Consider the following 72,089-nt stretch of genomic DNA (forward strand, 5'->3'; position numbering starts at 1 on the left):
ATAGTTTGACTTAAAAAAAGTAAACTATAACAATTAAAAATGACCGAAGGGAGTACTTTTTAGTGAAAATTAATTTGTGTTTGATCAAAAAAATGTAAAAAAATATTTTTGAGTAATATTTAGTATATGAATCAAACTTTTCAAAAATGTGTCTAACTAAGGATATTTTTTCTCAAAAATATATTTAAAATAGTACTTTTAGGAAAGGTAATTATCAAAAACACATTCTATTACATCGCTTAAATACTTATTTTTTTCAAAAAGTTTGATCAAACACCTATTTTTAAAAAATAAATATATTTAATCTTTCAAAAACTTAGCCATAGAGATTATAAATATATAAGACAACTCTTTTTTTAGTGAATTGCTACTTTTCTGCAATTTTGTCGCCTCTCTTTCCTTAAAATCTCACAGTTGACCTTATTATTATTATTATGAGATCTGTTTATTTTTTAATTTATAAATATCATCAGTATTTATTGTAGGATGAAAAATGAATCTCGCGGAGTTCAAGTAGCATTTATTAATTATTGAATTCTGATTCACCGATATTAAATATTAAAAAAATCATTCAAATTTATAGAGAATATAATTAAATAATAAAAATATATTGTATTTAATAACATAAATGTTTAGATACACTTCAATATATTATCAGAATAGATAAAAATCCTGAAATCGAATCTCATAACCATCCGTTATAAAAATTAATATCCATGTGTATGGCTTATGATAAAAGAGTTAGACATTTATGTAAATGTGTTAATAATATAATTAAATAGTAAAAATATGATATCTCTGGTTGTTTAAATTTGCAAATGAGGTGATTACACAATTTAATAATTGAAAAAAAGTTTGAAGGAAATGTTTATTCCTTTTTGAACACTTTCTTCAATGTCCTTGAAAATTCATATTTAACCTTGCTAACCTATGGTTTGGTTTTTCACCCAGTATTCAGAGTCCGCACTGAAGGTCTGATTAAATTTGGATCGCATGCTATAGGGCCTATTTAGGGATGGTGTTCATAACAAAAAAAAAAAATCTATACACAAAGCTTGAACTCAAAATCTCTAATTAAAAATGAAACAATTTCACCACTATCCCACAATTCATATTAATCTAACCTATGATTTTAGTAGGTCACTATTCATTCTTGTGGGCTGCTAACTACCCGTTTGTTTTCATTGGACAAAGAATTCAAAGGCTAGATAGTCTTTATGAAAGAGAGTCTCTAATTATACTAATAACTTTATAGATGCACTCATGATCAAAATATATATTTTAGGTAATTTTGGATTTGACTACTAAAACACTGAATCAGGCAGCCTATCAATTATCATTATCTAGAGCAACAATTTCCTATAAAGGGGCTTAATGTATTACCTGTGAAAAAGAAATGATATATCAATCAATTTTGGGAGTAAAGCAATTTATATATACCTTTATCAATAAAAATGACTTAAATATATTATTTTTTATCGATAAAAGTAAAAAGAAAAAAAATTAAGTTAATATTTTATTTTTTTATTAAAATAAAACTCATAGGGATTTATTTAACCCGTGTTGCAAAGTTAAAGAATATATTTGATATTTCTCGTAGATAGGTTTTTGCCTTCTTTAATCCAACAATTAATTTAGAATTACCATCTTGATAATAAAATTTACATTTTTCATTATTTCTTGTAAAATCTATCATAAATGTTTCAATTTTTTTACATATATAAAAATAAATTACAATATAATTGTAATAAAATTGTTTAAATTTTATTATTATTATTTTTCTTTTATTCCATTCAGACTTATTTCTTTTTTGTATTCACACTAAAGAATGAAGAAAAGAAAACCTTAGATAATGACTCTTTATGTAGTTTGTCACTCTCTCTTTCTCGTGTTAATTCACTATATATGACTATCACTTTGCAACTAACATAGATTTATTTTAAGTTATATTTTTATCTTACATTACATTACAATTGACTAGAACTAGGAATCCATGAGAGTTCAATGGTACTTAGCATTTATTTATATTGGATATTCATATCAAATTATATAAATTTGAAATGTGTGAAATCATGTTTTGGAATTCTCAAATCAATTTATTTATTTATTTTTGGAGAATTTAGAATTTCATCTTATGATTTGATTTCAAATCATCTAAGATGAAATCATGTGTTCAAAGTTCAAACACCTATTAAAAACTTATGTACAAATACATGTCATAAAATTATTAAGTTAAAATAAATATTTGAGTAGGATTAATTTTTTAGGGAGTTAAAAGGGGGAGGAATTCGAATCCTACACCAATAAAGTGATGACTTCAAATCTCATTGTTGAAAATAAGTTTTGGGTATTTTCACCAAAACCAAAAAAATTAAAAAATTATCAAGTAGTAAAGTGAATGGAAGATGCAATTATGAAAGTTCTTAAAATGCCTTTTCCCTTCTTATGTAGTAAAACATTTGTCTTTCCTATAATCTTGAAAAAACACATATTTTACCTAGTTAACCTATGGATTTATTAGCATTCTTTCATTCTTGTGGGCTTCTAACTACTTATTTTTTTAACTTATGTAAATTTGACTAGATTATGAGTTAATTACGTAGATACACTCTAATTTGTAATATTATGTATCTTGCCATATTTTGATGTGTCTAGATACGTTCAGAGACATCCAAATAAATGAGGTCAAAATTAGGTATAATTTGCTCTAAATACATTGTATCTAAATTGATTTGCATGTATCTGAAATACATAACAAATTTCGCTCTCTTCCCTCGCCTCTCTCCCATCATGTTCACCACTCTCTTATGTATCTAAGTATATCTTCTTGAATATATAATAAAAAAGAGAATTCTTAATAATTAATAGTAAGATACATAATATTTTGAAAGTGTATATAGTAATGTATTTATAATAGTGAAGTATGTCTAATTATGTAGTTTTTTTTCTTTCATGTTTTTGGTAATGGACCAAATAATTCAAAGGATTAGATTTCCTTTTTTTTTTTTGGTCAGAAGATCATGCATGTATGTATATTTAACTACTATAGTGGAAGTGATCAGGTAGCCTTCCATTTGTTACCAGACAATTAATTTTACCATAATAAATTAGGATCTAATTGCCTATATCTTTCTAAAATTTTACCTCACTCGGATTAATTCAATACGATTTGGGTGTGGTTGAATCGCACTGAATTTGGTCAACCTAATTTGGATGCTTTGACTATACTTATGCTAAGAAATATAAGTTGATGGGATATATGTTAAAAGAAAAAGATACTACTACTATATATAAATTAGTATAAAAATTAAGCTACTAAATAATTTAACAAAGGGTTACGTATAAGTTTGCCACGAACAATATAATTGTAATACAATGTATCTTGAGCTAATTAATAGTACATATTACTTAATGGAGTTTAAGTTTTATACACTGTTAATTTTAAATCGTCACACCACATACCAAATTTACATATCATTTATAATATGTACTCTTTATAATAAATTTGATATTATAATTAGATAGGATCAATAGCATAAAAAACTTTATTTTGTCCTACCATAAAACAAACATGATTTAAGGATTTCTTTTAATATATTTCTTGTTTTAATCTCTGAGTTTCTCCCTCATACAATTAAATTGAGCAATAATTTGACATAACATAATTAGAGTAAAATTTCTCTAAATAATCGAAGTATACAACTTAAATTTATCCGAACTTATGAGATTATAAATAAATCACTGATTTGACAAAATGTCAACTTAAAAGAGTAATGCTGAGAAGCTAAGATTGTTTTTATTCTACTCACTAATGATTCTTTATTTATTTGTTTGTTTTGTAGGTTGTACGCTGATAATTTTGTTCTCCATAAGCAATATAATTGCTTTAAAGGTAAGGGATTCGATATCATGTCAAATTTATAAATTCTGAATTTTAAAAAATATAGCTTAATAATAATAATAATATATATATATATAATAATCAAGTAATCATGTCATAAGAAATGTGTATACGATGGCTTATGGAGTTGGTATTGACTATTGACTTTGAACAAATTCTTTTTTTTCTCTCTTTTCTAATAAATATAAATATAAAATATAATATCTTAATAATTTAGCATCGGATCCATTTTTAAATATTTATAAATTTTGGTATAAAGTGTCTTTTAAAGATGGTTTGAACTAGAAAAGTTAGCACTACATTAATGTTTTGTTGCAATAATGTTGACGCAAATTCAGTTTATATGGGAATATTTCTAAAGATATATATAAAACGTTTTGAAATATTTTATCTTTACTTGTTTTGACGGGATAAGGGTCTGAAAAATACTTTAACTTTGGTCGAATTTGCTGTTGCGATACTAAACTTTCATGAGGACCTATTACCTCCCTAGACTATTTAATACCGTATTTTAAACATATATATTTGCCCACGTGGACATAAAAAATAATGCAAAATTATAAATAGTAATGTGTCCACGTGGGTACATATATACCTTTAAAATACACTATTAAAATAGTTTAGGGGGTAAAAAATAGGGTATTAAATAGTCTAGGGAGGTAATAGGTCCTCATTGAAATTTAGTATCGCAACAGCAAATTCGACCAAAGTTGGGGTATTTTTCAAACCATTATCCCTATTTTGACAAGGAAAAAAGTCTGAATATAGAATAGAAGAACAAGAGGAAAACTAATATCCATTAACTAAGGTGAACTTCACCATGAACATATATATATACACATAATTTGTTGAAAAATATATGGATTTTTTAAATTTATATTTGACAAGTAAAAAATTATTATCTCCAAAATATCTATATGTGATTTGACAAAACACAATAGGGTAGAGTGGGGTATGGCGGGGTTGGGGGTTGGAGACATCGAGCGGGTGGAAAGAAGAGCCACTGAACGTGAAATATTACTTATAAAATTTGTTTTTGCTATTTAAAGAGCTTATTTTTCTCGAAAAAATATTTTTAAAAACATTTTAGCCAAACAAATACAAAAAAAAGGTCAAACAAAAAATATTTTCCTCCATACTAAACACACCCTTATTGAAAATCTTAATTTGTATTTAGAAATGAAACTTACTCTAGAGGTGTGTTTGATACTAGGGGTGTGCAAAAACCGATTTAATCAATAAACCGAGCNGTATTTAGAAATGAAACTTACTCTAGAGGTGTGTTTGATACAGAGTATAACATTTTTCAAAAATATTTTACTATGTTTGATTGATCAAATATTTTGGAGAACTTTTTATTTTAGAAAACAAGTTTTCTACTCCACCCTTATCGTGCTTGCCTAAGTTTTATATAAATATATTTAAGATAATATTTCTTACTAATAAAAAAAATCACTTATTTGATGAATAAATTTCCTTCCATACCGGACACACTCTATATTATTATTTTTTAGTTTTCCCTAAATAGTGAACATTTTCACGCTTCGTGCGGCCATAAAAAATATTTATAAATTTAGAAATAAACTTACTAAAATTTAATCGAAATAATAACATACATCCATATATATCCTTACAAAATCAATAATATACATTAAAAAAAAATCTAATAAAATAAAGTAAAGCATGAAATGAAAAGTAAAGGTAGATATAAGTAGAAATGAATTATATTTTAATATCATTTTTAATTGTTAATTTTTTCAAAATCTTTTTTTTTTCTATCACGTATCTAATCTCCCCCTCATTTGTTCATATCCTAAATAATAAGCTCTAGTTTAGAAAATAGGTTACTTTCCCTTGAGTTTTCATTTTTTTCTTCGTGATTATCTCCGTTTTCTTTTCCTCTCTTATTCTACTTCCTCTTTTTATTTTTCTAGATCGTTTTCTTTGATCCTTTCTATATTTATTTATTAATTTATTTATTTAATTAATTTCATTATTTACTTGTTTCCCTAATTCTTGTTGTTAGTCAAAGATTGTGCTTTATTTTTTAATAATCAAAATTTTAATACTTTTTTCTACTTTAATATTCTCATTATCTATTTGAAATCTAACTGTTAAATTAGGTCTTAGGCCTAACTCACACCCCAAAAGCTAGCTCAAAGGGAGGAGGATTGCCCAAGCCTTATAAGGAGTCCACTCATCTCATTAACCACCGATGTGAGACTTTTGTTATTCTTTAACACCCCACCTCACACCCAGTGCTTAGCATCTGGTGCATGGGCAATTTTTATTTTGGGGGGCCCAACATCGAGTGAGATGGGCCCTGCTCTGATACCATGTTAAATTAGGTCTTAGGCCTTACTCACACCCCAAAAGCTAGCTCAAAGGGAGGAGGATTGCCCAAGCCTTATAAGGAGTCCACCAATCTCATTAACCACATCTCTTATAAGAATTATATTCCCCTAATCAATTGAGTAATTATTTAATCGATATTAAAATTTTAAATTAAAATGATAGGTACTAATACATTAAAGAGATTTGAATACAATAAGTGGTAGTTAATAATTAAAAATAGCTAGTTCAACGTAATTCACTCTTTTTAATTCGAACAAAATTTGAAACTTTAAATATATCAAAATTAAGTTTGATTTCATTTCTCAGTCAATCAATTTTGTGCATAAAAAAATATAATTTTATTCGCATTATTTTTTAAAACTAATTAAGATCAAGCCTTCGGATATCTAAATGTTTTGAGAAATAATATCAATGAAAACAATAATAAACTAAAGTTTATACGCTGATGAGAGGTCAGTTTTCTTTCAACGTTCTTATTTATGCACAATTTATTATTTTCGTAATCATCTACGAAAACACACAAAGAAAAAAAATCTTACATAAAATAATAAACAAAAATATTAAACCAACAACTTAAAAGAAACAAAACACATATACAACATGTATTAAGTAAAATTGCATCTTATAAATATTTAAATAATTATATCTACAAGCATAATGAAAAAGATATATTTGAGATACTCATAATAAGTAGTTTGATAAGAAGTCCATTTGGATAGTTGTTGTAGCTTGTTGATACATTTTTCTTTTCAATTTCTGCAAATGATGGAACAAACTCACAAAAATTATACGTAACAATCAAAGAAAAGATATATTGCTTAAAAATCATAACAATAAACGTCCATGCATAAGAAAATCTTAAGAAGAGATCATAGTATCACCTAGAACTATGTATAACAACTAATAAGTTTGTTGATACAATTATCCAATAAAAATAATAATTAGAATTACCTGATGAAATATAGAATCATGAATTTTTCACCTAGCATATGAGGTTGTTGGAGCTTTGTTCCTAAATTTATACTACCATTTTATTGAGACCCCAGAATTTAAAGAGGTACAACATTTAATATCTTTTAATAAATATTAATTAGTGGGAAGGAGAAGGGGATTGAAATCAGTTTTTTCTGGGCAAAAAAATCGTGCAACACTAATTAATGTATACAATTTAATACTAATATAACATCAATACCTATTAATAAATATAAATGTTAATTATAGGGAAGGAGAAAGAGTTTTTTTTCCGCTAGAAATTATTGGGCAACATTAATGGTGAGTTATTGTTTTTTTTTTTTCAAAAGTTAATGGCGAGCAAACAATTACTTTTTTAGTGGTCATAAATGTTAGTTTTATGTTTTTTTTTTCTTTAATGAGGAAATAATTAAATATAAAGCCATAATATTTTTTATATTTTAAAATGAAGAAAAATCCCAAAAAACTATAAAAAAGACAAATAGAATTTGAGGTCTTAGAGAGCGCCACATTATTGGTTTTATGTTTTAGCTTTATATATATACTAGTGAACTCAACCGTGCTTCGCACGGTATATTAATAAAATTTGAAAATATTTTTTTATAAATCAAATTGAAACAAATGAGAGAATTTAATTTACTTTGAGCCGCAATTATTTTTACATATTAACAAATGATACAAAAGTATAAAATGAATTATCAAGTTAAGTTGAAACACTATTAAAAATAATTTGGAAAAAATAATTGTCATTTTGATTTAGATTTGCCCGGTCAAAATAAAAATAAAAATAGGATCATGATCCTATTTTGTGATATTGACTTTTCATTTTTTTACTAAGGACATGTTATACATTTTAAATTTGACCAAGATTAATTTATTTAAAATAATGAGCAATGAAATAGTAAAATTGATGACCAATATCAAATGAATCTTCTTTTTATTCTAATTAACTTTCGAAAACAAAAGAAACAAAATTAGATATAATATTAATTTCAATTCCTTGACATGTAGTTAATGTAAAATTTTCAATTTAAAATTAAAATAAAAGATAAAATATATAGTTGAACGTAGTAATCTTGTTTATAATTTTGACATATGAATAATATTCTATTAATTATCTACTGACAGATATTGTTAAGCTTAATTTTAACTCTCAATTATATATAATCATAATTAGAACATTGGAGCACCTAAATGACAATGTTACCATATTTCATACTTCTATATGATAAAAAAAAAGTTACTATAAAAAATATTATTTCTTTAGCTAAACTTATAAATTTACAGAAATGAATGATACACGAAACACATTGATATTTATATTATCACATTGGATTGGAATAATTTTTTATTTTATTTAAAAATCGATATATAATAATGGAAATTTCAAATACAACTTTCCAACTTGAAGTTGTATTTCAAGTTTGAAATCATTTTTTCATCCCACTTTTCACTTTTGAAGTTATATTTAATTAAGTAAATTCAAGTATGAACATTATTTCAAATATTATTTGTAATAAGTATAACAAAATACGTCTCAATCTTCCTAAAAATTAAATAACATTATTTTAAAAAAATTTATGTACGAACATCTACTTAAAAGGTGAAAAAAATTATTTTAGGGATGTTGAAATTGTGAATGGACTTTGCTTATTCAAAATTACATCTTGAATAAAGAATTTTGTAAGAACAATATTTTGTATCAGCTTTACTCGTTACGTTCTTTCTTCCCCTTGTTTGCTATCACGTCAATCGATTGAATTTCATTTTAAACACTATGTAACCCATGAAAAATCACCATTACACGCAATTCAAAATCAATATTAAAAAACAAAGAAAGTAAGGACATAATTTAAAAAATAAAAAATAAATATAAATATTGGAAAAGAATATGGAACCATAATAACCATTGAAAATTATAGAACTTCTATATAATTTTCAAATGTTGTTAGCTTATTTTCAACACAGGTTCTGGACTTTTAAGTATAAGGGGAGTGTTTAGATAGATTTTTTTAAAGTGATTTATAAATGAAAGGCAAAAGTTGGAAACCCTTAATTTTTGGCTTTTGATTTATTTTTTAATTTTCTTTCAGTTAAGCACGTTTTTGTATTTCATAAACATTTTCAAAATCAAAAAAGAATTTAAAAGCTAAAAGAACTTAAAATAAGTTAATTTAAATACCCACTCCAAATACACACTAAATAACATGACTGTTGAATTTTTAAATTAGGAATGGTTCCTCCCTTTAATGATGCAATTATGGAGAGATCAAAGAAGACAAAAAATTAACCAATAAAAGAGATAAAAGATAAAGAATAAGGAAAAATGTAAAAAAAAATAGGCCTAAGTCATCGCCGGCCCCTTAAAGTTGTCCGTATAATTCACTTAGACACCTCAACTAAGATTTGTACCTATTGAACACCTGTACCCTCCCGAATTTGAACCATCTGAACATTTTTTGCCTACATGGCACATTGTTTGTGATTCACCCCAAAGAGGCGCGTGAGAGGTCTTTAGTTAGCCATTTTTTTGGAAAAAAATGTTCCTTCTTCTTCCTCCCCTCTGCCGATCACTTCCTCCACCACACCAGTCATCGCCGCCATTATACATCCATCTTCTTCCTCCTTTTTTTCTCTGGATACTCCACTTCTACCTCCATCACCGCTTTTTGTTTCTCCATTGCCATCATACGATACCTTCATTGCCGCCATGGTGGCCGCCATCATTATCGCCATTGAATTTGTGGAGTGCTTGAAGTTTGGAATTTTTTTCTTTGTTGTTAATGTAGTGTTTTAGTGTTAAATTGATGTAGATTTGTGTGAATTTTGTTAAAGTATTTTCCTATTTATTTTTTTGCTTTGTTCACATTTTTGTGAGAATTGATATATATTTGTGTGAATGTAAGGGTGTTTTTCAATCGAAAAAAATAATCAGCTATAGAACTCAAAAAAAAATCCGACATAACTCTATTTTTTCAACAATGACACATCGAAATGATTAATTTTCTGACGAAATTCATCTTTCCGTCAAAAAGGAACGAATAATGCAGTTAAATTTTATTTTTTTTACCTATGGCCAACTCTCCCGCAACTCATCAAAAATAACAATAAATCTTCATCCTTTTGCTTGAAGAAGGTTCGAAAATAACATATTTATTGAGGTGGATTGCCGTTGGGGGTGGGGCGCCGTACAGGGAGAGGAGTTTTGGACTCCGATGGAATAGCAGGGTAGGTAAGTTACAGGATTTACATTTTTTTTTTTTTAAATTTTAACTTAAAAATATATTTTTTTCTTTTACTTTATAATATATTTTAAAATGATTTTTTGGACTAAAAACTACCAGATGTCAGTATTTAATTCGTCAAATTGCCATGTCATCGCGAGTGTATTTCACACACTTTATACTTTTAGCTTATTGTCAAAAAAATGTTCAAATGGTTCAAATTTTAAGGGGTAGAAGTGTTCAATAGGTACAAGTCTTAGTTGAGGTGTCTAAATGAATTATGCGGACAACTTTGAGGGGTTGTAGATGACTTAAGCCAAAAAAATAAAATCATCACATATGTCCCAAAATAGGTTTTTATAAGTGTAATTTTGAGATGTCATAAATTATCACTTTTTTATTTCAGATTTATTACTTTTATTATTATAATATTATTATTAATTATTATTATTATTATTATTATATATGTAATTTTTGATCAATTTATTTTTTTTAAAAAAATGTAATTATGCTAACAAAAATTGCAGTTCCTACTAAATTATAATCACTTATTTGTAGGAATACATAAATAAAAGGAAATAAAAATAACAAAATAAGGAAAATAAGTGATTTAAACAAAACAATATAAATAACATTAATGATGTGATTAAGATAAGAAAGTTAAAGAAATTTATAGCTCATGGTGATATGAATTAAATATGGTCATTTTTATATTTTATAAAATTTTAAGTAAAATAAAAAATAATGTCAAAAATAAAATAAAAGTGAGGCATAATTATTTTTTTTGAAGAGTAGCTTCGTTTTTGAGGAATTATTATCATTATTATTATTATTAATAATATTATTCAAAAAATCAAAATAAAAAAGAGGCAAATCAAATACTGTAAAATTTGTATTTCAATTCATATTAAGTGATAATAACTTATTTCTAGGATAAATAAATAATAAACAAAAAACAAAGAAAGGAAAAAAAATGATTTAAGGAAATAATATCAATAACATTAATGATGAGATTAAGGAAATAAGTAAAAGAATTTAAAAGTAGTAATGATGGTAGGAATTAAATATAATCATTTTTTATATTTTATAAAATTTTAAGATAAAATTTCAAGTCTATTAAAATCAGAAATATTATCAAAAATAAAATAAAAGTGTGGCACAATTTTTTTTTTAAGAGTTGCTTCGTTTTTTGAGGAATTATTATTGTTATTATTATTAATATTATTAAAAAAATTAAAATAAAAAAGATGCAAACCAAATTCTGTAAAATTTGTATTTAAATTCTTATTAAGTGATAATAACTTATTTCTAGGATAAATAAATAATAAACAAAGACAAAGAAAGGAAAAAAGTGATTTAAGGAAATAATATCAATAACACTAATGATGAGATTAAGTAAATGAAGTAAAAGAAATTAAAAGTAGTAATGATGGTAGGAATTAAATATGATCATTTAATTTAAATATTTTATAAATTTTAAGGTACATTTTCAGTCTTTTAAAATTAGATAAAATATCAAAAATTAAAAATAAATATCGAGACATATTTTTTTTGGAAGAATAACTTCATTTTTGAGCAATTATTTTAATAAAAATATATAAAAAATATTTCAAAATAATTGATAAAAATTAATAAATATTAATATTGGACTAGGATAAGTGTCACATCACATTTTTTATTGATTTAACGAAATAATATAAATAACATTAATGATGAGATTAAGATAAGAAAGTAAAAGAAATTTATAGCTCATAGTGATATGAATTAAATATGGTCATTTGTTTTTATATTTTATAAAGAAAAAAATTTCAGTCTATTAAAATCAGAAATAATGTCAAAAATAAAATAAAAGTGAGGCATAATTTTTTTTTGAAGAGTAGCTTCGTTTTTGAGGAATTATTATTATTATTATTATTCAAAAAATTAAAATAAAAAAGAGGCAAATCAAATACTGTAAAATTTGTATTTCAATTCTTATTAAGTGATAATAACTTATTTCTAGGATAAATAACTAATAAACAAAAACAAAGAGAGGAAAAAAATGATTAAGGAAATAATATCAATAACATTAATGATGAGATTAAGGAAATGAAGTAAAAGAAATTAAAAGTAGTAATGATGGTAGAAATTAAATATGGTCATTTTTTATATTTTATAAAATTTTAAGATAAAATTTCAAGTGTATTAAAATAAGAAATAATATCAAAAATAAAATAAAAGTGATACACAATTTTTTCTTTTTTGAAGAGTAGCTTCAGTTTTTGAGGAATTATTAATATTAAAAAAATTAAAATAAAAAAGAGGCAAATCTAATTCTGTAAAATTTGTATTTAAATTCTTTTAAGTGATAATAACTTATTTCTAGGAATTAAATTCTTTTAAGTGATAATAACTTATTTCCAGGATAAATAAATAATAAACAAAAACAAAGAAAGGAAAAAAGTAATTTAAGGAAATAATATCAATAACACTAATGATGAGTTTAAGGAAATGAAGTAAAAGAAATTAAAAGTAGTAATGATGATAGGAATTAAATATGATCATTTAATTTAAATATTTTATAAATTTTAAGGTACATTTTCAGTCTTTTAAAATTAGAAAAATCTCAAAAATTAAATATAAATATCAAGACATATTTTTTTTTGGAAGAATAACTTCATTTTTTTGAGCAATTATTTTAATAAAAATATTTAAAAAATATGTCTAAATAATTGATAAAAATTAATAAATATTAATATTTGACTAAGATAAGTGTCACATCACATTTTTTATTTCAACTTATTATTACATATAAATATAAATCGTTAATAGAAGAAATGATTAAAAAGTGATAAATCAAATTCTGTAAAAATATATTTACAATTCATATAAAGCTATTTTTAGTTTTTGTATTTAACTCCCTTCCCCCCCCAAAAAAAAAAAATGAAAATCTGAATAATGATAAAGGGTTCACATGGTGCAAGCTTTTGTAGAGTTCTGCTTGATAGGACTATCCTTTTGCACAAATTTATAATCTGCTCAATTGAGCTGGAAAAAAAATATTTAAAAAATGTCATAGCAGAAGACAGATACAAATTCATTATTAAATGAATATAAAATCATAATTTGAACAAAAATAAGCTTGAATCCCTATAAAAAGTCCGTCCCAACAATTTAGCCTGAAAAGAAAAAAAGTGGGGTAGAAGTTAAGTTTCTATTGAATTGAGTAAGATCCTTTTGAATAGAAGATGCCCATGAAAAAGAATTTTTTAGAGGAATAAATAACACAACGAATGTTGAAAAACCAAAAAAATAATTTAAGGAAATAATATAAATAACATTAATATGAGAAAGGGAAGAAAGTAAAAGACATTAATAGAATTTATGATGAAATGAACTAAATATAATCATCTTTTCATTTAAAATTAGAAAAAATGCCAAAACAAAACTATAATTAAAAATAAAAAATAAAAAATAAAAATAAGCATTAATCAAAGGCACGTAAAAAAATAAGACAAAAAAAAGGGAATAATATAAGCACTAATTTATCATTTTTTAAATTACAAAATAGATTTTTTGCTTATTCTCCTCCAATTTGTTATGAATTTCATAAATAGATTAATTTTTCTCCAAATAATTTTTCTTAGCGCACTAATCACTCTTCCTATTAATTTTCAACCAATGCACGAATTTATAATCTGCTTAGGTGAGCTGGAAAAAAAATATTTAAAAAATATCATAGCGGAAGACAGATACAAATCCATTATTAAATGAATATAAAATCATAATTTGAAGGAAAATAAATAACACAATGAATATTAAAAAATCAAAAAATAATTTAAGAAAATAATATAAATAACATTAATATGAGAAAGGGAAGAAAGTAAAAGACATTAATAGAATTTATGATGATATGAACTAACTATAATCATCTTTTCTTTTAAAATTAGAAAAAATGCCAAAACAAAACTATAATTAAAAATTAAATATTAATAAAAATAAGCATTAATCAAAGGCACGTAAAAAAATAAGACAAAATTAAAAAAAAAAAAAGGAATAATATAAGCACTAATTTATCATTTTTTAAATTACAAAATAGATTTTTTCTTACTCTCCTCTGATTTGATATGAATTCCATAAATAGATTGATTTTTCTCCAAATAATTTTTTTAGCACACTAATCACTCTTCCTATTAATTTTCAACCAAATTAAAAAAAAATCTCTCAATATATATCTCCTTGTAGGAGGAATGAACATTCTTTCAAAAAGACTTTTATTTCAAAGGAAAATTTTGCTACATAACATTTCTCCTTTCAATATCTTCACAAAAAGATCATGAAATACTTTGTCTTTCTATTTTCTTAAAAATTACAATGCCTAGAAATTTATTGGACATTTCAAAGTTAAAATTTGATATCCGTATAATCATTGTCGTCATCATCGTTACAATATTAGAAGAAGAATGAGAGGCAAAGTGAATGATTTCATTGTTGTTGGTTACAAATACGCCACCGCCATCATCATCATCATCTCACCACAATATTAGAAGAAGAATGAGAGGCAAAGTGAATGATTTCATTGTTGTTGATTACAAATACTCAAATATGTTTATTTTTTAAGCTAAACAAATATAAACAGTTATGGAAAATGATTTTTTTTAATCTTTTCATCTTCCATTTACTTAAATTTATTTAGTGTAATGTAAGTTTTTTGATCTTTTGATCTTCTATTTACTTAAATGTATATTAGTGTAATGAAAGTTTTAAAGAAACATGATTAATTGGGTTAATGCATTTAAATACTTTCAGTTTTTTTTTTAAAATACAAATGAAATAGAAAAGAAAGATGAAAAATTTAAGAAAAAAGGAGATAAAAAACAAATAGGAATGTTGGCCATAGAGAGGTGCCACATCAGATTATCTATATTCAACTTTATATAGATATATAGATTAGTATACGTGCTCGCACATTGCGCGGTTAGTTGATAAATGTAATTGTAAATATGAATTTATTTACAATTTTAAAATTTAACTTATTATTAAATAATATTATCAAATAAATGCTTCACATTAAATATGTATACATAGTAACTTTAAAAAATAAAAAATAAAGATTCAAATCCAGCGAATTAAACACCAATCATCCTGCAAATAAAAACTTAAAATCATTAAAAGTTGTAAACAAAAAAATTAGGGAAGAAAATCAACAAAAACTAATGATTTGCAATAATTATTGATAAGAGATTTTAATGTTTAAAAAAATGATATATCTATATATTGTGACTTTGTCTCAACAACTACAAAGTCACATCCAAAGAAGAAGGAAAAAAGTTATATTGTCAAAAAAAATTATGCATAAATAGAAATAGAAAACAAATAATTTGTTTTACACTTCTCACAATAAGGGTTCCCTATTTGTCTTTATCTACCTATACTATATTTAGATTTTTGAAGTAATTATCTTTACGTAAATATTTCATTAACGTATTCATTTATATAAAATTTATAAAGGGGCTTCTTTTAAAACTAATAAACATAAACAAATATTAATTAATAAGCATAAACGAATTTCAACTGTTAATAAATAGCTAAAAGTGTATGAATCTTTTTTAGTAATTTGTATATTTAATTCGTGATTTATATTTTTTTATTAGTTAAAAGATTAACTGATAAAATAAAGTTTATAAATACTTATGATAATATGGTTAAAGGTAAGGTATGTATTGGAAAAAATATATATTTTTTAATTTGACGTAATTCTTTAAAATAATCATAATTATTTATTGCATGATTTTTTTGTTTTAATTTAAAATAAATACTGAAAAATAAAATGTTATTGACAGAGATTTTTATTGATTATAGGATTATGTAGAATTGTATGGGTAATGGAGAGTTATAAAACTGTTTTTTTTTCTTTTCATTAACATATTCATTTATATAAAATTTAAAAAGAGACTCCTTTTAGAACTAATAAGCATAAACACATTTTAATTTAATAAAGCATAAACAAAAGGCTTATGCAACTTATGTACTATAAAATTTATAAATCCTCGCGTAAATAAAAACTCAAATTAGACTAAATAGCTATCCATCACTATGATTAAAGAATTGTGGAAATATAAATTTTAATAAAATACTTAAAAATATAATTAATACAGAAAATAAAATAACTATAGAAGAAACTTTAAAATATGATAAAAAAAAAACCTGTAAAGAAAAATAAATTTCATGATCTATTCCGATGTAATTAACATTTTGATTTTTTTTTATTTTATGTTTTAAATAGTTAATATTTTTAAAAAAAGTTAGTTACCTATATTTTAGGGACTATTACTATCCATCCGTAACTCAAAATTAAATGATAATATTTAAATTTAAATAAATTTTAAAGTGATCCCACTAATTGTAAAATATTTAACCGCCACTATATTTTATTTTTATTTTTTATATTTTTATAAATACAATATTATAATATTTTTAAAAATAATAATGGTATGTTAATAACTTCCTAATTGTTTGACTTTATGCAACTGAAATTTAATAATTTTTTTGTTTTGCTTTATTTGAGGAAATTGAGAACGTGTGCATTTTTTGCTTTTTTATTGATAAGAGTTAGAATTATTTATGTTTTATTTATTGAAAATGGCTGATCCACAACTATTTTTTTTTCTTTCCTACTTTTTCAATTCATTATTTTTTAAAATTTTGTTATTTAATTTTTTTCATAGTTCATGATTTTTTATTGATTTTAGGACTGTGTAAGAGTGGATGAGTAATGGAGAGTTATAAAACTATTTTTTTATTAACGTATTCATATATATGAAATTTACAAAGGGACTTCTTTTAAAACTAATAAGCATAAAAAAATATTAATTTAATTAGCATAAACACATATCGGTCATATAATTAGTTATTTTAGCCACCTATTTTTAATTAGTTTATTAATATTTTTTTGTTTCTTTCTGATTCTATCTTCTTCTTTTTTATTTTTTATTTAAAATTAAAAAAATATACTTATACTTTACATAGAATTTTATATTTATTTACTTTTTAGTTTTAAAAAATTATAAATTAGTTTCATTTTCTGACCTTATCTTTTTTCTAAAATAAAAATAAAAATAAAATTATCCTTACCCTTTATATATATGTTATTATATATTCCACTAATCTCATATATATATATATATATGCATTCTTGAAATAATAATATTCCTTTTTTTAAAAAAAAACTTTTTAATAGATTGAGATTTGATAAGTGATTTTCTTGTATTATCTCATACTACTTTATGTCTTTATCTATAGAATGACGTGATTATGTTTAAATTAAATTCAAAAGTAAAAGGTACGAAAAAAAATTGATGGTCTTTTGTCAATATTAAGTCTTTCGTTTCAATATATAGTAATTTCATGGATCACGTATGCATTGATTTATCTATTCAATAAACAAATAAACAAATATGATGAATTTAAAAAAATCAAAAGGAATAACTAATGAGAACAATATGACATATCAACTTAGTATTTCGTTTATAAAAAATATATCAACACAAAATTAAAATATATAGAGCACATAAATTTTACAATTCAACATTACTGCAAAACAAAGAAAAAATAGTTAGGAAAAATTCTTACAAAACAAAATAAATAAATAAATAATAATAAATTGAAATGTGAATATATTATTTAGGAAAAATCACTATACAAAGCAAGAAACATGTTATTTTTTGAAGTAGATATAAGAAAAAAGGGATGGTTTTTATTTTATTTTAAGTGACAGATTTTAAATTACGCAAACATTAATTCAAGAAATCAAGTCAAAAAATAGATTTGATCATTTTCTTATTCTTGTTTGACAAAAAACACACTAATAAAATTTACTGAAATGTTTGATGGGTATTTGATTTATGCATGTTGAAGTCAAAACTGAGAAATTAAGTTATTGTTATTTTGATTAGAAATAAACAATCATTGCATAATAGAGAAAGAAATTTATATACATTGAAACTTCATGAATTGAAAAATAAACTTACATATGAATAAACTCTGTCTTTGTTGATTTCTTATTGTCCTTGAATGCATGTTGACGGATTGAATTGTTCTCCTTTGTTAAATACTGAAATACTATATTGTTTCTTTGTTGAAGAGGGTAAGAATTTGATTTGATATGGTTACCGAAGAATGTTGTTTTCTGTGTGATTCTTTTGTGTTTTATATTAAAAGTTCTAACTGCTATTTATATTTTTGATTTAATAATTAAGTATTATGTGGAAGTATTAGAGATAAGACCTAAAATATTGAGAAACAAATAATACATATTCACTTAAACTGCCATGGTAAATTTTAAATTCTAACTTATCTTTTTAAACTGTAATTTAAAAAAAAAATGAAAAAAAAACATTTTTTATTATGTTTAAAACTATAACGTGTGTTTTAAATAATATGAAACTTTTGTAAATTGAACTTTCAAAATTTGATATTTACAACAAAATTGTGGTTTTGACACAATTAATAATTTTTAAATAGTAAATATGTTTTTGTATAATTTATGTAATTTTAATTTTAAAATTTTTAAACAATTTAATAGATCTAGTTAATTAGTATATATATAATTTGAATATTATAATTAGTTTAAAATTTAAATAGTTCTGACGGTTTAGGTATTATTATTATTATTATCATTATTATTATTATGATTATTATTATTAAAAATATAATATTTTTTATTTTTCATTTTTTACCAATTAGTTATTTCAAAAATTAGAAGTTCAACAAATATAATAAATAAAATATGTGATATAGATTAGTTTGTTAGAATTACTGTGGTTACTTTAATTTGAATTGAATTGAATTGTTATGTGCTCCTAAAATTTAGCACCATTATCTATATATTAGGTATATTTTTAATATTAACTTTATATTTTTAAAATTCATTAAAAAAAATTAGGAAGAGCAATTTATAGGAACAAACACATTCAATTTATTTAAACAATTAAAAAAGAGAGATCAATAAAAAAAAATTAACGTACACAAATTTTAAAAATTGTTTTTAATTTATGTTTTTTACAGACATTTGTCATTATATGTTAAAGTTGATGACATGTGTCTATTTTTATTTAAAAGTGTGTATTTAAATATTTAAATAGTTATATAATATTTAATTATTTATTGTTTAAATTTTTTAAAAATTATGGTGCTGATATGTGGCTTTTTTTCTTCTCCTATTATATATAGATAGATTAAAAATATAATAATTTTTATTTTTTATTTTTTACCAATTAGTTATTTCAAAAATTAGAAGTTGAACAAATATAATAAATAAATAATGTGATATAGATTAGTTTGTTAGAATTACTGTGGTTAATTTTTAATTTGAATTGAATTGTTATGTGCTCCTAAAATTTAGCACCATTATCTATATATTAGGTATATTTTTAATGTTAAACTTTATATTTTTAAAATTCATTAAAAAAATTAGCAAGAGCAATTTATAGGAACAAACACATTCAATTTATTTAAACAATTAAAAAAGAGGGATCAATAGAAAAAAATTAACGTACACAAATTTTAAAAATTGTTTTTAATTTATGTTTTTTACAGACATTTGCCATTATCTGTTAAAGTTGATGACATGTGTCTATTTTTATTTAAAAGTGTGTATTTAAATATTTAAATAGTTATATAATATTTAATTATTTATTATTTAATTTTTAAAAAAATTACGGTACTGATATGTGGCATTTTTTCTTCTCCTATTATATATAGATAGATAGATATGATTTGAGGCACATTCTTGTTCTTGAGGGGTCTATCAATAAATATTGAATTTTTTTATTTAATTTTTTTCATTTAATTTTTGTTGTTGTAATGAGTTAGTTTAAAGTTCATCGTTTTTAAGAGTTGTGATTTTGCACGACTGAGACTATATCTTAAAAGTAAGTCTTTACAAGGGTCCACATGACATGATCCTCATGAGAAGAGCAAAACAAGAAAATACTAACTGTTTGACAATTATTATTTCCCAATTATTTTAACATTTCTATTTATATACATTAACAGGTCGTTTGATAGCTGATTTAGATGTAAATTATGCAAGTATTAATCTTGCATAAGTATTACTATGCTTGATAGCTGATTAGGAAGCAAATTATACATGTATAAAATTAATATATTATTTGATTTACAATTTAGAAACATGCATAATTAATACGTGTATAAATTATAAATGAATATATATATTATTTTATGTAGAATGCTATTTAAAATAACTAATACATGAATAACTAATCTTTGCATAACTAATATATATATTTAAATAAAATAATACATAAACTCACTCATAATTAATCTCTACATTACTAATACGTCCATATTTCTAATTAGCTAAGAAACTACTTTGGTTACAGATTAGGAAGGAAATAATGGATATATTATTAGAGCACAGAAAATGTAAAATATCATAAATGACCTTGGCTGGAAGCAGGCATATCGTCCATTACCGGCTTCCGTGGCCGCTTATATATTAGAAATTTCCTAACATCTAAATATTAGGGTTAATACCTCAGATGGTCACTCAACTATCCACTTTTGCCTCAGAAAGTCACTCAACTTTTAATTTTCACTAAAAAGTCACTATGTGAATGACTTTCTGAGAAAATACTGGATAATTGAGTGACCATCTGAGGTATTAACCCCTAAATTTTAAGTATAAAACACAAATTAATATATTTAATTTAATTTTCCTTTAAATCGAATTGACCTTCATAAATAAAAATTTCCAAATTAATTAGAACAAAAAAAGTAGTTATTATTATATTTGATTCATGTTATCTGTCTTTTAAGATTTTTTCCTCCTTGAAAAAATACTTGTACTTCTAACCTTAAGAGTACTTGTCTACAATATTATTTACCTCTCTTTTAAAAGATTTACTTAATTAAATAATAACAATAGCATACCTAGTATAATTTCATATGTGAGCTTTGACCAGGATAAAGTGTACGCAAGTCTTATCCCTACTTCATAGATACAAAAATGTGATTTCATAAAACCATCAACTCAAGCAATGCATATCAAAGCACATTCGATTCGTCGGTTGAATTGCGATTCAAGGTCAGGGTTGGTCCCAGGTTGAGGAGGATCTCGAGCCGGACGTCAAATCTCAAGTTAGTATCGAGATAGTGTCGAGTCTCTAAGCGGGGTAGATCTCAGATCGGACGATCCTGAGTCAAGTCTCGAGTCAGTCGATCGGGGGCGAGGTGGTAGGTTGAGGGCTAATGATCTAGGGCATTTGAGTGGGTTAGGTGGCGGGGTAAGGTTGAAAGAGGATTTAGGAAAGACATATTACATAAATATACCCCTTAACTTGGTTTTAGCTAGTATTTATGTTTTCCAACTTTGGGTGCGCACAACTAGACACTTAAATTTGTATAAAATTGAACAAGTAGACACACACGTCTTATGTGACATTATACACGTAGGAAGACACATAAGATACAAAACTACCACGTAGGACAAATTTATCTATTTATTGAATTTTATATAAGTTTAAGTGTCTACTTATTCACTCTCAAAGTTAGAGGATATAGATATCAGTTGAAGCCAAGTTAAATGATATATTTATGTATTACGCCTTTAGGAAAGTATTTTCTCTACTTTCTGTAGAGAAGTTATTTTCCTCAAATTAGAGAAAACTTAAAATTTTTATAGCAATTTCTCATATGACAAGCATTGTCCACCTTCGATTTTAAAATTATGGAATGTAAAATATAGTGTTAGATAGGATTTTTAAAAACTAAATATCACACTAAAATGAATTTTGACGTAAAATATAGTGTTAGGTAGAACTGTTCAAAATTGAACCAAAATCAATAATCGAATTAACTTGTCTATAAATCAATTAAATTGATTAATCTATCAAATAAATAAACTGTAAAATCAAACTGAACCGATTGATACGTGGCCCTAATATTGGGTCGGACGTGATAAAAAGGAGAAAAACAAGTGCAACTCCAAACATCTACTTTGTGAACTGTTGGACGGCTAACGCACAATGTGCTGAGCTCTTGAGCTAAAGAAATTTCAATGGTTAAAGAAAAGGGGCCCAAATCTCGAAGCTTTTTCTAGTGTTAGGCAGTTCAGTGGAAGCTTCCACAGAATCAGTATTTTACTCACCCACTTACTTATTTTAATCATCATACTTTTTGATCTTATACTAAGAAAATTTTATCTCTATATATTCATTTTTATCAATTTGGCATTTTCTTCACACCTCCAATGTTGACCAAACTTTCCAAAATCAACTCATAATTGTAACCCCACCTTTTTTTTTTTCATGGAGTTTTCCCATTTTCCGACCGGCATCTTCGCGGGAAAACAGTTCCTTTATCTCATTCTTCTACTAAACTTCATACCCATTTTCGTAACTTCACAATCTCGGGCCACTACTGAACGTGACACTCTACTGAAGATTAAGCGTCAATGGGGAAACCCAGTAGCACTTGACTCATGGAACTCTACTTCTTCTCCTTGTAGCTGGCCGGAAATTGAGTGTGATGATGGGAAGGTTACCGGAATAATAATTCAAGAAAAAGCTATTACTGTTGAAATTCCAAGTTCTATTTGTGAACTTAAAAATCTTACTTTTCTTAATCTCCGGTTGAATTATCTTCCCGGAAAATTCCCAACTTTTCTTTACAAATGTTCCAATTTGCAGCATTTGGATCTTTCTCAGAATTACTTTGTGGGTTCCATTCCGGAGGATATTCACCGGCTTGGGAAACTCAAGTATCTTAATCTGGGTGGTAATAATTTCACCGGAGATATACCGTCGTCAGTCGGGAATTTGACGGAGCTGGAGACTTTGTGCATGCATTCGAACTTGTTTGATGGGAGTTTTCCGGCGGAAATCGGAAACTTAGCCAATCTTGAAAGTTTGGGGTTGGAGTTTAATGGGTTTTCTCCGATGGCACTACCGCCGGAGTTTGGGAAGCTGAAGAAGATAAAGTATATTTGGATGAGAGAGACGAAATTAATCGGTGAAATCCCTGAAAGTTTTGGGGAATTTCAAAATCTTGAGCTTATTGATTTTGCTTACAACAATGTGGAAGGAGAAATCCCTTCTGGGTTGTTTCTGTTGAAGAATTTGACGATGATGTACTTGTTCAGTAATCGGCTTTCGGGTCGAATCCCTGAAACTTTTGATTCATCAAAGTTGATGGAACTTGATGTTTCCAACAACAATTTAACTGGAACAATCCCAGAAAGTTTTGGAGGGTTTAAACATTTGGAAATTATGAATCTGTTTGGTAACTAATTGTATGGAGCAATTCCAGACAGCATAGCCAAGATTCCATCTTTGAAGGTATTCAAAGTGTTTAGGAATAAACTGAATGGGAGCTTACCATCTGAAATGGGACTTCATTCGAAACTCGAATCTTTTGAAGTTTCACTGAATTCCTTCACTGGAAACTTGCCAGAGCATTTGTGTGCTGGAGGAACTCTTTTTGGTGCTGTAGCTTATGTTAACAATTTGTCTGGTGAAATACCAAAATCACTCGGAACTTGTTCTAGCTTACGTTCGATTCAGCTCTACAAGAATCAGTTTTCGGGTGAAATTCCATCTGGGGTTTGGACTTTGGTTGACATGACAAGTTTGTTGTTGAATGATAACTCATTTTCCGGGGAGCTACCGAGCAAAATTGCATTAAATTTTACGCGGTTAGAGATCAGTAACAACAAGTTTTCTGGTGAAATTCCTGTGGGGATATCTTCTTGGAGGAGTTTAGTGGTGCTTTTGGCAAGTAACAATTCATTTTCAGGTCGGATTCCAGTGGAATTGACTAGTCTTTCTCAGATAACTCAGCTAGAGCTTGATGGTAATTTGTTATCTGGAGAACTTCCAGCCGATATAATATCGTGGAAGTCGTTGACAATATTGGATCTTGCCAGGAACAAACTCTCTGGCAAGATTCCAGCAGCTATAGGTTTAATCCCTGATCTTGTTGCTCTAGATTTGTCTCAGAATCAATTTTCAGGTCCAATTCCACCTCAACTAGGTGTAAAAAGGATCACTAGCCTTAACGTATCGTCCAATCAACTTATCGGGAATATCCCTGATGCATTTGCTAACCTAGCCTTTGAAAACAGTTTCTTGAACAATCCCAGTCTTTGTACCACCAACTCACTTCCATATCTTCCAAGTTGTAATAATGCGAAAGTCGCCAATTCCAAAAGATTGTCCCATAGAGTCCTAGCCTTGATTCTAGTCCTTGCATTCGCTGTTTTCCTATTTAGTGTTGTATCGACCTTGTTCATGGTTAGAGACTACAGGAGGAAGAAGCATAAGCGCGATGTTGCATGCTGGAAGTTGACTTCATTCCAGAGGTTGGATTTCACAGAGGCGAACATTTTGTCAAGTTTGACGGAAAATAACAGGATTGGAAGTGGTGGATCGGGTAAGGTGTACAGAATTTCCGTTGGCAGACCAAATGAGTATGTTGCTGTGAAGAGGATTTGGAATGATAGGAAAGTAGACTACATTCTGGAGAGGGAATTCTTGGCTGAGGTTCAGATATTGGGATCAATTAGACATTCCAATATAGTGAAGTTATTGTGTTGTATATCAAGCGAAGATTCAAAGTTGCTCGTTTACGAGTACATGGTAAATCACAGTCTTGATGGATGGCTTCATGGGAAGAAGAGAGTCTCCTTGAGTAATAAAGTCATGGATTGGCCAAAAAGATTGGAGGTTGCCATTGGAGCTGCTCAAGGACTTTGTTATATGCACCATGACTGCACTCCACCGATCATTCATCGCGATGTAAAATCAAGCAATATCTTGTTGGATTCTGATTTCACAGCCAAAATAGCTGATTTTGGGTTAGCCAAGATTTTAGAGAAGAAAGGAGAGCTTAACACCATGTCTGCTGTTGCGGGTTCCTTTGGTTACATAGCTCCAGGTAAAAGCAAAATCCAAGCTTGAACTTCGTATTACCTCAATTTCGTTAACATTATATCAAAAGTATGACTAACTAATAATTTACTGTTTGGTTACAGAGTATGCTTATACAACGAAAGTGAACGAGAAGATTGATATCTATAGCTTCGGGGTGGTGCTATTGGAGCTAGTGACAGGAAGACAACCAAATTTTGGGGACGAGCATACAAGCCTGGCAGAATGGGCATGGAAGCAGCATGGAGAAGGGAACACTGCCATCGATAATATGTTAGATACAGATATCAAAGAAACATGTTACTTGGAAGAAATGAAGACTGTGTTCAGACTCGGGCTTATATGCACGAGCAACTTACCTGCAAGCAGGCCTTCCATGAAAGAGATTCTGCAGATACTTCATCGATGCAAGTCCTTTAGGTATTCTGGAGGAAAATCACCAGATACAGAGTATGATGTTGCTCCTCTCCTTAGCGGAAACAACAGCGAAAAATACATTGCTAGTTACAAACGTATTAATTCCAATAAGGTAATAGATGATAGTAGTGGTGATGGTCTAATAATTTCCAGTGTGTAATATTGGAGATGAAACTGAGTTGTTGTAAAATGATCATAGAATAGTGCCACTTAAGTAAAGTACAAGTTTGAATTTCTAGTGTACTCTTGAATTTGTTCACTGCTTGTAGATTGAGTGAAATGCTATCATTTAGCTTTTGCTAGTTATGTAGATTGTAAGACCATCTCCAACCCCACTCTATTTTACTCTCCATTCTCTATATTTGGAGANAGAAATGACAGTAGAGTGTGAAATTGGAAAATGAAAATGCCAATTTCCAGGTCAACACGTAGTTCATTAAGAAGATTTGGTTTCGACTGAAGATGAGTCAATAGGAGGGAGTGGAGAGGCGATACAATAAAAAGGTTAGTAGGTAATATTATATTATGTTGTTTTGTTTAGGGTGGTTGATGTTTGTTATTGTAATAGTTGCTATTTTTAATTCTTGTTTTTGATATTAGCACTGTTCTCTAGTGACTCACTATATTTTCTTCGTTGTATTTGGAATTGCTACATCTCAGCCGAAGTTTTTCAAAATCATTTTTACCTTCACAAGGTAGTGATAAAATCTACATACATTCTACCCTCCCTAGACCTACTTGTGAAATTTCACAGAGTATGCTGTTGCTTTCAATTGCAATTATAGTTGGCAATGGGACCGGAACCGGGACTACCGGACCGGGACGGACCGGAATCGGTAGTTTCGGAAAATTTTAAGTATATCTGTCCCGGACCGGATATCGGGTCCCAACGGCTACATTTTCAAAATAAAATAAAATTTACTTATTAAAATTAAAAAATTAGGAACATTAATTAAATAATATTAAAACTTTTATAATTTTAAAGTTAAGAATTTATACTTATTAAAATACAAACTTTCAAAGTATAAAAGTTTAAATTTCACACTTTAAAAGTTTGAAAATTTAAATTTCAAACTTTAAACTATAAAAGTTTAAAAATTTAAATTTTAAACTTTAAAAGTATAAACAAAATAGGACAAACACGATAGACATGAGTAACTATGACTGATTCTCCAACTAGGGTAGAAACATGGATAGGGGCATCAAGTATATCACAAATCATATCAAACTTTGAGGCAAATTGCACAGATACATAAAAATAAGTAGAACCCGGATCAAATAACACATTAGCCATCCGGTCACAGACAAGAATAGTATCTGTGATCACTGCGTCAGACGCCTCTGCCTCATTCTTTCCCGGAAAGGCATAACACTGATCCCTATCATCTTGACGAACCACTTCCTTGCCTTATTGCACATTACCTCTGCCTGCATTACCATTTCCCACGGGTACCACTGCTCTAGTCTACTGCTGCGCGGACTCAAACACACGTGGGTGGGGACAATCTCTCCTAATATGCCCAGGTTCTCCATAGTTGTAACAAGTACAATTAAAAGATGGTTTGCCGCTCGTCGAAGGTGCGACTCCCTGGCTATCCTGAAAATTATAAGATGGAGTTTCCGAGTAACTACCTGTAGAGACGGGCATATCAGACTGAATTGGCTTGGTTGCAAGCTTTGGCCTTTCGGACCCCTTGGAATAAGAACCTTGAAAGTTACCCGAGTTCTTGACACTTTTTGCCCATGCTTTAGCTTGACCGTCTCGCCTCGCCCCCTCCACTTTTTTAACACAGTCTGTTACCTCATTGAAGCTCCTCCCTGCAGAAGTCATATGAACAGATAATACTTGCAACTCAAAATAAAATCTCCTAATAAATAACCAAATTCTCTCTTCCTCAGTAGTCACCAATTGAGTAGCATATCTAGACAAAGCATGAAACTTGGCCTCATAAGCAGCCACAATCATACCACCTTGCTCCAAAGCCATGAACTCATCCCTCTTGCGATCCCTCAAAGTCCTAGGAACATACTTCTCTAGAAACAGAGCATGAAATTGGGTTCAAGTAAGTGGTGGTAAAGTAGAAGATCTGCATTCCATAGAAGCTCTCCACCACTGCTAAGCCTCACTTTAAAGTTGGAAAGACATAAACTCAACCCCATGCTGATGAACAATACCCAGTTTATGAAGCCTCTCATAGCAATCCAGAATGAACTCATAAGATTCTTAGAACCAAGAAACACGGGACATTTTAGCTTCAAAAACTTAGTCAACATTTCATGCTCATTACCAGTCATAACAGAACCCAACAAAGGACGGAAGAAAACATCATTACCTCTGGACCCACCCACCTTGGGCGTAGTGCTAGCGACATGAGGATTAGTAGGAGCTTGAGTTGCTTGTGTAGATGGAAGCACTCCAATACCAACCAACCCTTTCAAGAATGACATGATCTGTCGAGCTAACACTGGGTTTATGGGGGAACATTGGTAGTCTCAGTCTGCACCTCTTCCTCTTGTCCCAAATCCTCAACATCAACATCAACATTCTCCTCCATCTCTTCATGATGCGTATGAGGGTTCTCATTCATAGGAGCATTCTCAACAATAGCTCCATTTCCAGCAGGTGCTACTCTTCCACAGTCTCTACCCCTAGCTCTTCCTCTAGCTCTGCCTCGACCGCGACCTCTAGCTATAAATTCCTCAGCTGGAGCATTGAAGGGAGCTACGGGCCTCACGCCGTTGAGTCTAGTATTAACCATCTGTGGACAGAAGAGTGAAGGAGATTAGATACCAATTTGAATCGACATATACCAATTGGAATCAAGTTATAGCACGAAAGGAGACAAGAGAAAAATAGAGATTTCCTAAAGTCCTATAGCTTCTCCAAGAAAAGTAAAGGCGTCCCCGTACCGTTCCGCGAGACTCTATTAGACTCGTTTCGATACATCGAGATCAACGAACCTAGGCTCTGATACCAACTTTGTCACGACCCAGACCGTCGTGATTGACACCCACACTAACTCTCTGGTGGGAGAACCACTACTACAACCCAAACCAAGCAACTAAACAAAATACTAAGGCATTTAAGTTACGGAAGCAAGTTAAATACTAAAGAAATAAAGAGGGAGTTCCCATAAACTCTAACAAAAGTCTAACAACGAACTAATAATGCAGAAGAAATAACCTAGAACTTGAAAGTCAATGTACCAAAACATCTAACACTAAACCAAGTCTAAACAAGAAGGGATGTAATCCCCATCTAATGTACTAATAGCTAATAGAACATAGTCTAAGTCTGGAAATGGTGGACATAGACGAAAGAGAACCTATGGCAGCCCGGAAGAATTGGCTCACCCTTAAATTCGAACGACGATCACTGATCTCCTAAGCGAGGTCTGTCAGTAGCCGCTTGAAGATTCCCTGTACTCAACAAAGATAAGAGCAAGTGCAGTATTAGTACACAACCACAGTGTACTGGTAGGATCACTCGGCTACCCCACTAAGTGCAACATAAGCAAGTCAAGACAACATTATAATTACATGCATATATATCCACATATACAATAATCAACATTTACGAACAACGAACAACTTCACATTTTATATCAAATCATTGGTCTTCTCATGGAACCCAAACCCAAACAGTTAGTATACCGAAACGTGGTATCTGATCCCATAATTAAGCCTAAACGTGGCAACTGATCCCATAGTTATGCCAGAACGTCGCAACCGATCCAAGTTAGTTATGCCGGAACGTGACAACTGATCCATTCAACACACCACAATCACAATCACAAGTATATAATCAAGATCATACATTTAAGTCATGATTTCATGACGATCATCATTCATCTATGTCATTTAAAACAAGTGTGATCAACACTGCAACATTCATACATATACAAGTTGAAGCAAGAATAAACATACATCACACAATTATAGAATCACAACCATCACCTACCTCGAAACAAACTTGAAACCTTAAGAAACTTGATCCTTCCCTTTTCGGATTTGTTCCGCTTGTTCTTGGTCTACAAACAATCAATATAATACAAGAATCAATAAACAATCACTAATTACCTGAATTACTAACAATTCTATGAACCCTAGATTATACCCATGATCCCAATTATCCAAATTATGGTTGTTTCCACCATAGAATCTATAACAAAATCCTCCCCCATCAAATTTACCCATTCTATTACGTTCTACGGATCTAAAAATGGATTCGGGGAGTGAATATCTTACCTTTAGCCTCAAGAATGGTGAAAAATGAGTAGGAGTCGCCCGGGGTTCGTTCCTTAGCTTTAAAAGTCGAAAAGTGCATAATAAGGTCGTTTAGGGGTTTATTAACAACCTTAAGTTGCGTTTAGCCTGCCACAACGGCCCTCATCCCGCTGTAGCGGCTCTGTCAGAGCGGCAAAATCCAGCACCAAAACGGCTGGAATGAAATAGAGAGCTATTTAAAGAATTCAAAAATCCCCATTTCACAACACACCTCTGACCAACGACGCTCAGAAAATACCATTTACGCTAAGATCGATTCCGGGAGTCCTACTCGCCCAAATTTAATTTCGTAAAGTCGTACGGATTCATTAACGAGTTATCTAACGAGTTATCTAACTACTCATGCAATCAAAATCATAAATAATTCACCCAATTGTTACCAGATTTCCCTACACCTCGATGACTCCAATTTCGTCCAAATCTGAAGAAGGTTGGGAAAATCCAAATACTACGAAAAAGTTTTTCGGCCCCAAATTTCCCCCCGTTGGTATTTCTATAACGACGGGAATAAGTCATTACAATAGATTATACGAAATCAACTACACTATATTTAAAGTACTAAAAACATAGATAGCGGATTATAAGTGGAAATATAATTTATTGAGTTCCATGGTAATGATATTTGACTCAAAATATTAATTTTTTTTTATCTATAAATCTAATGAGGTCCGCGTGAAGCGCGGATGTGTTTACTAGTTACAATATATTTCTACATATTGTAAAATTAAACACTTACCTCTCTTATTGGTGGTAGTATATTCTCCTTATTTAGAAGTGAGACTTTGATGAGGATGAACATCGCACTTATTATTTGTACAACTCCTTATTTAGAAGTGAGACTTTGATGAGGACGAACACCGCACTTATTAGTTGTACAACGAGTAATTTAATTTGTACGGTATAAGTGGGGTCCATATTATTATTACTTGAGTCTTTATGATTTCCAAAGCAAACCACGTGTACCCCTATTCTCTTCATCTTCTTTCCAATGACCAAAATTTTGGTTTCACATTACACTGCTCCATTTTAGGTTTTCCAAATTCCTCCTCTGCTTCTCTCATCTCTTCAGTCTTTTCATGTATTTTCTCTCTTCTCAATTTTCTTGTGTGCTTGTAGTGTGGCTCTTTAAGGGCGTAGAAAATATTGGCAAGTGAGACCTTGAAATGAATTATTTGAAGCCAAGGAACTTTAGAAGATCAACAACCCGTTGTTCATTTACTATGAAGCTCTATTATTTATTCATCTGTTCATCGGTAAGCATTTCAATTTGAGATTTGTTTTCGTGATTTTGTAAAGTATTTGTATTGTTATCTTGTGTTTCCTATCCAATGCTTTAAGAAAAAAACACTGTGCAAAATTTGTAGGGAACCATACTGTTCTATTTTGGATGGTGTTATATTAGTATTTAGTAGTTATTCTCGGAGAGAAGTTATAGTTTTAGAGTAATCTAAATTTCTTCTATTAGTTTTCTATTATCTGAACTGAAACTTCTGATATAGTAGTGGCAGACTAGTAGACAATAGCAAACACCATAGTTCTATCATATTCATAATAATAACAATTCTGGAATTGAGAGAATGATAATACAATAGGAGACTAATGCTGTTTGGAAATAATTAGGTCACATTCATTCCCTTAATAAGGTATTATGTGTATTTTTGACACACATAATATCCTATGAAGAAGTTTCCACATTTTATGTGATTATGCATGTAGGATAGGCTTTGCTTAAAAAAATTGTTGTTCAAATTTTTATTTATTGAATTGAAAATCTTAAGTTACGAATAGTAAACTTAAATGAGAGGATAAAAACACAACTAGCTATATCATGTTTTGACAGATCATGTACTCCATCCCTCTGTATCATCATCTTTAATTTACTTGAACTTATAAGGTTCCTTATCATTTTATTAGATATAGAAGCTACAATGTCTAAGTGCAGTAATTTAGATACCATCTTTGTTGAGCTTTGTAAAACAAATAGCATACTAAAATACATGATCTTTAGGAGGACAAGAAAAAAAAAGCCTATCCATAATATTTTAAGATTGCTTCCTGTTAAGGGTGCAAAAAATAAGTTTATCCATAAATCACTTTCTTATGAATTTATCTTGAATAGAGATTGTGGCTCACTTCTATCCCAATTTTGCCAAGACAGGGCTTGTGCAAATGTGTACTTTAAAAGACATTTGTAGTTTAGATAAAAACATGCCTAATCAGTCAAGTAATTAAAGATGAAATTGACTCTTAAAAGGATTGCTTTAACTTTTTTTTCTGTCTAAATCTTCTGTTTGCACAAATTGTGAAGTTGATAGACTTTAACGGAAACTTGTGTTATTTCTGGTGTGTTCCCTTTTCAATAATTTATAGGAACAACATATAGTAATGTCTGGATACGAAAAAGTAGATATGTACAAAGAGTTGAAGAGTTGATGATCTCTATGGTACATTGGATAGTCAAGAAGTTGTGACACCAATAGAATATGAATGACTAACTGTAAATGCGGAATGTTGCTAATAACTTTGAGAATTCTCTCTTTCTTTCTTACTTATTGACTATTTTGTTTGGGTGCAAGTTTTTTGAGTTGTGTCAACATTTTATGAGTCCTATTTGTTGGGTTTTATGTGTCTGTTTACTCATCCCTTCACTAATACATCCACACAACTTGAATAAATTATTTTCTTGTAATTATTGGGTTATATATCTGAATAATTTTCAGCATATTTTATTATTTACGAACAACAAATTTACTATGTTGGGACCGTGCTTAGCACAGGCTATGCCTCTCTAGTTTATATCATAGATAATAGTTAATGGTGAGAGTTTAAATTATGAAGAAACAAATACATGGAGCAGTCAACATGTGTTTAACATATGTTATATATACTTAAAATGACTTTAATCATATATAAATAACATAATTTTTCACTAAAGGGGATTCAAATGAACCGTTTAGCCCCTTCTTGATGTATTAGAATGGCTTGTCAAGACTACATTTAGACTTTCACTTTTATGTCAAACTCTTATATTATTTAAGACTTTCTACTTTTGTCTATTATATTGTGTTTTACGTATGTCAAGTGGCTTGTGTAGGGTCTCTCGAGCTCTTATACTCTATGTCCAGTCTAAGGTGTACTTTGGGTTGTGACACATTTGTACCGACTAAGCATTTTCTTAAGTGACTCTTGCCACACTTTTGGTAAGTGGGAATAGGAGATACATTTCCACAACTTCCTTGAGGCTTGGGTTTAGACGCCCTATATTTGTTGAACTTAGGAGTCGTAGAATTAGAAGAACCTTGACCAGAAAAACTTTGCCGGAATTGAGGACAACCATGTTCATGGGACCTTGAATGAGAAAAGTCACCATCACCGGTCCTTGCCCTCTTTGACTCTCTAGACTTCTCTTTTACATTTTCTTCTTCAATTTGTTAGGCATGATCATCAAATGAGAGATATCCATCTCCTTAATCAAAATGGAGGTACGACACGCTTTGACCACCATCTTGGACATACCCGATACGAGGACTTATGATCAATTTATAATACTCAGTCCAACTCAATCCTTGCATTAAAAATGGCGTTTTCAAGAAATTTGTGTTTTTTTATTTCTATTACGAATGCGAATAATTAAAACTTAAAGTTAACTAACAATGAACAACTTCAATTTTGGTGTTGAAACAATAAAGGGATAATTTAGGGCTGCATCATGCTAACAATTCATGTATCATGCCTCTTTTATGGATTACTTACGGTTATCAAATTATTGATTTATTGGGTTGATATTATAATCATGATCTCTCGACCTATAACCACGTACTTCAGTTGACTGCCTAACTATATCATTGTGCAGGGATAGGCAAACTCAATTGTGGAGCATTAATTTTTCTATCTCTTAACCAAACACGTTGTTCATCCAGGTGTCGATCCGAAACATGAATCTCAACAAGTGGTATGCAAGAAATATCACACTCCTTGTATCCTTTGACCTCTCTAGCTATTCGTCTCTCGAGTTAAAGAGTAGACATAAATATATCCCAATGGTAATCATGAAATTCTAAAATAAGAATACAAGAGTAATTTATAAGATAAACAAATTAATCCATAGAAATCAATGTTCAACAAAGATCCATGGCTACAACCCCAGAACAAATGCTTTTATTCACTCATAATCATAAAAGAAAATATAAAAAAATATTGTTTTCATGTAATTCAAGAATAAAGAAAGAGTAGAGGATTGAAACCTAACATGAATTGTAATCCCTTGCTCTTGTACTTGAAAAATAAGAAGTATATAAAAAATAAACCTAGGGTCCTATTTATAAAATTTGGAGAACTAATCCTGTAACACCCCAAAAATTTCTAAGTTAAGACTTGAACCATCCTTCATTTGTGGATAAGATTTTACGGAGTAATTCTAATTTTCTTAGGTGTTAAGGTCACTAGAATCCCCTAGCGTGAAGTTGAGTTGAAAGGTTTCTTATCAATTGAGTTTCACTATGAGATTTATTTTCTTAGGTCAACTTCAATCGATCATATCTTTGAACACATAAAATGTTAGGTGGCCCATAACCTATAAAATCAAAGGTCTTTGAGTCTTCTTTCTAACGCCACCAAGATTGCTAAATTTTAAGCTCCGACTAAAATGTTATGGCTGTTTGAGTGAAGCCTCTCCATTTAAGGTATTTCATTTGTTTTAGGAAAGGGTATTTTAGTCTTTTACTTTTCTCCACTTGTCTTAACACGTTTTTCCTGACATTATTAAGGGTTTAATAAGATTCGAAAATACCCATTCACATTCACGCACTTAGGGTTTTTAGAGCGAAGTTTCAAGAAGAGGAAAAAAGGGGTTTCAAGCGTTTATTTAAAAGTTGTGGAAATTCGCCAAGAACAATTGTTCTTTCCTGGTATGTGAGGTTTCCCATAGTGATGGACTTGTTCTTTTTCACGCCAAAAATGAAATTCTTTCATTAATTCGTCCATGATATTATTTATGTAAAGATACTTGAGTAGTTCTTGAGTTTTATCCCCATTCTTTAACAATGGAGGTTTTGAGTTCTTGAGGTGAGGGTCTTGCGAATGAGTGGTGTTTCATGATAGAATTTGAGTGAGATTTCAATGAATCTGTGTTGGGTTTGGGAATCAAAGAGAGTTTGGAAGAAATCAATCAATTCTAGATGAGTTAGGACCCGAAATTGAACAAGAAAATTCATCAGATTTCTAGATTGGGGGTGGGGCAATGCGCCCCCATAGCGCCAGGAGGGTTGGAGCCCTGTGCCTGTAGTGTGTCCCAAAGTACTTTGGGGTCGCCAAACCCTTTTTTTCTCCATTCTTCGTCCCGTATGTATTCCGTTGAATTGTGTCTTCGTTCTCTTCTTGATATTAACTCTTAAAGTATTAATTAATCCTTGAGAGATCCTACATATCCTAATCACATCTCTTAATTTACACTTCGAATTAAAGTAAAGTTAAGAGAAAAGTTCAAGAGGTCCTTTTTAAGTCATTTTGAGAAGTCTTTTGTATTTAAGTATAGACTTAAGCTAAGTCTTGAGTAAATGAGTATGAGAATGAGAAGAGTTGTATTCATGAGTCTATATTTTTATTGAGATCCTTGAGTGAGTCGTTCATGTCCATAATTCCACATGAACCCTATGAATTGAGTATTCTTGAGATGAGATGTATCGTTGAGTTTTGAGTTCTTGAGTTTTGAGTATTGTGTTTCTATATTGTTATTCAGATCTTTGAGTTGATTCGTTCATATCTATAGTTTTTCAGCATGAACCCTATTTTGAGTTATAAATCTTGAGAGTCTTTCAAGGCCAATCTTTGTTTTTAAATTGAGTTTTGAGGAAAAGTTTAAAGAGACAGTTTAGAGTAAAGTTTAAGGGAACTAAGTATTTCCAAATGTATCATATTTACATTGAGAAAAGAGAAACTTTTATTTCTAAAAAGAGTTTATGAGTTCAAAGATATTTCAAAGATGTTACCTCTTTCTTGGATAGTTTAAGCAATTATCTCAAACCAGAGAAATAGTATGTCTTATACATGTGAGCATGAGTATATATTATTGGAAGTAGTATTGAGCACCGATATGAGGATGAGTTTAGACAACTCACATTCCTCATAAACCATATATGCCAACATGGTAGATGATCATACTTTTTAGATGAATCCTAAGTACCTTCGGGCAGAGTTTAGTGGATCTATTTAGTTGAGGTGTTCTATACCCCGACAAGGTATATGACAGTTCTCACAGCGTGGGCGAAATGCTGTATAATCACGTAGCTCTTAGTGATGGTTGTCGGTTAGAGAACCTCCCCAATAAGAGTACAGAGTATTTTATTGTATTTTTATACATTATTGAGTTTTATCTCCTGATTTATAATGTTTTAAATATTGCATCTATCATTGTTGCTTTGTATTGAGTTGAGTTGAGGTGAGTATTTCTTCCAGCCTTTTCAGTTCAATTATGTAACACCTTGCTATTTGAAAGAACTAGAAAGAACTAGAATTTGGAAGAAACTATTTTTTTTTCCGGAAATAATCAAATTTGGAAAGTTCTACAAAATTAAGTTAAGTATGAGTTTTGGGTCAACTTCAAACGACCATAACTCTTAGCTTAGGATGAGTTAGGTTTGCTACCACATACCATAGGAAAGATCTTTGAATTTCATCGAGTTTGCTCCATTTTGAGTTTGTATAAGGGAGATATGCCCATTTGAAGACGGGCTGTCTAGATAAGGAAAGTCAAAATTGGATTTTAGAAGGGTATTATGGTCTTCTCATTACCCAATTAATTAAATTCGTTTTTGGTAATTAAGTTGGGGTGTAAACTGATTGGATTCAGTTTACGCGCTACAAAATTAAGTTAGGGTTTTGAGAGAAGAGAAAAGAAGAGGAGAAAGGAGGAGAAGAAGCAAGGATTCATCACGTTCTTGAAGCTAAGCTTGTGAATTTCACCAAGGATTGATCCCTACAGGTATGTGAGATCACATAGCATTGGGTTAGTTCACCCATGCGCCAATAATGATTCAATTCCGCGAATTTATGTTCTTGAAAGTATAAAAATTGAGTTCTTGATGGATTTTGTTGAAGTTTCAATTGGGTTCTTGATTGTTGAAGTAGTTGAGAAGTTCTTGAGATAAATTCATGAAATTTGATGTTGCTTTGAGTTGATTGTTGCATATTTTGGTTATGTATTCGAATCTAAGCGTTTGGGTAAGGAACCATTCGAATCTAGGGAGTTTAGAGATGAAAAACGGGCACAAAAATTCGTCAAAAAAACCTAAGGAAGGGGGCTGGGGCATCGTGCCACTCAGAGCACCCCAAATGAACTTCTATAGGTTGGGCTCTGGGGCACCACGCCAGCTAGTGTGCCCCAACCTAGCTTCTGAAGTTTTCCATTTGAGTTACCTTGAATCGTACTTATGTTTCCTAGTTGATTTCTACACTCTAAGGTACGTCTAAACATCATGACATTATCTATAACACGAGATCATGACCATTGAATCCATAAATCAAATTCAAGGTAGATCTAAGAGTTAAGTCAAGAGAGTTCTTAGAGTCTTTCAAAAGTCTTATGCAATCATTTTAAACTTGTTTTAAAGACTTAAGCCTTGAGTTTGAGAATGAGTAGAGCCTAGTTAATTTCTTTAAATTATATATGGGAACTAATTAATCCCAAAGAACAAATGTTTTCACATTTAAGATAAGGAGGAAACACCGATTTCCAAATGAGTTTTCATGAGTAGTTTTGAGTTCCATCTCTTTTAAGAGATAAGCTTTTTGAGTAATTACCTCAAATCACAGAAAGATCTTTGTTCTTAAACATATGAGCTGAGTATATTTTGGGAGTAGTATTGAGCACCGATATGAGGACAAGTTCATTATAACTCAAGTTTCCATAAATCATGTAGTCATCGTGGGTAGAAAGGGTCATACTTTTTAGATGATTCTTTAATGCTTTTTAGCATAGACTAGTGGATACACTTAGTTGAGACGTTCTATATCCCGACAAGTTATAGGTAGTTCTGGAAGCGTGGCGAGACGCTGTATCGTCACATAACTCATAGTGATGGTTGTCCGTTAGAGAAACTCCCATATAATTATATTAACTTATTATATGATTAATTTGAGTTGTTATTTACTGTTCTAAAGTGCTTTATATAAACTGCACTTTTACTATTGTTTTATTCTGCATTTGAGTTGAGTATCCATGAGTTGGGTAAAGCTGAGGTAAGTGTTCTTTTCAGAATTCAGTTCAAGCTTATGTCGTGTTTAGTTTTCCCCTCGCAGGCCCGTACATTCAATGTATTGATGCCATTTGGTCTGCATCATTTTATGATGTAGATACAGGTAACCAAGAATAACATCCAGCGCCCCATTGATCCACTTGAGCACTCAGAGTCAGTTGGTAAGCCTCCTTGCTTTCCGGAGGATCTCCTTTACATTGTTTTAGTAGTTCAGTTGCTAGGATGATCTAGAGTCTTGTCCCGACATCTCTCATTGTTTTTAAAGGCTTCATAGACATATAGTTATAGTTCTCGAGTCTTTCTATTTTCATTTATTTATGTTAAGACCTTGAGTTGCAATTTTGGCTAGTTAAATGTTCTTTTAAGACATTTCAAGTTATTGCATGAGTTATCTTTTGAGATTGTTTCTTATTATTTAAGTCTTCCGCTATAAGTTAGGCCAGTCCAAGGGTTCACTTGGGGCCATCAATGATTCTCAAGTGCCAGTCCTGCCCAGGGTGTAGGCTCTGGGCGTGACAAATTAACTATTACTTTCAGTTTTCCCCTTACATATTCGTACATTCAATGTACAAATGTCATTCGACCTGCATCCTTTTATGATGTAAATACAAGTGTTCAGTATTATCAACAGGCGCTTCGTTGAGATCACTCTACACTCAAATTAGCTTTTAGGTGAGCCTCCTTGTATTCTGGAGGACTTCACATTTACTTTCAGTTTAGTATTTTTGAGATGTCGTGCTCTTGTCCCGATATCCTTCTTTAATAGTAGAGGCTTCATAGATAGTTTAAAAGTTGAGGAGTCTCTCATTATTTCTTTTGTCGTTGAAATGTTTTGAGGTCACGAGACAGTTAACTATAACTTGTTAATTATTTTCAGTCATTTATTGGAGTTGAGTTCAAATTGAGTATTTTTAAAGTTTAATTATGCATTTGGAGTTCCCATTTTGCTCGAATTAGTTTTCCGCTTGTATTTAGCCAGGATGAGGGTTCCCTTTGGGAACAACAATGGTTCTTGAGTGCCGTCCACATCCAGGGTGTAGGCTCGGATAGTGACAAATCCCTTCTCCTAATTGGATTTGGAATCCTAAAAAATCTGAAAATTCTTCACGGAAATTGAGGGAACAGCGCCACCTTTGCACTACCACTTGGCACCATTGACTGGGTTGCCACAGTGCGCTGCCAGTGTACCTGTTATGTACCCATCTCATTTGAGGTTGTGCTGGCGTGCCAATGCTTCCCAAGGTGCAATTTCTTTGTGTTCTCTTTCTCTTCGCACCCGTAAGGTCTTTTCCAACTCTCATTGTGTTCGAAATCCTTTAGAAACCCCTGCATATTGCTAATTATATAGGTTTGTGTGCATTCATTGAAATACTCATAAAAAACACATCAAATAACATCAAGAATGTCCTCAAAACATAAGGTACATGCTAGTAATTTGTAGAAATTGGGCATATAAATATGCTCAAGATCACTTCGAATAGAAAAATAAAGGTAAATGGTTAGATATAGAGAAGAAAAAAATTATGAAAAGCTTAGTCCCATCTGACTAATAAATTTTGAAACTCCAAAATTTTCATGTTATTCATTGAACTAATATGTGAAATGATTTTATTTTGTTATTATTAATATACTAAAAGAGAAGATCATTTGGATAGTTTGTTCTATGTCGTAGATTGTTTTATAGTTCTATGGTCCATTCGTATTAAATTATGGTAAGTGAAGGTGTGGAAGTATCACATGGAAGAAAGATGGCTCAAACGACTCACCATTTCTTAGCATAAATGCAAACTAAAAAAGATATCACACAATAGAAACAAAAATACATATAGGTGATATCTGCTAGTGAATATTTGAATTTAGGTCTTTTTTTACCCATAATTAAGATTTAGTATTAATCAATCGAATCTCAACTGGTATATATGTAGCTTTCCTTAACAATAAAGTACATTTGTAAGGATACAATCATTGGATGGGTATGAGAAACTATGAATGATTAAGATCTATAACAAAGTCTAATATTATCCAATGGCATACAAAGATCCCCAACCATCATCATAATCATAGATACATTCATTCCATACAAACTATACCATATATTGTCACTCTTTAGTACTGAAACTAATTTTTGTTTTTTCATACACACGACTCTGCAAGAAATATAGTACTTGGAGTAGGTATATCTGTGAAAACCTAAGCTTCAGATGGATACGATGCATAGGCTTGTGTATCTCTTGAAACATCAATAGTTGTGCCAGTGGTGCCTGGCACACTCAATGAGACCTTGGGAGTCCCCTCAACAGCTGGTTGTGTAGTAGTAAGAGTTTGAGACTCCATTACAACATGTAATCCACTAATAAGGCCTGCCTCTATTGGGACTGAGCTGGAAGAAGCTCCACCAGCACGAGCTCTTAGCTCATCTAACCTCAACTCCTCATCAACCTTGGACCTTCTCTGAGCTTCCAATATATCTTGCTGCTCCTGGTTTCTCTTCTTGTGCTTTCTCTTCTTTGATTTATCTTCTCCTTATCTTCCTCACGAGGGAACTAGCCCGAGGCTTTAGGGAGCAAACTCAATAATTCGATAGACGACTCCTCTCCTTCTAATTTGTCAATATTCGGAATCGGGAACACCTCTGTTGACCTTTCTTGTAGATTTATGAGCTCAAAATCCCAAAGGTAAAAAAAATATTGTATATGAGTACTTAATGAAGAATCTTCTAAGTTCACATGTGTTGCATCGTTTCCCAAGTTCACCTGTTGATATCCATACAAATCTTTGTTTTCTCTTTTTCTCTTTTTTTCTGGCCATAATTTTTTTTGTAAAAGTATAAGAATTAAATAGGAAAAGGACAATGAACGTGAAAAATGACAATAATAATACCAATATATAGAGGAAATACATATTTTATTGTGACTTCCTTAAATTTTCTTACCACTATTAGAAGGGATGTCATGTTCAGATAGATAGTTAACTTCTCCCCGATTTTTTATGTAAACCCCCTTACAAGATTCAGTACATGTTCCAACTACATAATGTTTAATCAACTTGTTACCACGAATATGAAGTTTACTTCTCGGTGTCACCTGCAAATTAAACTCTTTTAATGACCATCTATGCATAAAATTCATCTCATTACCTATTCTAATATTATTTTCTCTAGCTAATCTACACTATTTCTTCATTTTTGCTTAATTTCTTCTTTGTTTCATGAAGTTCCCCATATACAATGAAGTTGCAAACTTCTACCAAAGATCGGAATTTTTTGTTTGTCTCCAAATGATGGTAGACATGTTTGCCAAAAAATATTAAAATTTTATTTTGGCACAATGTCATCAAAGACAACCTACATAATCAATTTTATTGGCAGGAAAACATGTATATTATTCAAAAGGGAACTTACGTAATCGATTATTGAATCAGCTGGATGAGAAGTATTCTTGATGATCCAATTTTGTCTTCTCTGTTCAAATGTATAATTATGTAGGTGGTGCATATTTTTTGGTATCATATCCTTCTGCAACCAAAATAAGTTGTAATTTTAGAATTCAAATTTATCCAAAATTCATTCTCAAAAAGGTAATTATCTGGATGGAACAGAAGCATCAAAATTCTGTACATTAAGATATTGGACCATCAACATTTTATATTATGAAGGATCATGGTCTAGCCAACATAATAAGAAGAAGTTTATTACTTCTAAATATGAGTAGATATTTTTGTGCTTTATTATGTTTTCGTTTTCCCCATTTCAGCTTCTTGTATTTTATGGAAAAAACTAAAATGACTAACTTCTACTTCTACCTAGATTGCTAGGTTCGGCCTATAACTATTCCTGACGTATCTGTATGGTTAATTTGAATGATAAGATATGTTTACTCTTACTAGACCCCATTTTGTGGGATTACGTTAGGTATTCAAAATTGCTCGATCTCTAGTAATTTAGATATATGTGTCAAGTAACATTTCAAAAACATAATCACAACGCTAGAATGCCAAAAAAGAAAGATATTTGTTAATCAATATTATGAATTTTGAGACAAGATCAATGATTGTTGTGGTTAGGCATCTCTTAAGATTCACTAAATAATTGGATATGAGACAAAAAGTTCCATCCTTAATCAGAACTTCTCTTTCAAAGTAAATTGTTAAAAACGATCGCAACCTCTGAATTTATCACAAATTAAATTTATTCCCACCACAACAATGTTATTTCTCTTTTTATTTGGTCAAATCTAAGATGATTGACCTCTTGTATTCTGACCTAGATTTACTAGAACCTGCATCCTTGAAATAGAAAAATAAAAACAAATGATTAGATAAAGAGAGAAAACAATCATGAAAAGCTTAGATCCATGTGACTAGTCAAAATAATTGTGATACTTTTTTAAGAGGGACAAAATAAGAGAAGATCATTTAAGATAGCTTGTTTTATATATAGATGAATCAATCTATTTGTGTGAAACTATGATAAGTGGAGGTGTTAAATATCATATGGAAGAAAGTTGTCTCAAAAGATTTAGCATTTCTTAGCATGAATAAAGTCTAATATCATTAACATGTCTATTCAATGGTTCTACAATGATTAAAATTCACCAATTTCATCCATACACCTTTATCGCCTTACTCCATCATTATCAATTACCATCAGCCTTGTCCATCATTATTAAATACCACCATCAACCACTCACAACTACCATCCCCAACCACCATCACTATCAATCACTACAGTAAATAAAAAGTACGTAACACAAGCTACTATTTACCATTATTATTGACATCAACCATCAATACAATAGACAATCACCATCATAAGTCACCACTATGTATTGTCAACCACCACCATCATCATTCACCATACCCATTTCCTTCCAATATTATATATCCAACTATCAACCACCATCAAACTACTGGCATTAGCTTCTACTACAACCATTACAAATATATCTATTATCCACAATACCATCGTTAGTTAACATACCATCATTAATTGACATTCATAACAACGGCCACTAGCCATCATAATAACCAATAACCATATAATTTTTTTAATTTTTTTTTGTTGATGTAGTATTATATTAATTTTCTTTCATTAAATCTTAGGGAAAATGACTTAAATGACACCTACATTATGGTTGGATTTGTTGTAACAAACTCATAATTTATGAGGGTCCTATGACTTTCCTGGATATTTTTGTTAAAACATTTTTTTAAAATTTATTAGGTGAGCTGAATAATAAATCAAAGCTTTCTCATTTTGTTTGTAGACATGCGCTGATCAACAAGATAAAAAATAAAGAAGTTCAATCATTATCACTCACTTACACTCTATTTTTACTTTCTTAATAAAAGTATAGGAAACACTTCAATCCTGACAGAGTTATTCAAGGTGAGCTATGCCATGATTTGCAAAGATAATATATATGATATCAAATAAAATGGGAAAGATGCTTTTTCTTGAATGTTTTAAATTTTGTTAGTTGATCATCTGCATTGGATTTGGTTGGAAAGGAACAATACAGTCTTCTAAGAAAAGAGTAGAACTTCAACAGTACTCACTATTTTGATCATCCACGAGTCAATTGCTAGATGTGTTTTGAAGTCACGACTTGTTGTAAGAATTGCTAAGCTGAATTACTATTCCTAATGTTGTTTGTGTTTACTGTTCTATTCTAGTAGTATGTAAATTGATGGTTGGATGTTGTTAGAGCTTGAGACTCTATCCATTTCCAATTCATTTTTGTTTTATTTTATTTTATGTGTTGTAAATAATCCTTTTGGTATATAAAATACATGCTTATTATAAAAAAAAAAATAACACTATATTATAAACTGAATACTATATATATGACAAGTCAATACTTTAAAATGTACTTACATTATTCCTAAATTTTATTCGGGTGTGTTTGGTATGAAGGAAAATGTTTTCTAGAGAAACAAGTTGGTTTCTAACTTATAAAAATGAAAATCCCCTCACTCACTTTATTTAGGAGAACTACGTCCCCCATAAAGTATGAATTATTTACAATAAATCTGATCCTAGTTGAAGTGTCATTTTAGCCATTTTTCATAAATTAAATATTTATTAATTTTTTCAATAGAGATTTTTTTTGCTATATTCAGATGTACAATAATAAGCAGTATTATTATTTAGTATTCAGATCTTAATACATCATCTTAGTAGTGAGATGTATATTCAGAGATTCATGCATTTCTTACCATTCGGTTATGCATTCAAATTTTGACGTATTATGTATAATCGTAAAAAAGAAAGGCACCTTAAACTTATTATTGAAATTATTATTTTACTTTATTTTTATTTGTATGACTATAGAATGACCTCATTCCATTTTGTACCTAGGTCATATCATAGTAGTTTTCTAAATCAGGTGTAGTTTTACTTTTTACATGAATGTAGAACTTAACTAAAATATTACACAATTAAAGAATTGATTTTAGACATATTATATAACTTTTAAAAGTACTATTATTAATTTACTATTTCTTATATAATCTTTGTGTTCCAGTTTATATGACACACTTTTCTTTTTAATTGGTCCCAAAAAAAGATTTTACTCATGTTAAATTTAACTTTTTGTCTAGTCAAACTATGTCACACAAATTGAAAAGAAAGGAGTATATATTTAACTTATTTTGATCTATACGACATATGTTTTAACTCTAGAGAACAGTATTTCTCTTCATTTCATAACTTACTAATACTAAAACGTTGTTCAATAATCCATCAAAATATTATTGTACATGAGTTAAAATAAAATAAATTAAACAAATTATAAATGAAAAATTTCAAAAAGCTTACCTCAAAAACATCGACTTTTGATTCATCAAGTGCGATAAAATATATTGGAACTTCCATTATATTGCATCCTCAGCGTCATCATTTTTTCGTTGCTTCTAGTAGAAAATATGAAAAAAATAGTTAGATCTCTTGTAAAAAAAGTGTGAAATAATGGAGAAGGATTCAAAAAAAGATGAAAATTATTCACTTGTTGCTAACTTGTATGTATGTATCAAGTAACTTTTTAAGAACTTAATCAAAGTGCTAGAGTACCCAAAAAATTAATAGAAAGAGATGAATATCCATCAATCTTATTCATTCAATAACAGTAACAATGATGATTGTGATCATACATCTCTAAGATTCACTAAATACACTGTATGTATGATATAAAGTTTTATTCTAAATCCAAATTTCTTTCTAAACAAAAAATATTTTTTGGGGAGGATAAATTTTAAAAGTTTATTTATCTAAATAAATTATTGAAAGTAGGCACAACTTATAGGTCTATCACAATATAAATTAATTTTCACCTTAGCAACATTTCATAAAAAAAATTTGGCCAAACGTAAGTTGATCAATCTTCACTTTTCTGACCTAGATTTTTATTCTTTAAATAGAAAATAAAAGTAAATGGTTAGATAAAGACAAGAAAAAATCACAAAAAACTTAGATTCAAACTAATAGTACTTGTAATAAATTTCAAAACTCCAGAACTACCATGTTATTCATTGCACTAGTATGTGAAAATATATTATCTTGTTATTATTAATATAACTGATAAGAGAAGATTGTTTGAGATAGTTTGTTCATGTCATTGGTTGTTTTATTGATCTATTGGTTCATTTTTATAAAATTATGTTAAGTGAAGGTGTTAAGTATCATATAGAAGGAAGATGACTCAAAGGACTTACTATTTTTCGTAACATAAATGCAAACTTAACTAAAGATATCACAAAATAGAAACAAAAAATACATATAGGTGGTATCTACTAGTTAATATTAGAATTTAGGTCTCATCTGTGTGCACATAATTAAGATTTAATATTAATAATTCAAGTCTCAACCACTAAGTATGTATCTTTCCTTAACAATGAAGTACAATTTTAACGATATAATCAATAAATTGGTATGAACAACTATGATCAATTAAGATCTATTACAAAGTCTAATATCTTTAGCATGTTTGTGCAAAGATTCCTTAAATGGTATCAATTCCACTCATTTCATTTATTCACCGCTATCGTCGTACCCCTTCATTATCAATTACCATCATCACTACCCATCATTATCAACTACCACAATAAACTACCCACAACCACCATTTTTAATGACCACCACTACCAATAAATGCAATTGGCCAACACACCACCACCACCCACTATTTATAGTTATTATTTGCATGCACCGACCATCATTATAAAAAAATCATCAAACAATATCGAGTTTCACCATCATAATCCCAACTATATATTGTCAACGACCATCATCAATCACCACAACTATTAGTTATGACTATATATTTTCCAACTATCAAGTACAACCAAACTACTACCATCAACTTCAACTACCACCATTATCAATTGTTACTATCCCCAACACCATCATTAATCAATACATCTTCCTCAATTGACATCCACCACCACGATCGCTAACCCTCACAACTATCGATCATCATATATTTTTAATTTTTTTATTGATGTAATATTAGATTAATTTTAGTTTATAACTTTTAGGTAAAATGACTTAAATGACACATTTACAATGGTCACTTTCGTATGTTTATCAGAAAGATAAAAACAAAGGGATTTGAGTGTTATCACTCATTTACACTCTTCCAACAATTTTTGAAATTTAATCTCATGAATCATTATATTCTTCCATAATCGGGTTTTGGCTTGTGTCACAATGGATAAGTATCAAAAGGATGCTTTAAAAAGACATTCAAGGGTATACTAGGTCCTCCATAAAGTATGAGTTTGTTAAAGCAAATTCAATCAATAGTTTAGTATTATTTTAGTCAGTTTTCCTAAACATATATTTAGTAAATTTTAAATAAAAGAACTTTTTACATATTCAAATGTTCAATAATAAGTAGTCTTATAACTTAATATTCAGATTGTATGAGGGCTTATACTTGTTAGAGAAATTATCAAACTACTAGTACTACTATTACTTTTATTTATATGTATTTAACATATGTTTTACTTTTATATTTATTTGTATGACTATGGCAGGATCAATTTTGCCTAAACGGTGATATGAGGATTCATATTATCAATTTGAATTTGTTTGGGATGAGGAATAGTTAAATGTTGTTGATGCAACTCAAATGTTGCAACTCTAGAAAGAAAATCCTTTCTCTTTCTTTCATTAGATAACATCAAAAAAGTTGTTCTGAATTCATAACACACACATATATATATATCAAAATGCTACAATATCCAAAATACATTAAAGAAAAGGATACGCAAAATACATTAAAGAAAAGGATGTTTGTGCGTCAATGTTGTACATTTTCTAACAAGATCAGTGATGGTAGTGGTCGTGCATCTCTTAATATTACTAAATTCATTGATTGTATGACAAAAGTTTCCTCCTAAATTCAAATTTCTTTCTAAGAAAGTTAATTTTTTTGGGTAATATCAATTTCAAAAGCTTCTCTTTATAATGAAGTTTTAAAAAGTTGGTGCAACCTCTATCACATATTAAATTAGTTATCACCATAGTAATAACTATTTCTCTTTTGATTTGGTCTAACCTAACTTTCATCCTTAAAATGAGATGACTAGATAAAGAGGGAAAAATCATGAAAAACTTAGATCTATCTGACTAGTATTTGTGATAAATTTTGAAACTGAAAAACTACTATGTTATTCATTACACTGGTATGTGAAATGACTCTATCTAGATATAATTAATATAATTATCCTCCCTATCAAATAGACTTATATACCATTTTCAAGATAGTTTGGTCATGTCTATTCTGTAGATGAATCAGTCTATTGGTGTAAAACTGTCGTAAGTAGATGTATTATATATCATAGGGAAGAAGATTTTCGGTGAGGACTTACCAATTTATGCAATAATGCAGAGTTAACTAAATATACCACACAAAAGAGAAAACAATGTGTATATGTGATATCTACTAGTAAGTATTATAATTTAGGTGTCATTTGTTTGCATTAAACAAGATAATTTTAATGATTCAAATCTTAGCCATTAAATCATTATGTTTTTAGGTATGAATTTCAATCATTCAGATCTTAACCAGTAAATACATTTTGTTATGTTGCAATCATTCAATGGGTCTGAATAGGTATACATAATTAGATTTATAACAATTTGTATTATGATTGACATGTCTATTCAAACTTCAAAGGTTTTATAAAAATATTACAATTCATTGATTCCATCAATTCGTTGCCATCAAGCACTTAGAACTACCATCCTCAACTACCACCAGTATAAATCACTACCATAAAAAACAACAAACAACAACAACAACACTAGATGCCATTTATAATTATTATTGTCATCAACCATCATTACAACAAAAGCCATCAAACACTATTGACAATCACCATCAAAAGTCATCAATATATATATAAATAAATTTTCAACCATCATCATCATTCAACACTACCATTAGCTATCACGATTATTCAACTATTGACCGACCACCAAACCACCACCATCAATTTCTACTACCATCATTACTGATATCTACTATCCACAACACCATAATTAGTTTATACAACATCCTCATTCGACATCCATAACTATCACTGCTAGACATTACAACCACCAACTAACATAAAAAATTTAAAAAATATTTTGTTGATATCGTATTAGATTAGTTTCGTCTTTTATGAATTCTAGGGAAAATTATTAAAATGACACCTATATTATGGATGTGTTTGCAGTAATATACTCATACATTATAGGGGTCTTGTAACCCCTCTAAATATTTGTTTAAATTTCTTTGTTATTTATCAAGTGAACTAAATAACAAATTAAATCTTTGTTATTTCTTTTCTATACTTGCACTAATCAAAAGGCAAAAAACTGTAAGGTGGTTCAATCACTATCACTTATTTACCTTTTTGAATAAAACAAATAATGGTATCCCTCTCCATCGCACATTAATCTCTTGAATCAATATGTTCTTCCTTAATAAAATTTTGACTTGTGTCAAACAGGAAAAATGTCAAAAAAGTAATCTAAAAAATATCCAAGGAAGTGCTAAGTCTCTTGTAAAGTATGAGTATTTTGACATCATTTTAACAATTTTTCTAAATTTTATATTTATTAGTTTTTGAAATATTCATATGTGTAACGACCTATTCAACTGCTATGTGTGGTTATGGCCATAATATCCTGCTTAGAGTCCCCATAGTGAATTGATCTAATTAGAACTCAAAGTTTGGGAGGGTTTAAGAACTTATATCTCTTATTTAATCTGGATGGTTCGTGTTGTAATGTTGTGTTGCGTTCAGTTAGAAGGTGACCGATGATCTAGACCTCCAAAGGAGACTCTAAGACTGATTAGAGATCCATTTTATGTCGTCATTTCTTGTGATAGAATTTTTTTTTGTGGAATGAGTCTACTCTATTTTTCTTTGAGCTACTGGTTAAAGGGGTCTCCACTGTATAGTGGGGGTTTTGTTGCAGTGAGACCACCATAGAAGGAATGGATCTATTGTAGCATAGAAACGCAAAATGCCTGTTTAAATAAGTTTATTGCAAGTCTGTCCTCATAACTGATAGAAAATGACCTTGAACCCAAAAATATGATATTTCAAGGGCTACCTATATTTTTTTCTTTGAGAAAAGTATTCTCCATCAACCTTTTCATCTAATGATACTCTAACATCCTAGAACCGAAAGGGTGATCTTAATGGTGGATTTTGGTTTAAACCATAGGTTCATGAATAATCTGAGAAAAACCTATTGCTTTAAGTAATTAGTTGTTCTTTTGACTTTAAGGTTTTAATTAATTAACACTTCTTAGGATTGAAATGATGAGTTAATTCTTGTTCACAATGTAATGGAGTATATTAGGCTATTGTAATGCTGGGAAAACTATTGTATTGTGCAATAATCCTTAGGTAATGAATTAGACCTTGAGAAATGGTAGAATAAAGTGGGTTTGAATCTTCGAGGTTCTTCGATCTCATCGTTCAAGGATACATCGTGCAGAGTCTTATAGAATGGTATGAAGGCATTTGTACTACTTTTCATTAGGCTACATGAAACAATAAAAACTTGATTCGTTCTTTTATTTATGTTATTACTTGATTCCAATTGGTGTCTTCTAATCCAAATTGGTATATAACTCTTTCAATCTTTTCTCTCGAAGATGGTGTAACGATTTGATTTTCGTCGTTATGGAAAAGCCAATGGAGAAAGAATTGGGGTCATAAAATTTTTTCGTAGTAATTGGATTTTTCCAACCTAGTCCAGATTTGGATGAAATCAGAGTCTTTGAGGTGTAGGGAAATCTGGTAACAATCGGGTGAAGTATTTGTTTTTTGATACATGAAGATAACTCGTTAAGGAATCCGTACGACTTTACGAAATTGAATTCGGGCGAGTAGAACTTCCAAAATCGATCTTAGCGTAAAGGGTCTTTTCTAAGCATCGTTGGTTAGAGGGGTGTTGTGAAATGGAAATTTTGGAATTCTTGAATTAGCTCTCTGTCTCGTGTAACCCGCTTTGGCACTGGGTTTTGCCACTCTAGCGCGACAGCTACAGTGGGGTGACGTGCGCTGTGGTGGGCTCGACACGAATTAAAGTAGTTAATAAACCCCTAAACAACCTCATTATGCACTTTTCAACTTTTAGAGCTAAGGAACGATCCCCATGCAACTCCTACTCGTTTTTCACCATTCTTGAGGCTAAAAGGTAAGCTTTTCACTCCCTGAATCCGTTTTTTGATCCGTAGAACGTAATATAATGGGTGAATATTGATGGGGGAGGGTTTTGTTGTAGATTCTATGGTAGAAACAACCCTAATTTAGATAATTGGGATCATGGGTTTGATCCAGGGTTCATAGAATTGTTAGTAATCTAGGTAATTAATGATTGTTTAGTGTTTCCCGTATTATATTGATTGTTTGTAGACCAAGAACAAGCGGAACGAATCCAGAAAGGGAAGGATCAAGTTTCTTAGGGTTTCAAGCTTGTTTCGAGGTAGGTGATGGTTGTGATTCTATGATTGTGTGATGTATGTTTGTTCTTGCTTCATTATGATACATATATGTATGCGAATGTTGCATTGTTGATCACCCTAATCGTAAATGAGGATAATTGCATAATTTCATGCTATGAATCACTTCTTGTTGTATGATTGTGAGAATATACATTGTGATTGTGGTTTGTTGAATGGAGCGGTTGCCATGTTCCGACATAAATATGGGATCGGTTGCCACGTTATGGCATAAAGATGGGATCGGTTGCCACGTTCCGGCATAAATATGGGATAGGTTGCCACGTTTCGGTATAAATATGGGATCGGTTGCCACGTTCCGGTATAAATATGAGGTAGGCTGCCACGTTCTGGCACACTAACTTGGATCGGGTACCACGAACCGATATGCTAACAATTTGAGTTTGGGTTCCATGAGAAGACCATTGAATTGAGTTCCGTGAGAGGACCATTGAATTATGTTGTGTATCTACTTGTGAGGAGTTCGTTCATATCTAATGATGATTGATATTGGAAAATGGTAAGTTGCTCTAAATTGATATAACTGTGATATGTGAGATTCGTGAAGTTGTCCATTGTTCGTATATGTTGATGGTATGGTATATGTTCAATATGCATGTGATTATATTGTTATATTGACTAATGTATGTTACACTTATTGGGATAGCCGTGTGATCCTACCAGTACACTGTGGTTGTGTACTGATACTTGCTTGTTCTTTATTGAGTACAGGGCATCTTCAGGCGGCTATGATAGACCTCAACTAGGTGACTATTGAGCGTGATCAGATTCAAGGGTGAGCTAGTTCTTTCAGGCTGCCATGAATCTTTCTGGTTTAAGTCCACTCTTTTTGGACTCAGACTATTTCTTTAAGGTGTTGTTTAGTTTTGGGGTTGTACCCCTTATTCTTAAACTTGTCGTTAGTAGAGTTTTGGTACAATGGCTTTCAGGTTCTAGGGGTGAATTTCCACATTAGTTTGGTTAAGTTATTTGTTTAAAACTTGGGGAGTTTATGGGAACTCCATATTTCTTTTAGTCATTTAAACCTGCTTCCGTATCTTTAAATGCCTTAGTTTTTGGTTGTGTTGTAAGTTTGTGTTGTAGTAATGGTTCTCCCACCAGAGGGTTAGTGTGGGTGCCAATCACGATGGTCTGGGTCGTGACAGATGGTGAGGATACATTCAGGAAAAGCTAGAGCTAAGGCAACTGAGATGGTGGTTGCTACTATGAATCCGGTATATGATAAACCAAATGAGGCATATTGGGGTAGAAAGGGGGAAGCAACACCATCTAGGCCAGCCCCAACTGCTTACTACTAGACACAATTGAACTTCTTGATACTCTTAATATAACATTATAGAAAGCACCGGCAATAGTTGAGGAGACTTATGCGCTATCATCAACTTTATCATATGTAATCACTCAGATATGGACTTTGTTGAGTTGTTTGGTAAGGATTGGAGAGGTACCAACAATTCTAAGAGGACATTATCATTGGATCTAGCGTGGACTGATGATAACAAGATATGAGCATTATCTATTCTAGAGGTTCACTAAGATGAAGTCTTTGTGGTTCTATACAACTAAGTCTAACGATGCTTATGAGCTTAATAATTAGTTGTCTTATTATTTAGTATTCAAATCTTAATACACCATCTTAATAATGAGATTTCATTTCAGAGAAAGTTCTTAATGCATATGTTATTATCTAGGTATGCATTCAGATTTAGACATCTTATAATCTTAAAAAGACAAATGAAGCCTTAGACTTGTTAGATAACTTTATTTTTCTTCCATAAGACAACTAACATTAAAAAATTTTATTTCAAAATGAATCAAATGATTTATCTACATATCTTCAAAAGGAGAAAAAATTAAGCACCTTAAACAATGTATGATAAACAATTGAGGAAATTTTCGAAATCTTACCTCTAAAACATCATCTTCAGGTGCAATACAAAATATGGGAACTGCCATTATTGCATCCCCATCAACTACTTTGCGTTGCTTCTCCATATTCTAGTAGAAAATGTAAAACAATTTCGTCAAAGCCAATCAACTTCACATTAAAAGAAATTTTTACTTTCTATTCTTGTTAAAAGAAACTATATTTTCAACAATAATACAAATCAATTTATCATTTTAATATATTTATTTATTAAAAAGATTAAGAGTAGTAATAATATTTAAGTCAAGTTGTCAACGCTATTTCAAAGTTTGTTAATTTTTTTATCAAAATGATTATGCTAATTAAATATCTATGAATCTAAGGTGTTCATCTGGGTATAAATGGCTTATTGGACATGGAAGAAAAATATTTATATGTGTTCATACTTGAAAAAGTGTTTTCTCTTTTGTTAATTCTATAACATTGAATAATATCATATGGACAAAGTTATATTGAAAGACATGCTAATTTTTTTTATGACTGTAAACTTAACTATAAAAAAAAATAGAGCAATAGAAGAAAAATCTATATATTACATATCTACTATTGGGGAATAAAACGTTGCCTTGTAAAAAGTAAGATAACTATATAGCAGAATCAAATCAACTAGTAAGACTTATAGTCATGGAAACTCAACCAAGCTCTTGATGAGCGGTATTCACCTTCATCTTATTATTTTCTCCTTAGCCTACAACTTTAGTTTGGAGAAGTAAGGGGTTAGTGAGATCGACCCCGATCAGTGCAATTAGATACTTAGAGTTAGTAGTTTCTTCAACAATTCTAAAAAGAGGAATACTCTTTAATAAATCTCTCTCTCTCTCTCTCTCCATCAAAAATAATAGTACATGATTTATAAAGAATAAAACTTAACACCTTAAAATTAAAAGAAGTTCTCAAAAACTTACCTTATAAACATAAACTTTTGAATTTTGAGGTGTGATGAAAGATATGGGCACATCCATTAATTATGCATCTTCATCACCATAAATGTTATGTTGCTTATCCATATTCTAGTAGAAAATAAGAAATACTTGGTTAGATCTTTTGTAAGACCAAAATATTTTGTATAATAATTGAGAAGATTGTCAAAAAAAGATGAAAATTGTTAGCTTGCTAGTAACTTATATTTACGTGTGAAGTAACATCTTAAGAACTTAATGAAAGCGCTAGAATACAAAAAAACAATCAAAGTAAAAGTGTCCATTAAATATATGCATTCCGTAACAAGATTATATATTGTTGTGGTCATGCATGTCAAATGATTCACTAAAATGCATCCACAACATCTAGATCTTTCACAAACCATATTAATTTCCACCCATAGAAACAATTATTTCCCATTTAATGGTCAAACCTAAGATGATAAATCTCCTTTATTAGAACTTGCATCCATAAAGTAAAAATAAATTTTAAAAAATGGTTAGACAAAGAGAGTAAAACATATAAAAAGTTTAGATCTATCAAGAAAATAAAATGGCTTGTTTCGATCATTGTGAATATGCATCTCTTAAGATTCATTGGACTAGTGATAAAAATCCATCTTAATTTTAAATTTCTTTCTAAACAAATTAATATTTTGGGGAAAATCAATTTAAAAAACGTATAGATCAAATAAAATTGTTAAAAGTAGCTGCTACCAGTTCCGTATGATTTTGGATGTACAACAAAATATTTATATGTGTTAACACTTGACAAATTTCTTTCTCTTTCACTAATTCTATAAGAGTGAATGTAGACTGAACAAAAAAAATAGCGCAATAAAAGAAAAAGATCTATATTGGTCATATCTACTATAGGGGAATAAAATTAATACTTGTAAAAAGAAAGAGACTAAGATACCTATAGAGGTGATTCAGATCCAACTAGGAAAGCACACAATCTTGGCCACTTAACCAAGCTCTTTCACCTTATTCTTCTCTTCATAGCCTCTTGATTGGGAGTGGTGAAGCAGTGGGTCAGTGAGATCGCCCTTAATCACTGCAATTCAATAGTTAGACTTAGTAGTTTCTTCAACAATTCTTAAAAGATTAGTACTCTTTTATAAATCTCTCTCCCTCTTTCTCTCTCTGTATATATAAAAGTAGAATAGAAAGCATCTAAGTATACATTCATTTAAAATAATATTTTAACCCTTAATTACTATTTATTTCTTCCAAATCATCTAAAACATTTACTTTTCATTTAATATTTCATTTTGAATTTAATGTTTCTTTTACTATACATTTAAATTTTAAAATCTGACAAATTTGAAAAGTTGACTCATTATGTGTTACATTTGCTTGACTAATTTAATAATTTCACAAATTGCACGGATTCAATTGAATAAAGAGATAAAAATTATGATATTTAATCTTAGGTATCATAAGAGTTGAAAGCAATCATTAAATCCTTTGGTTGATTCTATTGATAATTTAAAATTTCATATGTAACTGAATGAACATGACGTAGATAGATCCATCATGAAAATAATATAAAGAAGGAGCACATTTTGTCACGATCCAACCCACCGGATCGTTCGAGAACCTAGTCTAACACCTAGATAGGACAATCCTATCCCTCAACTTACTTTGAGCCATGCAGAAAATAAAGACAACATCATCTAACACCTTATAAAAATATGAAAAAACCTTTAATTGTTTTCAAACCGGCAAGGTATTTACAAGTGACCAACTAACATCCCCTCCAGCAGGACTTAGTCTAAATGTCACGCCTCGAGCCTTCACCCTGGATGTGGCTAACACTCGAGAACCATTTTTGATCTCCAAGCGAACCCTTAGTTTAGCTGACTATTTAGCGGAAGACTTACTCAAGCATCAAGAAGCTTTAAATACATAATTAAACTCAATAGTCTCAATTAAACTCAACTCAAATAAATGTCTGGAAATACTTAATAAAGTATAAGTAATAGTTCTCAATATCTCAAAACAGAAAGAAATATACTGAGAGACTCATCAACTCTAACTATGAAGCCTATAATACTAGGATAGATTTGAGACAAGACCCACGATAACTCAATAATAACAGAAAATAAATGTGATATCCTTCGCAAAGCAAGGAGGCTCACCAAAGCTATCTGAAGCGCAAAGTGATCTCAATGAAACGTCTGTTAATGATCCTAAACACCTATATCTGCATCATAAAAGTTGAATGACATTAGTACATTGAATGTACGAGTGTGTAATATAGCCAAGGCAAAATAAGTGAAAGAAAGGACTACAATAGGTATAACATAAACTCAACTGAATGTAAAGACTTAAAGGAAGGAAACCATTTAACTTTACAAAATATTTTCTTATCCCCTGAACTTTAACATAAGAGGTGATATATAAAAATACATTTATAAAATTGAAAAGGTGCCTAAAACGGGCAGTTCAATACCTAACTTATTGGGGAAAGACCAAAATGACCCCAAATTATAGAACTGAAAAGGATACAGACAGTTTCACGGGCCATTTAATACTTCATGGCCCGTCTAGTGGGTCGTCAAGTTGCACCTACCCGACAAGGCTTCACTAAAACGGTCATAACTTTTTACTCCTAACGTGAAATGAGTCAAACTTGGTGGAATTGAAAATAGGACTCAAAGATCTTTAAGTTGATAGATCATGAGCCAACTAAGTCATTTTGTACCAAGAGATATGATCATTTGAAGTTAACTTAAAACTCAAAATCTGATTGGTGACTTGTGCAGACCACTAAACGGACCGTACGAGTCACCACAGACCTTTTAGTGGCTCGTCTAGGCGACCTTCACCTCGGATACCTTGGGTAGTCCTTCATGATTCCCAAGACGGGTCATGGTCCCCTAAACGGGCTGTTTAAGGTCTTTTGAAGGGTCCAAGATCCATTTTGGGTTCGTGGACTTGCTTGTTTTCCCTTTGTAGCTATTTCATGAAATCTGAGGCGTTACACTAAATTCATAAAGAAGCTTCTAATTGTATAGTTTATAAAAGAAATAATACATAACTCCCACTATAAGGAAAGAGGAGTAGAACCTGTCATAGATAATTATCGACTTCAACTATGCAACATCACTAAATTCTTGCCTCTAGACTATGCCAACTACCATATCAATAGTAGTCTCAGTAAAATAACATGTACTGGTAGGCATCATCGATCAACCCAATCCTACCACATAATATAATGGAGATAATAATAAAGTCATGCAATATGAGAGTTACACCACTCTACCTCTCTACTCACATACTCATACTTTTTCCTGGTAAATACTATGACCAAAAGGTGGCCTTTTTGTCATGGTAGCTTGTTAACCCAATTTTTGCATTCATTGGGGATAAATGAAGAAGTACATGATGTTTGCCTGCCCCGCACATCACACTTGGTGGGTCACTTGGTTGATGTCACAAAAACTAGGGCACAAAATATGTCTCATGGGATATTATTGTCGACAGGGGATTGTCAAGTTAGAGATCATATTGGATGAGGAGCATGTTTGGTATGGTTGAATTGCAGTTTCGGATTGGTGGTTGTCCTATCACTATGGAGGAGAGGACCATATTTTTTAAACGTTACCTTCTAACAGATAGTGTCATGTACATGTCTCTCACGGCCTCAGTATTTTAAGAGCCAATTGATGATGATGATGCTACTATAGATGAGGATGATTCCGAGGAGGAGAATGAGATTGAGGATGATAGTAATGATGATGTTGATAATGCTGGTGTTGGTGATGATGGTACAACCTTATAGGCGGTGGATGATACCACAAATGTAGCGAATGTTGATTATGTCTGCGAGACCTAGAGGTTTGAAGGAAGTTTTTCTTTCACTTTGTACTGATGTTTTATTTTATGCATTGGGGATAGTGCATTATTTAAGTGTGGGATGTGAGATAAACATCTATGTGAATAATTTACTGCTTTATTGAGTCTTTTGAATTTTGAAGATAAGTTTCTCGGTTCTTTTCCTACAGATAGTCTCATTCAATAGATTAGGACTAGTTTATTTTATTTTGTATTTGTTTAGTTAGTGACGGTTCCCAATGATGGATGAATAATAACCTTCTTAGGGGAAAGTTAGTTATAGGTTGGTAGATTGTGAAGCCAGAACTTTGGTACTTGGAAGCCTTGCATAGAAGTAGCCAGACGTCATAGGTAATTTACACTTGAACATGCAATATAATGAAATAAGTAACCTTGAGACACACATAGGTTCTTTGATTTGACTCTAAAGTGATAAAACTGGACTTAATTGAGTAGGAAGCACTTAATGTGGTTTATATGAGCATGCTAGTTTGTGTATGTCCTTGTCTGTATGTCATGATTCCATGTGTGGCAAGTATTGTCTTGTTCTTACACAAAGTGTCATCTAGAACTTGTTAAAGATCGAGATAAGAGAAGTTAGATATAATTATTAGTTACTAATGATAATCTTAGATATAGAGTCCATGTTAAAGTATAACTCTATCTCTAGATAGTTGTCTTGTATTATGAGTATTACTCTCTATGCTCTGCACGACTTGNATCAAGTCTGCTCCTACACTGTTTTGTGACAATATGAGTGCACTGTACATGACCACAAATCCAGTATTACATGCTAGAACCAAACATGTAGAATTGGATTATCATTTTGTTAGAGAAAAAGTAGCTCAAGGGCAGTTAATCACTCAATTTGTTCGATCAAGAGATCAACTAGCGGACATTCACACGAAGGCACTGGCAAAGGACCAATTCCTGTTTTTCAGAGACAAGCTAAGAGTAGTAAACTCACCTCCAATTAGCTTGAGGGTAAGTGTTAAAGATCGAGATAAGATCAGTTAGATATAATTATTAGTTACTAGTGATAATCTTAGATATAGAGTCCATGTTAAAGTATAACTCTATCTCTAGATAGTTGTCTTGTATTAGGAGTATTAGTCTCTATGCTCTGCACGACTTGTAAGTGTATAAATGCACTATGATGTACTCTGTATTTCTTCATCAGCTAATACAAAATCATTACGCTATATTAGCCTCAGATTTCTCAGAACTTGCCCCCACATGTGCTTAACAAGTAACTTGTATGAACTATGGAATATGATTGGGGCATTTCTTTGCATAGCTGATTTAATTTTCTTTTGTGCCTCCATGATGATTATCCTTATCTAACTCATGATATAGAGTTAGCGGCAAAACTGTTTTCCTTGAAGATTTGGAGGTACTATCTTTATGGTGTTCATATGAATGTGTTTATAGACTATAAGAGTCTTCAATATTTGTACAATCAGAAGGATTTTAATCTTCATCATAAGAGGTGGCTTGAGTTGTTGAAACACAACTACATGAACGTCATATACCATCGGGGTAAAGCCAACGTAATGGTTGATGCTCTCAGTGGGTTGTCTATGAACAATATTTCTCACGGAGAGGAGGTGAAGAATGAGTTAGTTCGTAATATTCACAAGCTTGCTTGATTGGGAGTTTGCCTTGTGGATTAAAAATATGGTGGATTTATTGTTTAGAATAGTTCAAAATTGTCTCTTATGATACATGTTGAGGCAAAATGAGACGATGATCTAACCTTGCTTGAATTAAAAGAAGAACTTCGTAAGAAGATAGTATAGTATTTCTCTAACACCCCGACTTTTTGAAACGTCTAAATTAACTCGTACCTTCGTGGAAAGGCAAAGAGGGTGGGTGAGTAATAAATTATGAATGATGTGGTATGTCATATTTTAAGTATTCAAGGGTTGTATCTCAAGTTTTGAAGTTAGGTGAGTGGGAAAATAAAAGTTGGCAAAAGTTCCTTTTTAAAGATTTCTCTAAAATTTGGGTCAAATGTCTCGGAGGTTTTTGCCCTATCTATAAAGATTTATGGGGCCCACGACTTATAAAATCTAAGGTCTACGAGTCTAGTTTTCAACACATCAAACCGTTTGTTCATACGACTTCAGAATAGAGAGATATTTGCGTTTTCGCTAGACTGCGTAAGCAGGCACCTGAGGTGGGGCCCTAGGTCAGTGGAACTTTTTATATATCTTCTTCTTTGCCTTTTTCTTCATTTTTTTAGTTAAGAACCTAAAAACATAGAAAACCCATTTCTAGGATCAACCAAATTATAGATTTTCTCGACTTAAGTCCTTGTCAAAAGTTGTTCTACACGTTGAGCTCGTCATCATGGTATAATTTGTTATATCGATTTCATAGCATCTCATACTTTGGTGTTGGGAGAACAAGGGTTTGGACATATTTTAAGGTTTTGAGGTGTATTATGAACTTAAGATCAAGGTAAGACCCTTCTTTCATCGACTCTAGCTTTGATAAGCGGCAAATAGCAATTTGCGATGGAAATACAGTCTTTTATCGGATTATCATGGTATCTTCTATTCTTGTGTGTTGATTATGGTCCTACCTTGTTGTAGTATCGAGCAGGTTGTGAGTAAAAGTCGTTAGGCCACAAGAATTCAGGGAAAAAGGTATGTTAAGGCTATTCCCTTCTTACGACATGTTTCCTTAAAGTTTAGGAGCAATGTAATTGTGTTGTTATCGCTGTTATACTTGTAGCCATTATTGTTGATTGTTGGCTGCTCGAGTGGATATAATCCTCCCTTATCGAGATTCTTATTTAGTTAGTAGCGTCCTTATGTTGGACACGACTTAGTAGCTATTCGTATAGGTTGCTTATAGCTAAATTGCTCACTTTTAGCCTATTGGATTGTTATTGTTTCCCTTGGGGCTATTGTGGTTAGCTGCATGAATGTGATATATGCCTAGAAAGGCAATGTTCGACCTACAGGGCTATATTGATGCCTAGAAGGGCTATGTTCTGCCTATGGAGCTATATTGATGCCTAACAGGGCTATGTTGATGCCTAGAAGGGCTATGAGTTGCCTATGGGGCTATATTGATGCCTAGAAGGGCTATGAGTGGCCTACAGGGCTATATTGATGCCTAAGAAGGTTATGTGCTACCTACAGGGCGATGTTGTTGCCTAAGAGGGTTATAAGTTGTCTATAAGCTATATTGATGCCTAAGAGAGCTATGTGCTGCCTACGAGGCTATAATATTGCCTAAGAGGGCTATGTGACTTCCTACGGGGCTCGGGGACTACCGATAAGGGTATATAGAATGATTGGCACCTCTTGGGATTATGGGTGCCTAAGTGGGTGGTCTTGTATGCTGTTTGTACCTGTCGAGCTTATGGGGACTTGGTTAGGTTGTTGTTTTATTATTTTTGATATGTTTAGATTTAGGAGCAGGTTAGTACACTTATCTTATCCTTGATTTATTTATCGAATTACTCCCAGTTTATTAGGATACCTGCTCATAGTCTATTGCCTTTCATACTCGATACATTATTTCGTACTGATTCCCCATTGCCTGTGAATACTGCATTCATGCATGCAGGTTCCGACAGATGACCCAATAGACCTCCTTAGCAGCAGGACTGACTTCTATCCGATTGGCTAGCCCCTTGCCTCCGGAGCTGCCAAAGTTTGGAGGTTTGTTAGCTTTTGTTGTATATATTTTTAGGGGTAGGCTGGGGCACTCTTCCGCCAATCTTTACTACTCTTAGAGGCTTGCAGACTAGTGTGTGGGGTGTAAAACTATGTTATGGCCATGCTGGCCTAGTTTGTTGGTTTGCTGAAGCTTGTGAGTTGTTTGATGTATTGTCTTGATATATACGTGCTTTCAATTTCTATAACACCCCGTATCCTAGACAAACCAGATTGCAGAAATCAGCAGTTGCAGGTGCCTGATGAGTCCACAATTTGGACTCATTTAGGGCTTTATTTTAATAGATTTAGTGTCCTCAAATGCTTATTTTGTGCCAATAACTAATGTAAATCCTTGATTTATAGGTATTTAGATTGAGGAACAAAGCATGGACACTAATGAGCAAAAAAGAACAACGCAGATGAAAGAACGAAGAAAAGAAGGCCTAGTGATCGCCTAACCCATTAGGTGAGTCGCCGAATGGCTATGAGCTCGCCTAAAGTTCCAGTGTGCCAAGCCCTGAAAGAGAAAATCAAGTCGGCGATGGAATAGAGCAGTCAGTGTGTCGCTAAACGGTTCCGCGATACAGTGTTGGACCGCCCAAAGTTATAGAACTTGAGGATGCAGAATGCCAAAGCAAAAAGGCGATGAAACTAACCAAAGGGTGGATCGCTGAGTGGATCGGCGATCCCGACTTATTGCGCAGAATGGTCCTTCGCAACATATTTTTGGCGACTATAAATACATTTTTAAATTTTTAGTTTAGTATCTAATTTTTATTATTAATCAGTTTTTGATGTTTTGAGAGTTTTGAACAGAGATTATTGAGACAATAATTTCCTTAGCTTTGAAGAATTGAGTTCTTCCATTTTTGATAAAATTAGAAGTGGATTTTTGAGATTCTTCAACCTTGAGTTTTGTAAAGATGAAATTAATCTTACCGGTTGATGGAAACACAATTTGGTAACAATTTCTATCTTTTTATGATGTCTAGCTAAAACCCCAAATCTTGGGGTGTGATTATGGGTTGATTTAGCTGCTGGGTATTGTTAATTGATAGTCTAAATGTTGTTTAAAAGTGATTTCAATCAGTAATTGTGGTTTAATTTAAATTGTTGTAGTTGCAAATTCAACTCTGCCTTCCTATTTTTGGCTTGCTTGAGAGAGAGGTTTTTAAACAAAGGTTACTGATTTGATGGTCTGTAGGTATTGGGTTGTCATGGGTTCAGCTCGAGAGAGTGAATCCTAAACCCTTTTCCACATATTCAGCTCGAGAGAGTGAATGGACTAAAGCGTAGGCTATTTCTAATTGCTGCTTATTGGTGTTCGAGAGAAACCAATTTAATTCAGGGTAAATTGCTTGAGAGAAAGTTTATCCCCACTAAAGTCTAGCTTATTCATTGATTTACAGCTATTTACTATCAGTTGCAATTACCCATTTGTCTACCTTAGCCTATAATCCAATCACATCCCAAGAACTTGTCTCTTTACTTGTTTATTCGTGTTATTTTCTGCTATCGTAGTTGATAATTACTACCAAAATGCCCCATATTTGACACTTGTGTCACCCCTAAATTTGAAGTATGCTTTTATTTGTAAATATCTTTATCTATGGTTGACTTGAACATATTTGTAATTGGCTCTTGAATCTTAAGCACGTACCACTCCCTGTGGGATTCGACCCCAACTCACTTAGTTGGGTTATATTACTAACTAATGATCGTTGGCACTTAGAATTTGAAGAAATGTCCTGATACGTGAAATCAAAATGGCGCCGCTGCCGGGGAGTGGTGTTGTTTAAGATTCTTTAGTTAAGTTGAATTTTGTTCTTGTTAGTTATAGTTGAACTTACTTAAATTTAGTTTTGTTTTGCTTGTTTGTGTTTTGAAACAGGAAGTATGAGTTTGAACGGTAGCAATGGTAGCCAAGTAGGCCACCAAGATGACATTGGAAACCTAAACGATGTTAACGAGCCTAATGCTAATGACCCCCATCTTATGAGTGGTATTGGTGCCATTCGATTGCCTCCGACCGAAGGGAATGCGGTGTTCCACATCACAAGTACTATGTTGCAGCTCTTGCAATTGAATGGTCTGTTCGGTGGTTTGGCTCATGAGGATCCCCATGAGCATACTAGAAACTTCGTGGATGTACGCAAACCGTTCTCCTTCAAGAACATATCCTAAGAGTTGGTCCGATTGAGGTTGTTCCCATTCTCTTTGATGGAAGGAGTTCGTTACCACATTTCAAGTGTGATGTTTTTCTCCTTCCAAGATGATGACTCTTCGGGATAACATTAAGAGTTTCAAGCATCTAGAGGGCGAGCCAATTCATGAAACTTGGCTGCGATTCAAGAAGTTGGTGCTCCAATGCCCAACTCATGGCTTGCTTGATAACGTGTTGTTGCAGTATTTTTACCGAAGCCTTGACTCAGTAAACAAGGGTGTTGCTGACCAACTTTCTCCTGGAGGTTTGATGCAGCAACCTTATGTGATAGTGGCTTAGCTCTTGAATGGCATGGCCACAATCAACCGGGCATGGTACACCCGTGAAGACCAGGTCTCCCCTCTCACGTTTAAATTGACCAAGGAGCAGATGGAGAAAGATCAAGAGAGGGACCAGAACATGGCCAAGATCATGACTCAAGTTGACATTTTGTCTAAAAATGTCATGGGAGCTGGTGCTCGAGGTGTCAATGTTGTGGGTGTCGGGTGTGTTAATCCGGATGAGGCCAAGTTTTAGGCTTTATATAATGAAGAGGTGAATTTCCTAGCCAACCAAGGTGAACTGCCCGAGACAGGGTGGTAACCAAGGTTGGAACAAGTATGAAGGTTGGAAGGATCATGATCAAGAATGGAGGGATCGAAATCCCAATTGGAGGGATGGGGAGAAGGATAGGTATGTGCCTCCCCATGAGTGCCAAAAGCAAAAGGATTCGGAAGGTAGCCGGTCGGAGGATATGCTTTCTCATATCCTCAACAAAGTTGAGGGGTCAGACAAGATTTTTAAAGAAATGAAAGAAGATGTGTCAACCCTTAGCCAGACTGTTACCTCCCATTCCGTCTCGATCAAGTAGTTGGAGACCCAAATGGGTAATATCTCATTTCATTTAAACTCGAGACACCAAAGGGGTATGCCTAGTGATACTATGGTTAACCCCAAGAATGAAGTTTGAGTGTGGACTTGCGTCGTGCCACGATGTTAACTAAGGCACTTTTTGGGATGCAACCCAAGTTTTATTTTCTTTCTTTTTAAGTTTGAAATAATGGTTTGTTGATTATGCTGGTCAAAGTGTGGAAGGTGTTTAAAAAGTGTAGGTTGGCGAGCTAAAGGTCCAGTCGGCGACTCACCGAAGAGGTCGGCAAGCCTGACTTGGACCGCCGTTAGACTCAAGAAACTTTTAAATTAGAGTCTGTAAAACTCGGCGAGTCTAGGAGTTGATTGGTGAATCACCGACTAGATCGGCGATCACGACTTAGTTCACCGTTTGGACCCCCACATTAACTGGAGGTTCTATAAAACTGGACGAGGTAATTTCCCACTCGGCGTGTCGCCGAGTGGGTCGGCGAGCAAAACTAATATCACCGAATGGGCGGGAACTGGACGGTTTTTAAAAGCCAAAGGTTTAAACTTCTAACTCTTTCACTTTCCCTCACTTTTGAACTTCCGAAACTCATACCCGCACTTTAGTATTCTATATTTTTGCATTTTTATCACTATTTAGTCATCAGATTTGTGTTCGGAGTTGGATTACTTTGCCGCCTAGCATTTCAACTTGTTTAATCGACATCTAAGGTTTGTTTTCCAAACCCCGAATCTTAATTTAGCGATTTTGTACTCATTTGCAATGATAACATCTTAGTGATATGTGTTGGGTCTCTCTGATAGTGTTTGTATGCTAAAATTCCTGTGTTAATTCGAATAATTTGCCCGTAATGCCTTTATTGTTGAGTTCTCGAGATTTTGTGCTTTAAAATTGGTTAAAATTATGGGCTTGTGCTTGCATATTGTTGGGTCTGGTCATGTGAAGTCTAAGTATCCCACATTTGTGCCAAATGACGTATTTTACCCAATGATGGAGCAGTTGACGTCATTCTTAATGGCAAAAGTCATCAATGGCCAAATTTGGAAAAATCGGGAGAAGTTTGAGTTTCCCGGGGGAATGGGTGTAATGGGTCTTGGTTTAATTTTATGGGTGCATGTTTTGATTTTGTTTTCAGGGGCTACAGGGTTGAATTTGAGAAGTTTGGTTGAAAGTAGGCACGTTGGGTCGTTTGGTGAGTTGGGTTGAGCTCGTTGAACCACTCGGCGGTTCGCTGAAGTTCCCGATCTCGCCTTTAATTTCTTGCTAAATGTGAAGTTTGATTTTGTAACCTTCAGCGAGAAACCTGAGGTCGCTGAGTGCACTCGGCGAGTCACCGAAAGTCCTTCTTGATTGCCCTTTGTCTGCGCCCCTGACCCTTAATTACACTGTAACTTTCGGCAGGCTAATCCTTGCTCACCGAATGCTATCGATGATTGACCGAAATGCCTTCCCATCACCGACTTGCCAAAGTTTTCTGAGATTTTTGAGCCAATCCTTTCAGCAAGCTCGATCTAACTCGCCAAAGAGATTCAGCGACTCACCAACCGGTTTGGCGAGTCTGTCTGCAACTATTTTTCTGTGCTTTTGGTTGAAGTGTTTCTCACTTTTTCTAATGTTTTTGCAGACATGGCAAGACCAAAAGTTGCCGGTAGAAACATGCCATCTTGTAAGAAGGCTAAGGGGATATCTATCAACGAGGATGCCACTGCATCCAAGGCTAAGGCCACTAAACTTCCCACGACTGGTGGGAAAGGCAAAGGAAAAGAAAAGGCACCTGCGTCACTGGAGGCCAACTCCGACAGTGACGGGATCTACGCCACTCACCTCACCATTTCTGAGAGTGAGCACCAGGAGTAGCAGGCTGCAGTTTCAGAGCTCGAGGATAATGAATTGTTAGTAGCAGAAAGGAATGAGCTGCGGTCCAAAAGGATGAATGATCCGTCTAAGATCAGGACTTCTTAAGCCACCACTACTCCTCCTCCAGCTCCAACACAGGCAGTGGTCCTAGCACTACCAGTACATGGTCCTCCTTCCAAGTCTATGAATAGACTGAAGACTAAGGGGATGAGGACAATCATTAAGGAGAAGCATCTGTCCACTGATGGGGTCATTGACGGTACCTAGAGATTATGAGCTGTCTAAAGTCTTATAAATTCCAGATCTTCACCATGCCCCGTGGCCCGTATATTCCAAATTGGGTCCGGGAGTTCTATGCTTCTTTTGGGGCCTTGATACCATAGAGAAAGAAGCATGCAACAACATTTAAACCGATTGACTATGTAGTTGTCCGGGGAAAGAAGGTCAAGTGTGATAGTGAGGCTATTAATGCTTCCCCAGAATGTCCCGATGATATTGATGATAAGTGACAACATCTGATCAGGACAAAGACTCTAGAAAATATGACGAAGTGGTTGGCCCCGTTAATATCAGACGGTACTCCCAAGTGGCTGGAGATTGGAGCATCGATTGAAAAGAAGGATCTAAACATAGTTGCAAGGTTCTGGTTTGGCTTCATCAGCATAGTCAATCTAAACATAGTCAATCTTCCACCTAGCCAAGACAGCCTGTCTGGGTTGCATCATCGAGGAGACAATGATGAATCTAGGAATGACTATGGCACAGAAGATGGTCATGAGGACCAAGCAGCGCCAGACTTCCCTCCCCTTCCTGGTGTTGATCACAGAGCTATGCACACGGGCTCGGGTTCCTAGAAATGCGAAGAATGATGTGGAAGTGATTCCCACATCTTCTACTGATATCCGAAGGATCCAGGTGGAATATTTAAAGGATGAGGCACAAAAGAAAAAGGTAGCCCCGGTGGACTCATCCCCGGTTGTTGATCTTTAGACATTACCTATAGAGGCACCTTTGCCTACTCCGGCCCCTGGGCCTTCAGGCTCATCTAGTGATGTTCCTTCTGACACCTCTAGTTCCTCTACTGCTACATTGCCTCCTAGAGATATTGTTGTTGCTATTTCTCGAACCTCGCTCACTTAGGCTGTATTCGTCTGGATGGGGCAGCTAGCCCATTCTACCGATCGTCGTGCTGCCAGACTTGAGGCCTCCATTCTGAGTATGATTCAGATAGCACTTGCTGATGTTGTGACACAGTTAAGTGCTACCATTAATGCCCCTGTAGCTAGGATCGCGGTGTATGAGCGTGGCCAAGGGGCCACAGAGGAGGTGACGACTTTAAAGGCTGATATTACTGCGCTGAGGAGTGATGTGGATCCGTTGAAGTCCACTGATATATCCATGAATTTTGGGATGATGGAGATTCCAGATGTGCTAGAGATGCATTTGGCTACCACTGAAGATAGGCTTAGAGTTGAGAAGACAGCTGACCCTGAGTTTGAGGCTGAGACGGATGAAGAGGTGCTTGAGGTTGCTGAGGAGGTTTCATACAAGGGCCTTACAGAGACTGAAGAGGCCATGATCATTGCAGCTGTACAGACTTTGTTGGAAGACACTCATTTAGCTGATCCTAGTGGGGCTGGTGGTATTTCTGAGGTGACTCCGGGCACTGATGCCCAAGTTCTGAGCATTAAACTGGGCACTGATGCCCAAACAGATGGAGCGACTGCTTAGATAGGATTCCTTTTTACCTCCCTCTCTGTCTTACTTTTTGACTATTGGATATTTTATTTCTTGCATTTAAGGACACATAGCTTTTGTTTGTGGTGGGCTGAGGCCCATCTTTTGTGATTATCATTCTATTCGTACATTGGATTTTGCGGTATATATTGTGTTTAACATTGTTTTGTGGATGATTGAGCTTGTGGCACCTTGCTTTAATTGTAAATGATTTTTGGACCCTGTCGAAAATTTTTGTACCACCTCTTGTTTTTGTTTGAATGTGGTTGTTCTCTTGCAAATTTGATTATCGGTCTTGATCAATACCGATGACTTGAATAGTGCGCATAATCGAACAAAAATGAATGTGCGGCTACGATGAGGACAAATGAAGTTGCATAGACAATATGCGAACTTTTTGCATCTCCTTGTGACTAGCCAATTATCAAATTGAGTCTCTTGTGATGAACATTGCACACTAGCGAAAGTGTGGAGTCTTGTCTGACATTGGTGTCGATACCTTGTGTGTGATGATACCTAGAATTTACCCCGTTGGTCCGGTTGACTAAGTGATGCAAGCTCTTGAGATGATCTTAGGCAACTTTGAAGAATGTGAAACAATTTTACATTATACCTCTTTTTGTGGCCTACCTTGTGAGTGTGTGAACTTCTCTTGAACAACTTTTGAGCCTTACCCTTTTCTTGGAAGAAACTTGATGAAATTGTGACCTTTCTTGATCCATTACCTTTAATCCTCATGATTTGTGGTTTGTGTGAATAGCCAACTTAGGACAAAAGCCTAAGAAGTGCAAGAAAGTCCCCTTTGCACCATGGTTTTGAGAAAGATGGAACCCCTCCATATAAAAAAAAGGAGAGAAAAAGAAGAAAAAAATGAAAAAGAAAAAGAATAAAGTTGTGAAAATGCAAAAACAAATGGGGTGTCCAATAGTCCATGGAAGATGAATAATGGGGTGACTTGTGAGCATAGATAAGAATGATGAAGAAAAGGAAAGAAAATGTTGTTCACACCACATTTCATGAGGCAAGAAGTCACTGAGCCTAAATGAACATACCTTTACACTCAGCCCCGTTACAAACCTTGAAAAGACCTTTTTGATCTTGAGTGAGCTGAAGCAAGTGTTGATTAGAAAATACGGGAAAACCTATGGGTGAAGTCATGCATTGTGTTTATCTTTTTGAGTGTGAGTTTGGATTGTGATTTCGGAACTATAAATTGTTGAACCATTGTGTGTGAATATGGAATCATTCTTTGTGTGAGGGCATTCGAGTACCTTTGTTGAGCTTGAACTTGCATTTGAAGCAAGTATTATGAGCTTGAGAGTCTTTGATAATGGTGAGTCACAACTTGAATCTTTAAGTGCACAATTGATCCTTGCATAAGTAAGTTGAGTCTTTTTGTGTGCATTCATGATTAAGTCTTTTGTAGCACTGTTTGAGACATCATTTTTGAACTGCTGAACTTGAGATTTACTTAAAGACAAGCAAAAGTTTAAGTTAGGGGTGTTGATGAGTCCACGATTTAGACTCATTTAGGGCTTTATTTTAATAGATTTAGTATCCTCAAATGCTTATTTTGTGCCAATAACTGATGTAAATCCTTGATTTCCAGGTGTTTGGATTGAGGAACAAAGCATGGACACTAATGAGCAAAAAGGAACAAGACAGCTGAAAGAACGAAGAAAAGAAGGCCTGGTGATCACCTAACCCATTGGGCGAGTAGCCGAATGGCTATGATCTAGCCTAAAGTTCCAGTGTTCCAAGCCCTGAAGGAGAAAATCAAGTCGGCGATGGAATGGGGTAGTCGGCGTGTCACCGAACGGTTCCACTATGCAGTGCTGGACCGGCCAAAGTTACAGAACTTGAGTATATTGAAGGCCAAAGCAATAAGGCGATGAAACTGAGCAAAGGGCGGATCACCGAGTGGATCGGCGATCCCGACTTATTGCGCTGATTGTCCTTCGTAACATATTTTTGGTGACTATAAATACATTTTAAATTTTTTAGTCTAGTATCTAATTTTTATTATCAATCAGTTTTTGAAGTTTTGAGAGTTTTGAACTGAGAGTATTGAGACAATAATTTCCTTAGCTTTGAAGAATTGAGTTTTTCCATTTTTGAAAATTTAGAAGTGGGTCTTTGAGATTCTTCAACCTTGACCTTTATAAAGATGAAATTAATCTTACCCAGTTGATGAAAATACAATTTGGTAACGATTTTTATATTTTTATGATGTCTAGCTAAAACCCCAATTCTTGGGGTGTGATTATGGGTTGATTTAGCTGTTGGGTACTGTTAATTGATAGTCTAAATACTGTTTAAAAGTGATTTCAATCAGTAATTGTGGTTTAATCTAAAGGGTTGTAGTTGCAAATGCTACTCTACCTTCGTGTTTTTGGCTTGCTAGAGAGAGAGGTTTTTAATCCAAGGTTACTGATTTGATGTTTTGTGGGTATTAGGTTGCCATGGGTTCAGCTCGAGAGAATGAATGCTAAACCCTTTTCCACACATTCAGCTCGAGAGAGTAAATGGACTAAAGCGTAGATTGTTCCTAAATGCTGCTTATTGGTGTTCGAGAGAAACCAATTTGATTCGGGGTAAATTGTTCGAGAGAAAGTTTATCTCCACTAAAGTCAAGCTTATTCACTGATTTACATCTATTTACTATCAATTTCAATTACCCATTTGTCTACCTTAGCTTATAATCCAATCACATCCCAAGAACTCATCTATTTACTTGTTTATTCTTGTTATTTGCTGCTATCGTAGTTGATAATTACAACCAAAACCACCATATTTGACACTTATGTCACCCCTAAATTTGAAGTATGCTTTTATTCGTAAATATCTTTATCTATGGTTGACTTGAACATATTTGTACTTGGCTCTTGAATCTTAAGCATGTACCACTCCCTGTGGGATTCGACCTCAACTCACTTACTGACTAACGATCGTTGGCACTTAGAATTGGAAGAAGTGTCCTGATACGTATCAGTGCCACCGATAGGCACTACCCAAGGACCGTAGTATGACCCATGGACTGTGTCAAGCCTCAAGCTACCTCGAGACGCGGACACGGGACCTAGGACCACAAGTGATCCCAAGCTAACCCTGCTAGATGATCATGAGCATACTAAAGATAATAAACTGATGCGGAAGTTAAATCATAAAGTAAGTTTGAAATGATGGGGAATACCCATATACTATAACTGAGATGAATGAAAACTGATGAGTTTAATACAAAGAAAATATTAACTCAATACTAAGCTGAATCTAACTATGTCTGAAAATAGCCTCTAACTGACTAGAAATGTTGGGACAGGCCCTAGCTAAGTCTAGCAAAACTGAAACTAAAGGACTAAAATACTGAAAATAAACTCATGACTATTGTCCTCGGAGAATGAAGACTCACTACTGATTTTTCTGAATTGGAGATCGGGAACCAATCTAAGCGTGATCTGGATGCTGAGAACCTAAACCTACATCACGAGAAGATGTAGCGCACGTATGCGTCAGTACTTGAAAGGTACTGAGCATGCAGGATAGAGTAAAACTGAAATAAATATATAACTGAACAAAGAAAATAGGCAATGATATAATCTGAACATGATATAGATACTGAAAATACTGAATACTGAGCTAACTGATGCAATGACCAAATTTATAACATGCTGAGACTGAATACTGA

The 72,089-nt window shown here is 32.1% G+C and overlaps 1 protein-coding gene and 1 pseudogene across 2 annotated transcripts; one reads left to right on the plus strand and one right to left on the minus strand.

Annotated features, from left to right (window-relative positions):
* Window positions 1-22,661: 22,661 nt before the first annotated feature.
* Window positions 22,662-25,992, plus strand: LOC125873125 (receptor-like protein kinase HSL1; annotated as a pseudogene). The gene is made up of 2 exons (XR_007447192.1): window positions 22,662-25,386; window positions 25,484-25,992. The product of XR_007447192.1 is annotated as a receptor-like protein kinase HSL1 (transcript).
* A 14,533-nt stretch (window positions 25,993-40,525) lies between these two features.
* On the minus strand, window positions 40,526-45,209 carry LOC125873873 (uncharacterized). Its single transcript, XM_049554717.1, has 6 exons — window positions 45,153-45,209; window positions 41,738-41,849; window positions 41,507-41,625; window positions 41,268-41,418; window positions 40,905-41,135; window positions 40,526-40,857 (listed from the first exon to the last, which is right to left on the minus strand). The coding sequence occupies exons 1-6, from the start codon at window positions 45,207-45,209 to the stop codon at window positions 40,526-40,528; spliced, it is 1,002 nt and encodes a 333-aa protein (XP_049410674.1).
* Between the last annotated feature and the right edge of the window lie 26,880 nt (window positions 45,210-72,089).

This window comes from Solanum stenotomum, chromosome 8 (genome assembly GCF_019186545.1).
Source record: "Solanum stenotomum isolate F172 chromosome 8, ASM1918654v1, whole genome shotgun sequence".
NCBI classification, from domain to species: Eukaryota; Viridiplantae; Streptophyta; class Magnoliopsida; order Solanales; family Solanaceae; genus Solanum; species Solanum stenotomum.

Excerpts from the sequence above, each read along its gene's own strand:
- LOC125873873 (XM_049554717.1), bottom strand. The coding sequence starts at position 45,209 with ATGGAAGTTCCAATATATTTTATCGCACTTGATGAATCAAAAGTCGAT. Across the intron at positions 41,626-41,737 it reads AGCTGATTCAATAATCGATT|ATGTCTACCATCATTTGGAG; the intron begins ACGTAAGTTCCC and ends TTTTTGGCAAAC. Across the intron at positions 41,419-41,506 it reads TAAGCAAAAATGAAGAAATA|GTGACACCGAGAAGTAAACT; the intron begins GTGTAGATTAGC and ends TTTAATTTGCAG.